Below are 70652 nucleotides of genomic sequence, written 5' to 3'. Positions count from 1 at the left end.
TTCCCACTTTGCTGCCATAATCCACAGTGCTGCAACAGGTGACACAAATAAATTTATTTAACCTCTCAACATGAGCTCAGCCCCAGAATAAGACTGATTATCTCCCACGTAAAACTGTAAAGCAGACAGGCAGATCCAGGAAGTTTAATCTGGTTTAGCTACAGATCTAATGATGCCTTCAAAAGCCAAGAGGCTGTCATGAGCAATTGACATCTCTTGCTTCTACATCTACTGAGTCCCCAGTCCACCTGGGATTGGTCATTCTGACCTGACCTACTTCACATCCCTTTATGGCTGCTCAGCACAACCCCTTCTCTAAAGCAGCAGCAAGGCAAGGAGCAGAGAGTAGGAACTTTAGCCCAACAGCTTGAACTGAGATCTACAAGAACTTAAACCAGCACCAGACAACCTATGCTGAGGCATTTATGCAGCACTCACCATTGTGTTATTTACCTGGTTTATCGGAATGAATGGCCAGCATGGTAGAAAACACCTTACTGAGTTGATGTTTTGCATTCTGTAAAAGAAGCAGTTTTGTTTCACCCCCTCTGGCACTGAACTGAACCCCCAGCACCAGAGTTTCAGTAGGAAAGGTCACAAGCTGTATTACAATTGCTCAGAAAAAGATGCTTCTCTGCTACTTTACCTACAGCAGAAAGCTTCTCCTATTTACTCACTAGTGACCAGCATTTAAATGTCACCACATTAGAGTAGCATGGCTAACTCAATTTTCTGAACCACACAGCCAACACAAATGTTGCCAAGTCCCAAACCCATGATTTCACTGCCCTGTTCTGAGATAGAGATTGTATTTTCCTTTGGCCACTTTTACCACTATGTAAAGTAAAAAAAAAAGTCACCTTCTTCAGTACAAAAATGACAACACTTGAATGCTGGTAATAATGTGAATCCTTGCACAGGTAAGTTTATCAAGTACAAAACTGACAGAATTAGGCTTTTCAGCACAGTTGCTACAATAAATATTTGGAGCAAAATCACAAGTGAATCACTCACTCCAGAGAAGGTATAACCAATATTATGGTTCTCACAAACCAACTGGTATTCCAGATTTAAGGCAGTCAGCCTCACCTTTGCCCCTGCAAGCATCAAATTTCATACTAATTCGCTCTCAAACTCTACACTTGCATACATCACTGAAAATCCCAAGCAGCTCCAACAACACTATAAAAATTATTTCAGTATTATACCATGCAGCAGTAAAGTTTGTACCCCTATTTTTAAATCAAGTTCCAGATATGTGAATAAGCACCAGTCTCAACACAGCTAAGATTGGGATTTGAAAACTCACCCACTGCTTGCAAAATGCAACATGGGAAAGCCAGAGCTGGACATCATCCTGTTGGAAAGCAAAAGAAGAAAAGAATCAACCTCACAATGTACAAAATCGCTTGTACACTGACAACAACACACCCTTGGTACAATGACCTGGCAAAGAGAAAAAAAAGATTCCAAATCTCAGTACAAATAAACTTACTTTCCACTTCCCTGTAGCTCGGTTGAACAGGCTGTGGACTCTATGCAGAATAGAGTGTTCAATTTCATCTTTCTTAAAGGAATACCCAATGCGCTAGGAGGAAAAAAATACTAATTTTATTGCGATAGAAGATTTGGCATGAAGTGTTTTGCACTCATAACAGCTGACAAACTTACTGCTCTTCTTTTCTTGATCAGCTCCAGCAGATTAACTTCATACTAGAATAGGAAGAAAAAAATATTTAACAGCAAATGTGGAGGCACATAACAGCAAGGCAAGAAAAAACAACATCAAGTTTGTTATAGATGATCAGGTGAACAATAAACATTACAGTCAGGAAAACATAAGCAGTAATTTTTGGCTGGGTCGCTACAATTCCACAATTACTGCACAAGGGCAGCCCAACAATCCCACCTTGTGCCTTAAAGCGTTGTTCAAACACTCCTTAAGCTCTGTCAGGCTCCTGGCCATGACCATTCCCCGTGAAGCCTGTTCAGTGCCGGACCACCCTTTCAGGAACCGTTTCCTATTACTGAACTTACTAATCCCCGTTAACTACACACATCAGGGAACACATTCCCCCTTTACACAGCACGTCAGGGAGCCGTCTCACCTCAGGAGAGACGAGAAACTACAGGAAAAGATTCACAACATTAGGGAAGCCTGACCCCAAACTCGGGCACCAACTCCTGGCTACGCTTCATACCTTGGTGCCAAGAGCCGAACACCAGGGACCAGGTGAGGAGGGGGTCTCCGTTTTCCGCCCTTTTTCCAAGGGGAGTCACTACAAAACCCAGGTCTAACTGAGCTGGGTCTGCACCGAGAGCTGCCCCGCTCTGCCGCTCGGTGAAGCCTACCTGGATGTAATTAATGAAATCCTCCTTCCGCAGCGCTCTCCGCTGGATTTTGTACTCCAGAGCCGAGGCTTTCCTCAGGACAGCCCTGCGGGAGCGGGAGATCAGCGCCCGGAGCGCTCCCGGCCGCACCACGTGCGCTCACCCGCCCGCCCGGGCCCCGGCCCCGCTCACCGGATCTCTTTGTGTGTGAAGAGCCCGACCCGCTCCAGCTGCTCGAGCTCCGGGATGCGATCCTCCAGCCGCTGCTCGACGCGTTCTGCCATGGCCGCGGGGCTCCGGCGTGTCCGGCCCGGCACAGCCCGGCACTGCCCGGCCCGGCTTCCGCCCGCTGCCCGCGCCGCTTCCGCGGCCGCTGCGCCCTCTGCCGCCCCCTGCCCGGCTGGCGGGGCCAGGACCGCGGAGCCTCCGCAGGCTCGGTCGGGTTGGAAGGGATCTCTAAGGATCGTCCAGTCCAACCTCCCTGCCCAGGCAGCGTCACCTGCAGCAGGGGACACGCAAGTGGTTTGAAATGTCTCCAGAGAGGGAGACCCCACCATCTCCCTGGGCAGCTGTTCAGTGCTCTGCCACACTCCACGGAAAGAAATTCTTCCTCGTGTTGAGCTGGAACTTCTTGTGTTTTAACTTATGGCCATTGCTCCTCGTCCTGTTGCTGGACATCACCAAAAAGAGTGTGGCATCATCCAAGGGTACTAGCCTTGCAGCTAAACACGATGGCATTGGCCGGGCTCGGTGATGGGACGTCAGCCTGGAACTGCTCCAGCACTTTGCTTCTTGGTGGGATTCCTCCAGGAAAAAAGGCTCTTTGTCTCTCACATGGCATCTTCATTCTTTCCACTTCCAAATTTTTAAGAAAAAATCGTCTGCTGTGAGGGTGGTGAGATGCTGGCACACGTTGCCCAGAGAACCTGTGGATTGCCCATTCCTTGAAGTGTTCAAGGTCAGGTTAGACAGGGCTTGCAGTGGATGGTGTCCCTGCTGCTTAGAACTAAGTGATCTTTAAGGCCCCTTCCAACCCAGAACATTCCATGGGTCTATGATTCTGAGAAAATTAACAATAAAACCAGGCAACAGTAAATTTTTGTTTGTGAAATTAGGGATGTTCCAGAAAATAAAAATTGAGATGGGAGATAATTTATTGTGAAAATTGCTTAAATGCATATTATCCACAGCAGTACCTGCTGCTTAGCTTTGACTTGTCACTGCTGTCACTGAGCTGGTCAGCCCCAGAACCAGCCCCACCTCCAAGCCCACCCTGTCACAGCCATCGCTCTCTCCTGGGGGAAAAGGCAGGTGTTTGTCTCTGAAAAAACAAGTACAAGGGGAAGAGGCAGCAGACTAAGGGCAAGAGGTCTTCTGGCAGAGAATTAGTACATAACAGCAAAAAAAAAGTGAGTGATTTTTTCCTTTACAGTCAAAGGTTTTAACAAGTGTTGCCAAGTACAGAGAGAGTACCTGAGCAATCGACTTTTGTTAAAAACACAGGTAAGAATAAATACTTTATAAGAACTGTCAAGAACAACAGTAAGTTTTTTCACCTGCTGTGCCTTGGATTTGTGGTGGCTTTTTTCAATTTTGGGACCAATTATGAAAAAACTAAACTAATTCTTAGTGGGACATGTTTAGCAACTTTTCATTCTGACAGGAAATAGTGACATGATTTTCCCAGAAGTACCCAAACAGAAAAGCTACCAGGAAATGGAGAGGCACCATCCAGTCGTAAGACCAAGAAGTACAGACTGTTGCTGCATGAAGAAGTTGGTGACCCAGGCAGCTCTGGATTGCAGCTGCCTCTTGCCAAGGGACCCTTACCCACCCCACAAGGACAAGGGCAATTCCTGATGGAGCCTGTCCTCCTTGGAGGCTCCCTTGTCATGCACTGAATGTCCTCCACGGGTGGGGGGGATCAGCATGGACGTCCCAGCACAGCCATCCCCACTGGTGAGCCAAAGCCTTCAGTCCCTTGGGACCTAAAGTTGAGTGAGTTCACCTCCCACTGGGTTCAGTAAAGAAGCACAGTAGTTCTCAGTGGTGAGTGGTGGAAGAGTGTTATTCATAATCACCAGTAACTTGTTAATTATATTGGGTTTGATATTTTGAGATTCAGCAGCTCAAGCTGATTCTTGTGCAAGTCCACAGATTTTACTAAAATGGCCCTTAAGGAGAATGGCACTGGGCATCAAAAGTAACATTAGCACACTGAATTGCTGAGCAAGAGTGTGACTGGAATTACTGCTGGATTATTTCACTTCATTAGAGTATTTTTGCATCTGAGTGCATGATTTTACACTAAAAAGCATTCTGTACTTAGAGCTAATCTGTCATGGTGCATGTAGATCCCAACATGTAAATGACAGCACTACACGCAGCGTAGGAGTTCTGAATTGAAAAGGGAAATGCCAGCCATTACCCAAAAACCTCTGGAAAATTCTATTTCTATCTTCTTGCTCTCCTCTCTCTTCAACTATTCAGCTCTTCTTTGGCTGAAATCAGCAGTAACTGATTTTGGTGAGAGACACCAACATAAACAACATAGTCTTCTGAAACTTTGTTTGATTGTTCTGTCAGTCTGAAAATACTGTTCTGTGATCAACCTCCAGTGTTCTGCCACCTGAAGTAGGTCAGGAACTTTGAAACTCGCCAAACCATCCATAACTGTTTTAATGTAGATGATGGAGAAGTGTGTGCACCCTCAGAGGCCACAACAATCTCCACCTTGAATGTGCCTCCAGGAGAATTCAGTCCCATGCACAGATCTACCAACAGGTCTGAGAGTTCCCCACACACTGATAACAATGGGGGTCCAACAAGGCCCCAGAGGGCATTAAATTTCTTGCTAGCACTTGTCAAAGCACCACAATATCATCCCATAGAAGCACATAGGCACAGCACAAACCACTCTGCAGGACCCATCACTGTGGGACTCGAAGGATCAAAGAATGGTGTGAACCAAAACAATAGACTCCCCAAGTTCCTAGTTTAGGGGCCTGGTACTTCCCACTCAACACCACAGAGTGAGTAACAATAAGATTTAAAATACTGAACTTTCTTGATGACCTCACAGGATTATTTACCAAAAAAAATAGATCAAAACCCAACTGAAAACATTTTTGTTCCCTCAGATATCCCTCCTTTCCTGTAGATGGAACAAGCACAAAAATAAAAATGCCTTTCCTTTTCTTCCCCCAGCAAAACAATCCTTAGAACAATTAACATAACGGACTGTCAAAAGTGCTCATACCAAAGTGACAAACGCCGTGAGTGGCAGGCAAGCCCAGCCCGACCCACCAGAACACTGCATGCTGGATTTGTCATGCAAATCAAAATGGAACCTGACATGCTCTTTGTTCATTTCCCTTTCATAAAATCTACTTTAAATGCCTCCCATGTGCCTTGTTTTGGAAGCTGACATTCCAAATGCATCAGTGCAAATTAAGGAGGGATCCATTACCAATAAAGACGTTGAGATACAGAGAGTTTCAACAAATCTTATTGGGAAAACTGAAGAAACAACTGCTGCAGCTGCCAACTGCAGGGTCCCACAGTTTGCTGCTTTTATAAAGTCTCTTTAGAAAAACTCCATCAGTAGGTCCTTATGGAGAAGTTCTGGCAAGCTGTCACAGCTTAATATTTATAGATTATGTCTGCAAGCAATGGATAGGTCATTGTAAGTAAGTAAGACAAGTATTTGAATTACAAATTGGTTTATATCTATCTTTTCAATTTCTGCTATTTTATCACCTGAGTGCAGAAACAATTGCAGCTTTTTAGAAGATGCCCCCAGATGTACAGTATTTTACAATTAACATGTACTTTATGAAAATGCCTTTTAAACAATGAGAGTAATGTGATGACCTCATGAAAATAATTGAGAAGTTTCCACTGACTTCAGCTGAGCCAGTGGTTCATCCCTTCGGGATATATTTTTAACAAAGCCCTCAAAGCATTTACTGAGCATGTGAGACTCCGATTTAAAGATATATGAGCACATCTGTTAATAAAACAGTTTGGAATTTACTCTCAAAAATAGACTAACCCAAACTTTGGACTACATTAACTTCCTTACTTTTGTAATTAAAATAATTTACATGATGATTTGGTTTCACCCCTGCCAAAACCAACAGTCAGGCTGAATAAATAGTGGTTTCATCACTGCAATTCCACTCTGAGCATGCAAAAATTTAGATTTAAGACTTTGCAGTTGGTCAGTTGGACTGTTCCATACCAGCATTAATCCTGGTACGTGTCCTAGACAGATGCAGATTTTTTCCATTCTGATAGAAAAACGCTAGTCTTTGTCAATGCATTGCTTTACTCTTGCAGCTTGCTGGCACTGACCCTGTGACTTTAGGTCTGAATCCCTCCAGGAATTGCAGTCACTCACTCTTCTCTTTTTTCAGCTCTAAGTGGTAAAAAAACCCCAAACCAACAAATATAAATACTTTCATCTAATGCCTTAAAAGAACTATTGTCTGATACTTTACATATCATTTCTTTTAAAAGGCAAAACCTTTACTTTCTTCTCTGCATTGGCTCTGAACTTGAATTTTTATTAATCAAATTTTTCCTCCTACTCATTTTGAGGCATTCTGTTTTGCCCCAAGATCTGAACATCTATACACAGGGAATTTCCAGTGAAGGGGAATGATGCCTCTGGAATTGTTTCCTTGCCAATTCACATCTGGCACTCAGTATAAGATCCATCTGCTTATTCAGGGTCTCCAGGGGCTTGCACAGTAGTGGCTCTGAGTGTGCCTTTTAATTTGATTTTGTCATTTGGCTGGTTGGTGAGTAGCTGACAGTCTGTCTAAGTGCAGTAGGGCAGTTACAACTAGTCAGTCATCATGTCCTAGTTGCCAGTTTATAACCCAGTGGAATCCCAGTCACATTTCAACAATTTGAAACTATATTAGTCGTCTCCCCGACATACCACCAAAATGTCAACACCACAAAATATATTGCTTAATTCTCTTTAATTTAATTTATTGCTTGTCTGTTGCCAGAGGTCTGGAGAGCAGAGTCATGCTGAGCTTGATTTACCTCACTAACCTGTCTAAGTTTCGAAGGGTGGGCGAAATTGTGGCATGGCCTTGGGTGACCTATGTCACAAATAGCAATTTTGGGAAAGATAAAAGTTCCTCAGAGCAAAGCCTCATATCTTTTAAATTTAAGCATGTTGGTGACACCATCAATTGTACTGGTACAATAAAAAACATACATCATACCACATACAGATTTATTTCTGCTTCCAAAAACTGGAAATAGGATTGGTCACAATTCGCCTCCTACTGTGTTTCTCACATCCTTCTATAGAGATGGTTTTAGCATGGTAAAAGTACTTTGAGCACAGTCATGACTACAACCAGTAAAACTACTTCTGGAGTATGGATAGCTCAGATTATAGTGTGCAGAATCATATCCTCCCAAGCAGCATTCCAAAAACAAGATAAAGTCTTGTAAAAGTGTTGTGAAGCAACCTCTGGCATATGAAACCCCAGATAACATGAAACCCCTGATAACTCTCCCATGAAACATTTAGATAAGTTTTCCCATGTGTGAATTTTGTGTATCTGTGCTAACTGGTAAACACTGGGAACACAGTTTCTGCCCTGATCTTATCCTTTAAGTAACTGATGGTGATAAAATCCCAAATTCTCACTTTATTAATCTGTACTTGGTTTAGCCACAAAGGAAAGAATTGGTCCCTGTTAAAACTTATCCCTTACTTAAAGCTGAAATTAATTAGCTAACTAATTCAGTTGAGGTTTTATTTTACTGTCTATTGACATGTTCTTTGATCCTCCAATATTTTTCTTTTTGAGTGATTGAAGATTTCATTCTTGCACTGTCAACAGACCTTTTGTTCAGAAACTTCTATTTACATCTGTAACTGACTTAATTCTCAGATCTTCCCAGCAGTTTCTCTTTGATCTCTGCATTTCTGAGTTTAATCATTAAGTTTGCATCTGAAGTGTTTCAGTCGCCGTATCTTTCACAGTTTCCGGGACTCAATTAAGAGAACACAAATCCTGAAAGTTCACTTAGAATCATTTTTTGACAGTTTTGTGTATTACACATACTGCATCTCTGAAATTACAGTATGAACTAGAATGATTCCTAGACCATTTTCAATAGTTTTAACTATTTAAATGCCAAGATTTGGCATGGATTTTTTCTGTGTAGTTAGTATATTTCTGGTTTTACATTTTAATCAATCTTAAGAGATGTCCTACCTTTCTAGAGCAAATAATTTTATTGGGCTCATGCTTTTCACAATGCTTTTGAAACAAGTAGTTTTAGTTCACTATCTTGATTCTAATGGTAAACACTACTGCTGAAAAGCCACCAAGCAGAAATAAATCATTAACTGAAAATCAGGAAAAAAAATTCAGTGTAGAAGAATCATGAAAATACAGTAAAACATCACTAAGAGAACTCCAAGAAACAAGTCCTCAGCAATTCTGACTACTGATTCTCACTGATTGTTCACCATGTGAAAGCAGAAGGCAGGTGACTCCCTGGTGCAAAACATCCTGTGCACTCACTTTTCCCTCCCTGCAATAACTCAGGACACATGAGCAACCTGCTGGCTGAAAGCTGGGCATTGTGGGTGCATTAAGATTCCTTGAGGGCCAAGTTCCTTGAGTGCTGTGCTCCTGGAATACATTTGAGCAGCTCTGTACAAAGGCAGTCCCCAGCCAAACACGTGAACGAGAATCACAAGTGGCTGCTCTGTCAACCTCTCACACACACAGGACATTCATGGCTACATTTGGGTTCCTGTGTGGGATCCCAACTCTTCCCTTTTGCCATGCTCCACAATGCTTCCCTTACAGGAAAGTTTATTTTCTCTTTGCTGAGTTCCCTGCTTATTAAAGCAGGGCAGCACTGTACACCAATATGCAGAAAAAACAGACTGAAACTGAGAACTTCCACCCCCAGAGCAGCACAATCCTGCCATCCCAAATACCCCCAGTACTGCACCCACTCCTGTGCTGTTACTCAGGGAGCTGGAACTGCTCTTGTGCTGTTACCCAGAAAGCTGGAACTGCTCCTGTGCTGTTATTTAGGGAGCTGGAACTGCTCTCATGCTGTTACCCAGAAAGCTGGAACTGCTCCTGTGCTGTTACCCAGAAAGCTGGAACTGCTCTTGTGCTGTTACCCAGAAAGCTGGAATTGCTCCTGTGCTGTCCCTCAGGGAGCTGGAACTGCTCTTGTGCTGTTACCCAGAAAGCTGGAACTGCTCCTGTGCTGTTACCCAGAAAGCTGGAACTGCTCCTGTGCTGTTACCCAGAAAGCTGGAACTGCTCCCTTTCTCCAGGTGCAATATTATGTAGCCTCTGTTTACAAGAGTCTGGGAAAACACTTAGTGGGTGTTGACTTTTGTTTTCCAAGTAGGTAGGGAAGAGTAGCTTATCTAACAAGTTCCATGGCCAATTACTGTTGATCTACATCAAATAAGACTGAAAATAAAATATGTGAACTGAAAAATGAATTAACTATTGCAGGTGAAGTTCACTGAGCACCTAGTGAAGTTTATTTGTGTAAATGAAAGAAAGGGTGCCACTGAAATGGGTCTGGTTTTGCAGTACAGTGACACAGATGAGACCTTTCCATCTATGCATGAGATGTTTTCTTTGTCTTGGTTCTGGAGCATTTGTGTGTCCTCACTTCTCTCATGGAAAACCTGTGTTTGGGGACAGAGTATGAAAAGGAGAACCTGCGTGCATGAAAACAGCAAGAAGCAAGGTTTGGATTTAACCAGAGAAGTGGAGTAATAAAGTCTTTTCTGTACTGGATACTCTTGATCCCACTGACTCTGCTCATTAGCTCAAGGCCAAAATGAAGGAACAGAGGTACCCAGAACAGTCCCTGAGGATTTGTTATTCTCAACAACACCCTGAACACCCAACTCCAGGGCCTTACCAGTGGAGAATAACAATGTTCCCTAATAAATACTGACCCTGGCTTTCATCGTGGCCCAAATCTGAAACCAATCCTTAATGAAGACTGCCCAAAAGTTTATATGTTTAGATCATAAGCACTGTTTTGTTCCAAAGTTACATGCAATATTAATTTCCCAAAAGATAAACTGATCTGTAGTAGTATTTAGTAAGCTGCTACAATCTATATAGACAGATCTATGTTTAAAGATGTGAGGAAAACAGTATAAAAATACTGACAGAACCTTCATTTAGACTGAGTTCCAAACACACAAGTATTTATTTCTCCTTTAAAAAAAAAAAATCTCTTATGAATATTCTTGTGCTGAGACACAGTAATTTGGAGGACTGGAAGCTGGAAAGTTAAGTACTGTGGCAACCAACAAAATCATGTAACTATGAAATGAAACAAAAATCCATGAAGTGCTATAAAATATGCATGTTCTTTTACATATATATCTGAAGGGGCAAAAATCACTGCAGTTCTTCCATTAAAGATGACAGGAATGCTGGGCACGCACAGACTGCAAAAAGCCACAGGAAAAAGAGATTTACAAGTAGCATATGCTTTCAATCTGCAGGAAACAAATCTGATCTTTTGGATATCTAATGCAAATCCCACTAACAGGATGTGAAAACAAGAATGGATTGACCATCTCAAGACTGAAAGTCTGACATAGCATGAAGGCACCTCTGCCACCTACTTCTGCTTTTGTTGCAGGGTTTTGTTTCAACAGCACTCCTGGTTTGCAATTGTTTGTTTCTTCCATTTATCATTTTAAGCTTATTAAACTGCCTTTCCCCCCCCTACATTCTGTTAGGGTACTTTTTATCTTTATGGCAAAAAGATACAGTATCACAATCTTCTACTGTTTTAATTTAACCTGTTTATGTCAATTTCAGGCAGGCACACTCTATTTCACGGCATCTTTTTTGACTATTAGAAAACACATTTTCAGTGTCATTTGATAAACATGGCAAACTTTCTGTTATCTGATGTAGATGTACACAAGAAAAATGTTTTAATGTTTTGGGTTATAATAAATGCATCTGTAAAATCTATAGGGGTCTATATTACCAGGCAGGTCAAGGACACAACAGTGTGACACCACAGCTCATTTCTTCTGAAGAAACTGTTATGATTTCCATCTTTCTAAAAGGATATTATTTCTTTTTCTTGCTTCTAATTGTGCAAAAAAGTTACTTGCTATTTTGTGCCCTGTGCTCTTTCTAGCCATCCATTCAGTGAAACTCCAAATATAGAATGAATCATAGAATCACAGAATGGTTTGGTTGGAAAGGACCTTAAAGATCATCTCCTTTCAATTTGTGCCATGGGCAGGGACACCTTCCACTAGACCAGGTTGCTCCAATCCTCATCCAACCTGGCCTTGAACACTTCAGGGATGGGGAATGACATTTCAGAGTTTTTGAGGACTGTACCTCATGAATACTCTGTGCTTCTTAAGGACATATGAACAGCCCAGGGCAGCAAATCTAAACAAGTTAAAATAGGAAGAGACTCTTTACCAACTAAGGAAAACAGGCTCAAGCTACCAAAGTGCTCCTGTTTGGCAGCCAGTCCTACCTTTCCAGAGGGCTCAGACACAGATGTGCTGCTGCTCTGTGCTGCCTCACTCAAGGCAGGAGTCACAGCCCTGGTCCCTCTGTTCACAAGCAGATCCAACTCAGCGCCAGAGACTAATTGCTGAATTATCTTTTACTCCTGCTTGGAAGGTTGCCCTCTGTCTCCTTCCAGTTCTGAAACTTAGAAGGCTGACCCACCAGAAGCAACAGAGGCTTGGAAGCAGTTGGGAGGAAACAGAAATAAATCAGGCAATAAACAACTTCCAAGGACTAATTTGCAGTGGGGCAACACTGAGGAGCTTTTCTCGCACATACTTCAATACTGATAAATTTTGTCACTTTTAACAGGGTGTCACTGGCCTCAAACTCAACCTCTGATCACCTAAAGATACCCAGAATTTGGGATACTGCTGGTCTCTGGCCTCTGAGTCCAGCCTCACCAAACATCAGAAGCATCACCAGGAAGTCCTGGGTATTATGAGCAAAGAAATTACATGTAGGGTTCTCAAAAATGTGCAGTGCATCAAACAGTGCTGCTGCCAGGAGTGAGAGACTGGCATGAAATGAAATATTCAGTTACAACAAGTGGCTGTAGAGAAATTGAGTAGGAAAAAGAAGATAAAGAAGCTGGAATACTAAGCAGAGACAATTATAAGCAGGATAAAATATTTAGCAGTATTGTTTAGAGGAAGAAAACACAACATTGATAAAGTGGTGACAACAATGAATTTATAAAAATGTAAGAAAATTAAGGCTGAAGCAAAATACTGAAAAGCTTGCAAGTAAAACATCAATGCCTGATGAGGGAAGGAGGAGGGGAAAAAAGATAAAGGAAGAAAAGATCTTTCTGCTGCAAACATGAAAGATAAATGGTCCAGCAGAAAAAGCAAAAAGAGGGGGATAGTAATAAACAAAGACTTGTTTATTTGAATGTTTGGGTGTATATACATGTGTTTTCTTTAAACATGATCAGGTTAATAACGGACAGATGAGACATCACTTTAGAATCTCCATTTATTGATAATGTAAGGCAGATTTGCAGCATCACTGACTTTGATATATGGTTTTCCTCTTAATATCTATCACTAAGATCATTTTTCTTAATGCTAGAAATTAGAAGATAAACGGAGATGGTGGGGTGCCGAGTTGGATCTGCTATCAGAATTCAAGGCTGTATTTCACACATAGACCATTCTTACCCTACCCTGTACAATTACCCCGGAGAAGTTTTGCAAAGGAAAGCAAACAGAACAGAACGGCTGCCGAAGCCTTTTGTGTAAGAGCTGCCGCACTGCTGATAAGGAGGTGGTTAAATGGAGCCGCTGTTGAATTTCCCCACGGCCGGGGCGGACTCGGCGTTTCCCTCAGACCCGCCGCCCTGACAGCGGCCCCGGCCCCAGCCCGGCCCCGCCGCGGCTCCCGGGGCTCCGGCCGCAGCGGCACTTCCCCGGGGACAGAGGAAGCTCTGATGAACCGGGAGACTCTTCACCCGGAGACACTGATGAACCGGGAGACACTTCACCCGGAGACACTGATGAACCGGGAGACTCTTCACCCGGAGACACTGATGAACCGGGAGACACTTCACCTCAGAATTCAAGTTTCCCGACACCCATGGGCAACTTCTTGTGCTTTCCTCTGAGGAAACCTCGCGGCTAGCTAAGGTTAAAGCTACGGGATAACAGCAGGAACTCATGGCCGACCAAGTATAATCCCTCCCACCACAAAACTGATACCGATTTATACCTGAGCTTCTATTTTGACAAATTTAGCTCCTGAGATCAGCAGACAGCGGAGCGGTCCCTCAGGCAAGAGGGGCGTCAGCCACCTGTGCGGCCGCGGGGGCAACGGGAGGTGGCATGGAGAGGCCGTGGGTACACGCAGAGCCGGGGGGGGCACGGAGAGGGGAGGGCCGGGGCAGCGCAGGGCTCGGGGCAGCCCGGGGCTCGGGCGGAGCGCTGCCGGCGGGGTGTGAGGGCGGGGACCGGCGAGCGGCCCCTCAGGCCGGCGGGGGCCCCCCCGTACCCATCATGCCCCGCGCCGGAGCGCGAGCGGCGCTTTCCCGCGAATTCAGTTCAAAGGCGGGGGGTGGGGGGGGCGCGCGCCGAGCGCGCGGACCAACCAAACGCTTCCAGAACCATCCGCGCGTCACGCGGGGGCGGGGCCGGAGCCGGCCAATGGAGCGGCGCGGCGCCATCCCCGCGGCCAATGGGCGCGCGCGGGGGGCGGGCGCGCGGCGGCGGTCGGGCTCGGCGGCCGCGGCGCTGAGGGGAGCGGGGCGGAGGAGACTTGGCGGAGTTGGAGCGCGGCGCGTCCCCCCCCCGCCTCACGCACCCGCCCCGGCCGGCCCTGCCCGCCCCGTTCGGTCTCCGTCCCGCCGGGGCCCTCCCGGGGCCACCCCTATGGCTCCTCAGAAGCACGGTGGAGGAGCGGGGCCCAGCTCGGGCTCCGCTGGCGGCGCCGCCGGAGGAGGAGGTGGCGGCGGAGGAGGCGGCGGGTTCGGGGGCTCCGCCGCGGCGGCGGCTCCCGGTGGCAAATCCGGCGGTGCCGCGGGCGGCGGCGGCGGCGGAGGAGGCAGTGGGTACTCGGGCGGCTCCTCGGCCTCCTCGGCAGCGGCGGCGGCGGCAGCGGCGCTGCCCCCCGTGAAGAAGCCGAAGATGGAGCAGATCCAGGCCGACCACGACCTCTTTCTTCAGGCCTTTGAGAGTGAGCACCGGGTCGCCGGAGGAAGTGGGGGCCGAGCCGGCGGGACCGGCCCGAGCCGCCGCGGAAAGGGCGGGAGGAGGAGGGGAGGGCTGTGGGGAGCAGGGGCTTCCGGGGGTAAACACGGTCGGGGGATAGAGGGAGGGAGCGGGGCCGGGGGAGGCGGGGGCCGGCGGGTCCCGGGCGGAAGCGCGGGGAGCGGGGCCGGTGTGCGGGAGGGCGGCGAGAGGCGCCCGGGGCCCGCGGGGCGGAGGGCGAGGGAGTGTGTGTGTGTGTGTGCGCCCGCGCCCAGCGATGAACTTGGTTCTCAGTAGCACTTCCCATCAGGCTTTCGGAGCGGCTGGTTCCCTTCCCTCCTCCAGCAGCCCCTGGAGGCTCTGGGCATCGAGGGGCGAGGGGGCACTTTCTCCTTTGGCCTCTGCCGTTCGAGCCCCTTTCAGGGGGGGGACGCGATTAAGAGTTCACTGTACTTGGTTTTTCTTTGTTTGGCAATAATTTTCACTTAGTCGAGGTTTCGCATTGGAAATCGACCTTTGCGACCCAGGCATTCCCCTTGTGGGAGCTCCACATGGGAGGAGAGTCCCCCTGAATTCACTAGAAAGTTGTTTGTGGAAATCTGGTTTAAAAGCACCGTGGACCATTAAACTTAATTTTACTGAAAGATTTCTGTGCAGCTGCCAGGATCTGAAGGGAATTTTTAAGGCCCTACTTGAAGGCATGGTCCTGTTTTGGGATTGGTGCTGTCAATGCTCACATTTGCTGTAGACGGTGACAGTGTTGGAGTTTTTGGTGTAGTCTGGAATAAAGCATGGCCGTTTGAGTCTCAGTCCTTTTAACGATGCTCTGTATTCAGTAAATACTGTGCTGCAAATGGGTCAAGTCACAGACTTGAGTTTTAAGAGCTTTTTCTCGGTGCCCGAGGTGGAAAAAATTATTCTGCTTGTGCCTCAGTGTGTCAGACAGAAGCACAGAGCTGAGCAGGTGGGGATCAGGGGGAAGCTACAGTGTAGCTATACATACTTATATACATAATGTGTTAACTCCGTGTGCTGATATCATGGGAAAACTGCAGTAAGTAAATACAAGATCAGAGAAATCCTAACACGTGTAGTACTGAATTGCATTCTTCCTGACTGTTTTTGTCCCTTTTCAAGGTCATATGCTAGGAAAAGATAAAAGATTTATTTTAAGCTTTTGCTGAGTAATACAGACTTGTGAGACATATGTCTCTCTGCAGGTTGAAGAGTGTGTTTCAGAATTTTTCCACTTGAGAAAACTGATGTTGAAGCAGCAATGTGTTGCCTTTAAATTAAATTGCATCTTGGTGAATGTGACTTAATGTTTTCATATGTTAAGAAATTATAATTATGTCATGGGGTTTTTGAGACTGAAAAACATGGGATATCTTTTTCAAAGTTGTGAATACTCTGTATTTTCACTTTGTGGCAAAGTGCACATACCTTATTTTCTTTCTTTTATCTTGATTTGAAAAATACAGATTTTATTGTGATAATTTGCATCAAGCAGATTTTCACTGGCTTTCTTCAGACTTCTAAAAGGAAATACTGTGATCATTTTAAGATTTCTCTTTAATTATGTGTTCTATGGAGTCTTACATTCATAACTGTAGAAATAAGGCTGATTCATATCTTTAAAAAGGGGCAAGAGATAGAAAAAGCTGTCTTTTTCGATTTCTCATTACAGAATTCCACACAATAAGGTTTCCAGCAATCTGAAAGAGATGTTTTGCAATCCTATGAAAAGAAAATTTTATATTTCTTTAAAAATAAACTTTGTTTTCTTTATGACGGAAATGGAGACAGTGTTACCAGCCTTAACATGGCCATCAATACATTGTCTAGTCTCTTTTTTTCTCCTCTTGATGTGTATTAAATCATTTATAAGTTTTTTGCTGATGCTACTTTGTGAAGTCAGGTTTTATTTCAGTTCAAATAGGGAGTATTTCAGTTTAGTTTGGAATTCTTGTTAGAAATAACCTGATCCAGACAAAACCCTTCTTGTCCTGATTTAATTGGTTAAAACTAAACTGAAGGTCCTTCTCTTGTCTGTAGGCAAGTCTTGATCCTTTGGTTCTCAGACCTGTTTGAGATGATGCTGTTCTTTAGTGTCCATTTTGTGAACAGCTGAATTATCTTCTCTCCTTCTGCACTTGAAAACAGTAGTTGCTCTACTAAAAGCAGCATTAATTTCCCACCTTAGAATGATCCATAATAGATCATAGTCAAATGACAGTCCCTGTTCTTGTTTCAGTATCTGCTGCAAGTGACCTTGGTACTTGCCAGAAATGTAAAGCAATCAGAATCCAAATTATCTGGCTGTGTCAATTTATTGTGCTCTTTTGGTATGGTAGCAGATGTGTTCATTAACTTCCTGAAGAAAACTTACCTGTATGACCATAGGTTGTGATACATTGAGGTATTTTTCTGCCCCTTAATGATACAAAGGCTGTAAGGAACACATTTTGTGAAAAGGAGAGCAGTCAGAGCTTGAGTCGTGACTCCCGATTTGTGGCACCTTAAACAAGAAGTTGCTTTGTGCTGTAGGGTTGGTGAAGTAACCTTGAATGTGATAACTTGGAGTTATTTGGACGTTGTGATGCTTCACTTAATGGCTTTTGTGATAATTGTTGCAAAGTAATTGCCACACTGAGATACTTTTTGTCATTATAAGACTGTCCTTCTGGAGGTATAAGTTGCATTGGGTAACATGTGTTCCTTTCTCTTAGAACCAACACAGATATACAGATTTCTACGTACCCGGAATCTAATAGCAGTGAGTAATTGGTTTTATCACTCCTTTACTTTACACTTGTAGAAAATTTTAATTAAAGCATAACCATTTTCTATTTTTTCCCCCCTGCAGCCAATATTTTTGCACAGAACTCTCACTTACATGTCCCACAGAAACTCCCGAACAAATATCAAAAGGTAAAATTGTTTTTGTAAAGTAATCCTAAAATGTTCACCAAGTAGCAGAAGTCCAAAAAGCAGTGGAGGGTAACCTCCTGTTTTCTTTTTGAAGAACTTTAAAATGCATACTTCAGTGTACAGTTGATTTCTGAGACCTAAGAGGTTTTTGCAATGTTAAGTGTATGTGTAGCTTTATCCAAGTGACTTCTGTGGATACTGGGAGTATTCAAATGTGGAGAACTATCTGCAGAATCCTAACCAATTCTCTTGTGTTTGTTTTCTATTTTGGAGGAGAACTTACTAAAAAAACCCAAACAAAACTGTATTATATCCCAGCTCATGTAATCAATGGTGCTTAATTATAATCATATGAAACGTTGTATTTTAAACTGTAACCTAACCAGTTGTTTTTGAAAAAAATCAAAACCCAAATACAAAACTATTGGCTTTGTTAATTAATCATGAAAGAATCCAGTAATTATTTCTGTAGTTATTTTAAAAGCTGGAAAATGAAGCAGGTCTGTTTATAGTATTTTAGAAGAACTCCAGCAAATACTTTTAAAAGGTTGCTTTGAGCTGGATACACCTGAGAGATGGGCTTCAGTTCTGATATTGCAAAATAGTCATTCCTGTCATGTGAGGTGCTGCAGCTGCCTGTCACTGGACCTGAGAACACAGAAACACTGCAGAGGGACGAGTGCAGTGTACATTATTTATTAGCAGAATCACAAGGCCCTTCCAGTTACTTCCCCTTCACTGACAATCCTTTGTTAGAGTTTAGAATTCTTTTTTAACCTGAACATTTAGTCTAAAATATTTTAGCACCAAAGTTTTTATCTCTTAGAAACAGTTGCTGTGGGACTTAAGTACAACAAATATGCAACAAAATGTGATTATGGCAGACAATTCTAATTTAGACTTCATATTTAAATCTAAGGGAGGTAATGTTTGCATGATCTATTGATCAGTAGAATTTGCATATTTTTAATTAAAGGAACTGTTTATGGCATTATTTGGTCTCTTGGATATTGTTTAATGTTCCTGCTATGAGTTTTAATGCCACAATATCACTTTTTCTTAAAACTGAATCCATAACATACAATTTCAGGTACTTAGGACAGGTAATGATCAGATTTATTTATTTTTTTAAGTTGAAGTTGCAGCTTGCTTCTTCTTTAAAAAGTTATCAAAATTAATTTTTTGCTTGTTTTAAAGTGAGTCAGAACAAAATGTTAAGAAATTATTTTCAGGCTATTTTGTTTTTTTGTGGTTTAGTTTTGTTTAGTTTTTCTAACTAGAATTGTACTACAGGAAGTTCTTCCTTATAACTTACATTGATTCATTATTGATTGCAATGTGTATGTTACCTGAAAATGTTCTGTTGCATATCTGCTATCCTTGCTGGGAAGCAAAAGACAATTCTTTGCCTGTGCATTGTTATCCACTGTTCCAAATTTCAATTGATTCAGCTGCGCAGGTAGTTCTTGATTTGAAATATTTGAAACATACTAATTTGTATCAGTTCCCTCAGCACTTTGTTTTAGAACTGTGAGTTTAGTTGGGAGGTGTTCTAGTAACAGACAGATTCTAGCTGTTTCTTTCAATAGTTCTGTCAGTGCTGACTAATTGAAATCGTGCTTGTAATTAATTTTAAGAAGATTAAATAAAAGGTGTGAGTATGTTTTCTTTATAAAAACACAATAATGCAACAAAATTGAGCGAGTATAGTTGAAAGTGAAAAAGACAGAAAGTAATTGTGAAGTGTGTTCCCCTGGGTTCCCCCTGCCCTTTCCATGCTCACTCAGTACTGTGGCCCTTCTCTTTCAGCCTACTTAAAACCACACGAGTTGGAATTTAAAGGTAGTTTTGACTTTGAGATTGGTGAAAGAGTGTTAACTGGACTTCCTGGGGGGATTAGCAGGATCCTTGTTTCCTGATCTGTGCTGGTAAATACTTACAGATATGCTCAAGATCTGAATCACTGTTCTTCCTTCAACACAAGTAGTTAAGGTCTATGATCTCATTGTTTTGGTGAAAAGGGTACTTTAAAGAGAGAAAATATCTGAACTATAGAAGATCATCGTGAGGTTTATATTAAGAAAAATCTGTGTTTTGGTTTCAGTACAGTGAAAGTGTTAGTAGAGTTCTCTTTGCAGAGAAGTCTTTTCTGGAGCTGCATCATTGTTAGCCTGCTTATGTGCAGTATACATGTATATTAATTTATTCCCCTAGAACTCCTAAATGTTGCCATTGTTAAATTGCTGATAATTTTGATTGCCATTTCAGTAATCAGTATCATAAGTAAAATATAAAGAACTAATCTCTGAATTCAAAGACCTTACTTAAAGAATAGTAACTGTGACTCCACATCTTTTACCTCCAGCTCTATGATAGTCTGATAAAATTGCCAGATAAATTTATCACTTGGAGGTAGGGAACTAAAACTGCATTTTTACCAGGAAATGATCTATTGATATTGCTCCACATGTTTAATACTGAGAAAGTGTTTAGAAAACCTAGAATGCTTAGAGCATAGAAAAATAGTCATAGGGGCTAGTTAGTGGGCATGTGTCAACCTGGGCTAAACAGGTCTTGAAGTTGCTGCTTATTGGAGAGGTGATGGGCTTTGGTCAGCCAATACTTGTTGGAGAGCTGAACTGGACTTTGTGTCTCTGGGTCTGTCTTCAGGTGTTAGTATATTATTAGACCTAATTATGGTGTTGGAAAGATGTTAGTAACTGTTAATAAAATTGCTTCACAGACAGTATTTGGATAAAGGAATACTTATATTGTTTATTGGCAAAATAATGACATGCTATGATGTGACTTCTAGTACTTTGCTAATTATTACTTTTCTTGTCTGGAATAAGAGTGGGTGGAGAAAGGAATGCACAAGATGCACATACTTGTTACACAAGTGAATGCTGTCTTGAAAATCCTGAGTGTGAGGGATGGTTATTATAAAAACTTGATTTTGTCTGTTTGCATAAATAGTAAATAATTTTAAAGGAATTTCTGCTCTTACAAATTAACTTCAAAGGCAAAAAAAATTTATTAGTTGCTATTTTTAGTTTCTTTGAAAGATTTTTTTTTTTTTTTTTTTTTTTTTAGGAGGGCTGTCTTGTTTTGACTAACCTGAGTCTGGATTTAGCAAAGGCTGTGCCACTGTTCTTTTTGGATCAATAATGGTCACATACTAAATACAAGTTGGGTCAGATGTTAGTGTATTTTATGAAAGATTGTTAACTTTCCCCCATTCTGGGATCATGTTTGTCTCTTAGCTGGTTTTTGGCTCGTGTTCTGCTCATGGCATAACTTTGGTCTAAATCTGTTTTAAGCAATTCCTCAGTCTGGAGAAAGCCCTCTAAACTTGCTGTTCTGCAGAACAGTGGCTGATTTTGATGAGCTGGAGCAGAGTGCACCCAGTGACATTTTACTTTAGAATCTGAAACTTTTAATAAATTGCTCTGTTCTTAACATCTCTTGCTTTAAAGTTGAGCACTGCAGTGTTCATTTTAACAATCCCACGTTTAATGTAGGTGAGTCAGTTCTTCAGTCTCATGTGTGACTCTTGGGCTGAGTAGAGCTTTGAATCAGTGATTGTTTACTACACAAATCATAATTGTTTTTCTCCTTGTTATGAGTGCAGCCCTGTAGTTTTTGTTGCCCAGTGTTGCTGTTTAGTGCCCATGTGATGTGTAACTCAATCATTCAGGAGCATTACATGCATACTCTGCAGACAGAGTGACATCAGTGTTTCTTCAGTCAGGGTATCTCTGTAGACAAATGCTTCCCACTTCCCCTAGAGCACAGTGTTGTTACCTCTGCAAGAAATCCAGTGTTTGGTAATGGTTTATGTTCTTCTTACTCCGTTTTTCTGAGGTATAAATGTAAAGGAAAGATGCCCTCACACTCTTGTGTTGTCACTGTAGTCAGGTGCAATTTTGTGGGCATCTAGATGCAAACATTAACTTGCCTTTAATGAAAAATGGAGAGACTGTTCTGTAACATGTTGAATAACTTCTGCTCATAAGTGAGCTTTATTTAGCAATGAGCATGAAATTGTATGTATGGTAGAACAGGCTGAACATATGAGCGTGAGCAGACTGATGTCAGAGTTACAGAGAGGAAAGATTTGAAGTGATTATTCTCTGTGACATTGTTGTCATTGTGCCCTGTTTCCTGTGGGTGGGTTCCAAAGGTTGCTTCCAAATTCATTGCTCTTTGCATTGTGTCCATGTAATAGAAATGTGTGGAGAAATAAGGGTTTGGGGTTTTAATTTGGCTTTAAACTCTTCTGTCCTATAAGGTTTTATGTGATTTTCATTATTATGATCAAGATCAAAATAGTAATGACTGAGGGGTTGACATGTCAATTCCTGGTATGTATAAGTGTCAGTAAAACAGGAAGATTGTCTTTGACAAAGCTGAAATGTGGTTAAACATGTTTTTTGTAAGGGTTTCAATATGTTGCTGTTAAATGAAACTTAGGAGCAGTAGGATTACTGTTGCAAGGTCTGGGTTTAATTCCTTGTATTATTTTAGGTACTGCTTGAGAAGCAGTTGTGCCCCTTATAATACAGGCATGATACTAGGTCTAAAAAAGTATATATGTGTCTAAAGGGTGTTTTCTGAAGAGAAGGCTAAAATGGTATATAAAGACATGGAAAATCAAGTGAAAACTCAGGCTGAGTACATTTTCTTGCTGTAAGCTGTGGATATAGCAGCTGTGTAAAACTATTCTTTTTGCTTTTTCCTCACAGGAAAACATTCAAAGTAGATGACATGTTATCAAAAGTAGAGAAAATGAAGGGAGAACAAGAATCTCACAGGTACTGTCCTGCTGTGAATTTGTGTGTGGGTATAAATGAGTACATGCAGGGGCTGTGAATCAGAAATCCTTTTGACTGATAAAGTGCAAGTGATAAAGAGTCATTACTCGAAGCAAGGTAGTTGGTATTGGAAATGTTGCTTGCAGAATCTTAAAATGTGTGTATGTATGCTGGTCACTTAACTTGGAGAAAAGCAGTGTTGGGAATATTCAGTATTTGTTGTGGCATCTCTTAAAATGTGTATTGAAACCTCAAATAGGTATTTGCCTTAACTTTGTTTTTAAGAGTGTCAGTTGTCAGTAAGTAATCTGGGTGTGTTGAAATTAAAAGTAAAAAGGAGGTGGATTTGGGAAAATATGAAGTTTTATTACTTGTAGTTTATGTTGTTGTATACTTGCTATTTTTAACCTGTTCTTTTCCCACAGTGTTTGCAAATCATTAGATTACTTCAGAGGCAACTGTGCTACAGTGTAGTCTGAAACAAACTTACAAATTTTGTGTTCTAAGAGGTTTTATGGATTTACTATATATTATTTTTCTTAATTATATTTTGCTCTACATATTTTATTTAGTTGCTTTGTTGAAACAACATAGAGTATTGACTTGTGTGCGTTGTTTTTTGTGCTTTCAAAACTGTAAAAAATGTTCTTTAATGTGGAAAAGTAACATGTATAAATGATGCAAGTTGGTGTAGATAGAGTCCTTTGAATGCTTGAGCTGTTGGGCACTTCTGCTGGTCATCTCAGAGCTCTTGGGAATGTTTGTGTTTAAAAATAAGTGTGGAGTGTCAGGTTGTATCTGCCTGAGAAGCGAAGGTGCACAAAGTTTTGTCTGGTGGGATAGTGGGACAGATTATATTTTTTTTAATGTGTACTTCAGAAAACTAAGTGGTTTTGGGACCCTTTTTAATCTAGGTTTATGAATACCTGTTTTCAACAGAAATACGTCCTGAATTTTATGATTTGAAATAAGATGTGTCCATGGTCAGCAGAATAAGAATAGTCTAGGCTGTGGAACAAAACAGATGCAGTTATTATTTTGATTGCACATGTTATGAGTGATTGGGACTTGATTAAACTGATAGCTTTATTTCTAAAGGTGCAGGTTCTCCCTTGTAAAGATTCTCATTACTGTGCTTAAAATACTTGTTGGTTTGCTTTTCTTTTATTTTACACTAAGCCTGTGGTTCAAGGTGAAATTCTAGAAAATTTCCACCAAAACTGAGCGCTGTTGCTGATGACTGTCCAGCAGTTGTGTTTGCCTGCCTGTGAAGGCAGGATCTCCTGTCTTCAGGCAATGTTCTTCTACTGCAGTGTTTTGTTTTTGTTTTTTTGTTTTTTTTTTAATGTATCAAGTCATGGAGTACACAGAGTAAGTCTGTAAAGAGAAAATTGATGTTCAGTTCTGCATCAACTGCAAATGCTGTTTCCAGGCAGTTTCCAAGTTAAGAGGATGGACTGAATCATTAGAGTTCTGTACTGAACATCAGTGAAGTGGTTGCTGTGAGAAGAAAACACTTATTTGTTCTAACATTTCCTTTTTTTTTTTTCCCCTCCTGTTTAGCTTGTCTGCTCATTTGCAACTTACATTTACTGGGTTCTTCCATAAAAATGGTATGTTTGCCAATTCATTCATTCCACTGTTAATTTGTATAACATCTTTGAAATTAGTACAGATCTGTGAGGGGAATATTTGAATGTTATTACTCTCAGCTGTTTGGATGCAGGTTTTAATTTACTTGTTCAGCCTGTCTCATTAGTTCTGATTCAGTAGTGCTTTAGAAATGCTGTAGTGTAATTGTGATGTTAAGAAGATAAGCTTCAGGGCTTTAGTCAAAACAGTGATTTTGAGAAATCCTTCAAGCCATCATCCATTCAAACGGAAATAGACCTTGAAGAAAGCGATTCTTTCCCAAAGAATGTGATTTTTCTGGGAGTGTGTCTTTGGTGTTTGAAGTAGCTTTAAAAAACCCCACAGCCCTCAAATAGTTGGAAGATTCAGTGGCTTCTACTTTAAGATAGAAGTGTAAGAAAAAAAATAGGCTGAGTCTAGAAATGAAGGAAAGCCATGTCAACGATTATAAAAGCCATGGAAATCATATTTTAGTGACTTGAAGTCATTCCATGGTGTCCTTCAAGCACATAAGGATTTGCCTCTCAACATCAGAATATTGGATTTCCTTGACCAGAATGAAGAGTTCTATTCTGTTTTATTCTATTCAGACCTCTCAGAGTAAAAACTGTTTTTCCATTAAAATAAAATTATATTTCTGGATTTTTGGTTGCCACTGCTGATCGCTCCACTGGCAGAAGCTGCCTTGAGGATTCCAGGCTCTAGGAAATTTATTGTGCAGTCTCTGAAACTAAGTCTTATTTTCTAAGACTTTTTTCAAGTTTGTTTGAGAGTCCTTTAAGAGCTATTGTGCATTTATTTAGCCTTGCATAATAAAGGGGGGGTGGTGTAATTTTGTTTTGTTTTCCTATATGATAGCATCTAGATCTTAGGCCCAAATTTTAGGTTTGCAAGCTGTAAAGAAAAAAACTGGGAAAAATAATTCAACTCATCTGTAATTAGCATATTCTAACTGTCCTTAAATCTACCCATAACATTTTTCTCTGTTACAAAAAAGGTAACAAGCTTGCTCTTTTAAACTTTAGAGATCAGCTATGCCTTTAAATCAGCCAATATGAGAATAATTAGGTTATATTCTCAAGTGGAAATTTGTAGTAAGTTTGGGGAGAGTTGAAACAAAGAATGTGGTTAGAGGTTTTTATACCTGGGATGTGCCTGTGGTTAAAAAGTAATTGCAGGTAGATTTATATCATTGAATAGATCTTCATTTTTCCAGAACTTAAAATACTTTTCTGTTTAGATAAGCCATCACAAAACTCAGAGAATGAACAAAATTCTGTAACTCTGGAAGTACTGCTGGTGAAAGTTTGCCACAAGAAACGAAAGGTAAAAATGATCTGACAAATGATTAATATACGTTAAAGCAAAATGTTTATCTGCTTCTAGAATATCTAAGTAACACTGCCTTATAGTGATGCTTCTGTTGAAATTAGCCTTTAAATTTAAGAAATAATGTATTCAAGTTGTTTTCTATTGGATTTTGCACTGTTTTATGAGAAATTAATTTTTAAAAACATTCAGCTCTGTTGATTGAATTCAGCTTGTAAATCATATCCCCTTGTATATTTCAGCCACTTCTTGTTTTACCTCAGTTTTTGTGTGTCACATCATTAAAGTATTCATTCTCTTGTGATGTCCGGAGCCTTAAGGGAACCAGGCAATCACAAAATTATAAAATAGCCTGTGCCTTTCAGGGTTTAGGTGTAAAAAGGAACAAACTGTAATTGTTTTGAATTCCTCAATCATCTGCCAACTCCTCTCTTTCCTTGCTTTTTCTGTATCTGTGGTTTTTACTTTGTGGTTATTTCAATTATTGCAGATTTTAGCTACCATGAATCAGAAACAATTTTGCATTTATTTTTAAAGCATCTTTGAATTTGCTTGCAGTTTTAACTGTACTTATTTCACATCAGTTGGCAAATTATTTCCCCAACTACAAGAATATGGGAGGCTCATTTATGCTTTAGGTTTAAACCAGAAAGGGAAAGGTTTGCAGTCAGAGCTGTGTGTTCTTTCCTAATGCTAGTCTGATTTGACAGGTTTTTAAGAATTAATACTGTTTCTAGCCAGTTTTGTTAATTATTGTAGTATGGATAAATGTAGTGAGATCAGGAGGTGCTAATGGTTATTCCAAATGTTTTGCTGCAAGTTTCATATTTAGGCCATCTTGTCTTGTTTTCCCAATTCTACACAACGTTCAATGATCTCTTTGACAGGTAATTGAATATAGTAAATCCTAGGTAAGTGGTTCTTTATCTCACAGATAGCACAAAATGTACTCTGAAATATTGCAAGGAGAAGATAGAAAGCCTTTGAAAAAAAAAATATAACCAAAACATTTAATTTCTTCAGGTAAACAGAATTAAATTAGTATTAATGACTGTTCCACCATCTTTTTAAGTGCCTCATGTTAGTGTTATTTTATTCACATAGAAAAAGATGGCTGCTGCCAGAAAGGGTTATAGAATGCCAGTTTTATTTACATTTAAAAATATCTGGGTTTGCATTTAAAATCTGAGATTGTTCCAGATTTTTTTATTTATATCTGTTACAAGGCTTATTATAAGGCTTATTTTCAAAAGTTGGCAGAACAAATGCAGTTTAGAAATGGCATCAATTTAAATACTTAATGTCTTTACTTTGAAGCCTAAAAACCTGAACCCTATCTTTCTTGTTTTGCTGCAGGATGTCAGTTGTCCCATAAGACAGGTTCCTACAGGTAAAAAGCAGGTGCCTTTAAACCCAGACCTCAGCCAAATAAAACCAGGCAACTTCCCATCACTTGCAGTTTCCAGTAATGAGTTTGAACCAAGCAACAGCCATATGGTGAAGTCTTACTCATTGTTATTCAGAGTCACTCGCCCAGGAAGGAGAGAATTTAATGGACTGATCAATGGCGAAACGAATGAAAACATTGGTAACTTCACCCTTGAAATCTGCTCTTTTAAATCTGCATGTGTGGAGTTGTCTGGATGAGCAGTGTGGGTCACACTGTGACAAGGGCCAGTAATAAATGAGTGATTGAGCTTTTATTTGTTTGCAGTCTCTTTTGAGATGGGGATGAAATTCAGCTGCTAGTTAGAAATTGTGCTTCTGCTTTTGTGTAAATTTAACACCACTTGTTACTGATGTGATGCTGAAGGTGTGGGGCAACGCTGTTAGAGAGCCCTGTGGTCACTGAGACTGTCCTCATTGCTCCACCAACACTGCTTACTACAGACTCACTGTGGGTGATATCAGTGTTTCTCAGCAAAACTAAATGACAAGCCAATAGAAAAATACCTCAGTAATAAATTTTTAAAAGTTATTTTCTTAATCTTGTTGAGAAGTGTTATAATACAAATGTTTCAACTTGGAGAGTACATGTAGAATGAAAAACTTTATTTCTCACTATTTTATAGCCACAAGAGGAGGAAGATCAAATCCCAAATTCTTTATGCTGACAGAATAATACAATGAAATTATAAATACACGAGAACACACCTAAAATATGATTACTGTTAAGCTAAGTGGTCTTTTATTGCATTGTCCTTCTCTATTGTATGGCACATCTGACACAATCATTAGGCAGTTATATTTGTGAGTGCATAGAGACTCTTGGATCTTTTTAGCTGTGCTGTGCAGTGATTGAATACCACATTTCTTATGTGCAGATGTCAATGAGGAGCTTCCAGCTAGAAGAAAAAGAAACTCTTCAAATCGTGAAGATGGAGAAAAGACATTTGTAGCACAAATGACTGTATTCGATAAAAACAGGTAATATTGTAAAAAAAATTTATAGCTTCTATTAATCATTGTATTAATCATTTTTAATCATCATAATATTAGAAATTTGATAATAAGCTTCTTTGTCACAGTGTAGATTGTCTTTGGCTGCATTTTAGTTGTTATTTCCAATAAGAACTTATGTTTTTAAAAAAAAAAACCTACAGATTTCATAACCCATTTTATACTGAGACCTATTCAGTGACTACTGTAAATAATTCCCATCTGTGAACTTGAATATTGTCCTGGTAATTTGCAGCCATTTGTCCGTTCCTTGCCAGTTTTGTCATTTCTCTGGTTCTGCTAAAGATCAGCATAATTAAAAAGTTAAACAAAGAAAAGGTCTCTGAAATACCCTTGCTGCTTGCACTCTGTTGAGGGCCATAATTTTTCCCATGCCCAGAGTGTTGCTGGTGCAGTCACAGGTCTCATTCTGCTGACAGCTACAGAAGACATCAGTTCTCCATTACTACAGGATAATCAAACAAGTAATTAAAATTATAACTACTCTGTCATGTTGTTTAATTATTTATTATCATGATCCTACTTAATGTATTTCAAGGAAGGTGGAGTGTGGTGAACTCACATGTCAATACCTTAGAGCACTCTAGATTCACTTAAAAAGATAAGGACCAGACCATTTCCTGGGTAGACATTTTGGTTCTTTGTGCTGCAAAGGATCATAGTGCCAACAGCCAAAATATAGTACATGAAAATAAGAATTGTTTCCATGGAAAATGCAGGTCCCAGGTAGAGATAGGTATTTACATGATTTCTTTATCAATAAAAATGGAGCTTGAAGAAAGAGCTACTTAAACCAGATCCAACTAATTCTGACAAAATGGTTGTTTATCCAAATAGGGTTTTAGAAGTATGTTTTGAGTTTGGGTTTTGAAGAAATTTTCTTTTCTAATTTGTATCTTCTTGAAGTCTTAACAGTATTTTGTTATTTTCTGTTACTTTATTCCACGGGATAACTTCAATATGCTAAGCAACATATGAACCATTAGATGGTTCTGTAGTGATGATAAGCAAGCACATTCTCAGGCATGTTGTTGTATAAATGAGGCTGATTTGCAGCAGAACCAAATAATGCATAAAAATGTATATATTTTTGGTTTAGTATTTAACATTTTCCTTTGTTATGGCTGATGGTTGCTTAAGATTTAGACCTAGTCAAATTTATTTTGCCTAAAAATATGTCTTTAGGTTCATGGAAATTTAATTACTGTGAAATAGTGTATTTTAATAGACAAACAATAGAAGAGCCTTTTTACACATAATACATGTTTTGTCTTGACAGACGCTTGCAACTTCTGGATGGGGAATATGAAGTGGCCATGCAGGAAATGGAAGAGTGTCCCATTAGCAAGAAAAGAGCAACATGGGAAACAATTCTGGATGGGAAGGTATGGATTGTTTTAGTGGCCAAGAAACCAGGAAATAATTCTCTCTGGGAATGTATGGACATACATTTTAATTTAGCTCTCAATTTAGAAAGCTTTGGCTACACTGAATCATTAATGCAAGCAGATGTCAACTACTGTAAGTATGGCAGCTGTCTCTTTTCAGTGACTTCTGAATTCCTGACCTAGGAAATCAGGCAGTTTAAATGCTATTCTAACAAGTTGGACATTTCAAAAAGCAGCAAACTGCAGAATATTTAAGAGGAAGAAAGAGGAACCCAGACAGGTGTGATCTTATGTACATAGCTTAAGAGAATGCTGATAAAATGGAGTGGTGAAAAGAAGGGGGTGTATCAGTGTAGGAGGAAGGCTTGAGCAGAGAGAAGTTGACTGAGGTGAATCAACACTCAGTGATGCAGTGATTGTATGTACTTACATAGTCATGCTCACATGTCCTGGGAGAGGATGAGTTGTAAGTGATTGGAGAGAAGAACATGAAGATTCCAGATGGTTGCAAAGTATTTGTGTCTCAACATGATCATATAATTATGAAAAAAGCAGAGATGATCCAAATTATATAATAGAAGAACAGTTATAAGCTCAACTATCCTGATCAGCCTCTACCTGCATTAAAATCAATTACATAAATTACACAGTTTATGTTCTGTGGATATTTTCTCATGATTGTTTTTATGAAGACACTTATTCTCTGGGTTTTTTTTACTTCCCCCACTCTCCAGAGGTTGCCTCCATTTGAAACATTTTCTCAGGGACCTACACTTCAGTTTACTCTTCGTTGGACAGGAGACACAAATGATAAGTCTACAGCTCCTATAGCTAAGCCTCTTGCAACAAGAAATTCTGAAAGCCTCCCTCAAGAAAACAAGCCCAATTCTGTTAAACCTACTCAGACTATAGGTAAGCAAACTTTGGTTTTGCTGCTGAATAATCATCTGCTTAACCCTTTTGTGCTTAGAGCTCACTGGTGCAGCTGCTTCAAGTTATTCTCATCAGGAAAAAGCAAAACTGAGTGGGCTTTGTTGTATCCCCTATTTTGTCATTTTTAAGGTTAAAAGCTATGCATCAGGACAATATTGAAGTGATTATATAAATCCTGCTGTGAAATACATTGGGGAAAATCCCCACTTGGATTTCTGAGATTGTCTGGTTTGGCCTACTCACTCCAATTTGTGTTCTGTAAGTTTCTGGATTTATAGGTGCCCTACTTTCAGGTGGAATAGAGTTCATTTTCTTCTCAGTGGCTGCTTTACTGCTGTGTTTTGGATTTAGGATGAGAATAATTTTGATAACACTGATGCTTTAGTTGTTGCTAAGCAGTGTTTAGACTAAGTCAAGGACTTTGCAGCTTCTCACACCACCCCACCATCAAAGAGGCCAGATGACACAAGGGGAGGAGACACAGCTGACCCAGACTGGCCAGAGGGATATTCCATGTATGGCTTCATACTCAGTATAGAAACTAGAAGGAAAATTGGCCTAGATGCCATCTTTATTTTGTCTCACTCCCAGTTGTTTGTGACTTTGTATTACTCTTGTGTGGGCAAGTGAAGCTCAAAGACATCTGGAAAACTTATGTTGTACAGAGAACAACAGGTTGCACCTGTTGTTTCAACACCTATGAACATACCTAGACTCTGGATTGGCACCCAGTTCACTTCAGAGTAATCAGCATTTCCAAGCTTGTGACTAGACTGGGACTCTGAGAGTAAGGAATCTTCTAGGTCCCTGTTGTAGGAGTGATTACTTGGAGTGCAGTGGTTCTGTCCCCAGGCTTAGTCTCTGGGGTGTGCTGTGAGGCACTGCTAGTGAAGAGTTGGTAGTGCTTTGGAGAACTTGTCCAAAATGGCATTTCAGTGTGAGTTTGGTGATGTTTTGGAGATGGAGTAGTGACAGCAAGGAAATTGCTATTATTCATTTTCCAAACGTGGTTTTTATGCAGTTGTGTTACAGTAAATGTTGAGAAACTTAATGGTGAGACTTTCTAAGAGTGGTGATTCTTTGTGCTGTGTTTAGGGCTTTAGTGTGATAAAAAAGTGAGAGCAAGAAGAATTTCACCCTACCTGTGCAGAAGCCAGTGTCTAGAATGACCCCTAACATCCTCAGCCAACCTTACAGGCATCTTTCTCTTTGGAAAGAGTACAAGAATATTTAAATAAGACTGATACCTGTTCCCTGAATTGAGTATTTTACCTGAGCTAGGGATTGCAGGCACTTGGGTTTCTTCCATTAGGATGAATGGCTGACAGTGCACACAAACATGAAGTAATTCCAACAGAACCTGGGAGGTCCTTAACTTTTGCTGTAGAAATTGTTCTGCTTTCTCTTTACTTCCTTGTACTAGGCTTCCTTGTATTTTAGAGTTTCTTGGAGACCTGTATTGTAATTTGTTAGGCAGGCTTTATGCTCAGACTTGCAAAGGAAATGAGAGTTGAGTTGACTAACTCCAGAAGGTGTGTGGTAGTTTACTGTAACAAATGTAGAGGCAATAGGAACATTGCACGACTACATTGCCAGTGTAACCAGGAACCCATTTTTTCTTCCATCAGAAAAGCTAAAATCTTACAGTAAATTGACAAAGTTACAACCAGAGCAACTTTCCCAAATAATACAACCAACTCTTACACAGAAATGTACTGTAGTGTAATGTGTGCAGCATTGTAGGGTATTTGTTATGGTTGTGCTGTTTGCAGTGCCTGAATACCACGAGAGTGAAAACCGTACAAAACTTCTATCACATATTCTGATGAAGATCCAGTAAATCTTTCCCAATGGGACATACATTTGGTGTTGTCATTTTACTTTGGCATATTTCCCAAGGCAGACCAGTGGAATAAAGGCATCAAAGACTTTCTAAATATGGCAGCCTAAACTTTGCTATAATTACGAAGTTCTGAAAGTACTGAGCCATGGAATTGGGATTTTTCTGATGTGGTGCAGGCTAAAGTGTCAGGCTTCCTCTCTTTCTCATACAGACAAAAAATAAAATTTCCTTTCTTCTCCAAAATATTAAATATAAAATAAGTGCATCTTCTAAAAGTTAGATCCCTAGACCTGAGCCTTGTTTTCCCATCTTTATCACCATTCAGAAGCGAGTAGGGTCATTGCTTGGTTTCTCTTGAGGGCAGATTTATAAACCTGCTTAGTTATATGGGGTTTCTCATGAACTGTATGAAATCAAATACTGTTATAAAGTGTATGGAAGAGACTCAGAAGCAACTACACAGTGCCATTACACATACAATGTTCAAGGGTTAAAGGGTTAAATATTTTGTGTGTTTACTTACATTTCTGCTGCCTGTTAAGAGACTTGTGGAACTTCTGAAATCGCATTTAAGTGATGTGTTTGAATGCAGCAATCTGAAAGCAGGGATAGCTTTTATGTCCCAGCTTTTAGCTATACATAAAGAATTCTCTGCTGAAATGGAGTAAGAAAAATGTTGTTTTTTACCTGACCATTTTTAAGTTCTCTGAATGATTCTTCAGCACTTGAGATAATCTTGTGTTGGAAGTGGGCTCAGCCTGAAGCAAGCTGAGCATCCAGACTTCCTTGCTGGTAGGAGCTACTTATGTAGCCTCTTTCCTTCAGCAGCAGTGCCCTTCTCAGGACTGCTCAGAGCTTCCATAGTTGGGTAAGAAACAATGTTTGTCTGTTCCTGTGCACCAAAGAAACGTGTGTCTACATGTGTTTTTTTTCAGCTGTGAAAGAATCTTTGCCTACAGACCTTCAAACAAGAAAAGAGAGAGATGTTTTAAATGAACCTCGACAGAAGTTGCGAATATTTTACCAGGTATTAGAAATAATTGTTAAAGGGAAAAACTAAAATCGAAATATTGTGGGGGATTAAAATGTTTGCTTGGGAGCTGGGTGGAAATTTCCATTTGCCCTTTTTGTGGATGCCTTAAAGAGTCTCAGATTCACAGACTGAAAGCCATTCCACAGACTCCTCTTTATGGAAGTATTCTAGAAAACTAATCTTCTTGGGGGCACATCTGATACTCTGAAAGACAAAGGACATTCCTTTTTAGATTTCTGGAGGGGGACAGGTGGGTCTCCAATGGGAAAAAAATTCTTGAAATACCAGTGTTCCAGTACACTGAGCTCATATAGTGTTCCCAAGATCTAACTATTGCTCTGGAGGTCTCCTGTAACGACCTCCAGCTTGGTTTTGAGGGTTGGAAGTTAATGAAAGAAACTCATTTGGTGCTAATTCTGCTCTGCCTGTTGCTTTGTTTGCATCAGTTCCTTTACAACAATAACACGAGGCAGCAGACCGAGGCCCGCGATGACTTGCACTGCCCCTGGTGCACACTGAACTGTCGGAAGCTCTACAGTTTACTCAAACATCTTAAACTCTGCCACAGCAGATTTATCTTTAATTATGTTGTAAGTAACCATTTTGTAGTTCAGCACTATGAAACTCTGTACAGTCTGTAACAGATGCTACAAAGGCAGGGATTCTCTTTCCAGCTTAGTAAGTTGTAGGGCTGTATTTACAGGTTAGAAGCTGCTTTCTGTGGATGTTTTGTGTTACATGGAGGGGAAATATTGTCTTTGTTTAAATCTATAGATATTAAATAATGTTGGCCATTGGAGGCTGAATTCTAAATGTAGCTACTGTTTTTGCATCAATATGTTCTTTGATGTAGAAATTAATGTAATTGTATTTGGTTGGAAGTCTCTTGAAGCTAGAAATGTTCTTGCTAGCAGTCTTTTGCTGATACTTTGCTTAATTTTATAACTAGTTTTGAGTGGTTTTATACAAAACAGTAAAATAGTACAGAGCAAGGAAGCTTTAGTGTAATTTGCTTCTAGAGGTTAAAAATTATTTGGGTGTGCTGAAAGGAAACTTAGAGCCGTATCAGGTTATTGAGACATGATTTTTAAGGTATTCAGAATTTAAAGGTTACTTGTTTAAACCTCTTGATGCATTGTCATTACTGTCTGCTGAGTATTTGCAACTGTGCTGCAGTATCACCCAAAAGGTGCTCGGATAGACGTGTCCATCAATGAGTGCTACGATGGCTCCTACGCAGGGAACCCCCAGGACATCCATCGCCAGCCCGGCTTCGCCTTCAGCCGCAACGGGCCCGTCAAGAGAACTCCAATCACACACATCCTGGTGTGCAGGTGGGAGCTGCTCACAGAATCAGCTAGGCTGGAATAGACCTTGGAGATCAAGTCCAACCTATGACCTAACACCACCTTAGCAACCAATCCATGGCACTGAGTGCTATATCCAGTCTTTTTTAAACACTTCCAGGTCTGGTGACTCCACCACTTTCCTGGGCAGCCCATTCCAATGCCCAGCAAGTCTTTCTGTAAAGAATTTTTTGGCCCATAAACAAGATTTGTGATGCCTGGGGATTTGTGAATCTGCAGGTGCACATACACAGTGCTAAATTTCACTGTTATGACTAAATAAAATGTACCTGAAAGAGGATAACATCACCCATGATTTTTCTATATCTTTCCAATTGAGATATCCATTCATAACAATGTAGCTTTCTTTACCTGCCTTACCCTAAAGCTTTCCTTCCCCAAAAGGTGAAGTTAGAGGGTTGGATCAGGAACTCTTGGGTTTTTAATGGGGATTATTTAATTGTTGGGGATTCCCCCCCTCAACATTTTTGCAAGCTAGACCTTAAAATAATTGGTATTCATCAGTGGCAGTTGTCAGTATTTGCATCTGCTGACAGCAGTGGGCTCTCCTTTGGCAGGCCCAAGCGCACGAAAGCGAGCATGTCGGAGTTCCTGGAGTCGGAGGACGGGGAGGTGGAGCAGCAGCGCACGTACAGCAGCGGGCACAACCGGCTCTACTTCCACAGCGACACCTGCCTGCCCCTCCGCCCCCAAGAGATGGAGGTGGACAGTGAGGATGAGAAGGACCCGGAATGGCTTCGGGAGAAAACCATTACTGTAATTATTCCCTTTGTACAAAGTTATTTTAAGCGGATTGGGGTTTTTAAAAAATGATCTGCAGTTGTCCTAGGGAGCAGTTGGGCATACGTTGTGAAAATCCTGCATTTTGGGAGCAGAACGTTTTGCTGAACTACTGTTGATGGAAATTCTTGGAATTGAAGTTTTTTTTTTCAAGTATGCATTCAGTTTGCAGAGTTAGTTCAGTCCCCTTGAGTTTGAACAAGTTTTCATTGTTTGTGGCTGCTTTTCTCCTTCAAAGAGGAGATGCTGGAATCAGGAGCACACAGTTTGGGCTGTATATAATAAGAATATTATCATCAAAAGTCTCTACATCAAATGACAGTTTTCTAACTTATTTGACTGCAGAGCCTGAATTTTCTATATATATTTTTGTGTGTAAGTTGAATTTTGGGTATGCTCTCACTACTTGGCAGCAGATACGCAGTTCTGATGGGTGTGTTTGTTTCTTTTCCTATCCTTCCTCCCAATCTCCAGCAAATTGAAGAATTTTCTGATGTTAACGAAGGAGAGAAAGAAGTGATGAAATTATGGAATCTTCATGTTATGAAGCACGGGTATGTTACTGTGCTTAGTTTTGATACAAATAAATTATAGTATAGATTTGGTTGATCATTTTGCATTGTAATTCACTAAATACTTAAAATTCAGTTGGCTCAGCTGTTTGGGAAGGGGTCATTAAAGGATAATTTGTAATAAGCTTTTGAGAGTTTAAGCTTTTGAAGAAGTTGTGCCTAGTAGCGTTTGGGCTTTGAAAAGAAAAAATATTGGACTGTGTAATAGCTGTTCTCTGCAGTTACATTGATAAATCATGTTGTAGAGTATCTTTTTGTTTTTGAAAGTGTTCTGCTTGCATAATGATGGCTTTCTTATTTGACAGGTTTATTGCTGACAATCAAATGAATCATGCCTGTATGCTGTTTGTTGAAAATTATGGACAAAAAATCATTAAGAAGAACTTGTGTCGAAACTTTATGCTCCACCTGGTCAGCATGCATGACTTTAACCTCATCAGCATCATGTCCATAGACAAAGCTGTGGCCAGGCTCCGAGAGATGCAGCAGAAGTTGGAGAAGGGAGAATCTGCGTCCCCGACGGACGAGGAATCTTCTGAGGAACAAAGTGGGACAGCAAATGGATACAGTGAAAATACCATGAGAGAGAGGATTTCGGAAGTGGAAAGCATCTCAGGTGTCACGAAACAGAGCAAGAAGCAGAAGCTCTGAAGTCAAAAGTCAATTGTCATTCAACGGACAAGCATTGAAGTGACATTCTAGGGTGCATGAGCTCTATAAAGAATTACACATAGAAATACAGAGATTCCAAACAGGCACTGCTGGATGGAAATAAATGATTTCAACAAGGATATTGTTTAAACAGGGTTTTTATTCAGTTACTTATGCAAGTACTACATGTATATTGGTTTTGGTGATGTAATGACAATATTCTAAGAGTTTGAGCATGAAGAGCAATATAAATCTTTTTGTAATTTTAGTAATTAGTGTCTTAAGAACTTTATGGAATTTACATAATTTAAGTATATGTAAAACCGTTTTTTATATTAAGATTTTTGCATCTGTATCTGGCTGTTTTTCCTACCATGAATTTGTGAAACATTAGGGAAAGGGGATTGGGATACAATTTCTGCTTTTCTTATTTAGAAATTCTCCAGTTAGCTTTTTGTGAAAATAACGTCTGACTATTTACAGTTTAACCTTGATCCTTGTATTTGAAATCATTTATCAATTGATCATAAATTACAAATCAATTTTTTTTACACTAAAAATTATCAGAGTTGGCAAACTTAGCACTTCCTTTGTCTTGTGCCTGTTTGGAAACATCTTGACTTTTCACGTTCCAGACACAGTGAAGTACCACCTTGGCTTTTTGAGGTTTAACCAGCAGTTTGGGTTTCGTGGATAATTCTGATGTATTGATCGCCCAGTGTACCATTTTAAACTTGAACATTTAGCTCCTTTATATTTTTATTACACATCTACACAGCTACAGAGAGGGTTTGGGTGCAGCCCCTTGTGCCTGGGGTCGCCCGTCCTGGGTGCCATGCTAAGGCTGGAGCCTCGTGTCCGTCTGCAGGAGAACTTCCCGCCAAGTTCTCGCCTCAGCACAGACTGCAAGGCCAGGCCCTGGGTTTAGCTTTGGCTTTCGAGATGCCACTCTTGAGGGAAAAATGCACTGTAAAATTGGACCAGAAAATGTGTTGCACTTCTTATGTAAGTATTCTGTGATGTATTGTATTCAATACAGATACTAAGATGCTGACTAAACTATATTTGAGCAGTTTTGCACTGCTGTTAACACATTTTATGCATACGTTTACAGATTTTTTCCAATGGAAAGTGGTTTCACTACTGGTACAGTATCAGCACCGAAGGGTTTTATTCCAGCAAGCACTGTGGTTGAGTGACATCACCTCAATTTTTTATTATCCTTAAAATATTTCATTTTTCATATTCTTTATTTATAAAGGAACAATGCTGCTGTAAATACAGGTATTTTTTGTTTTTTATTTCATTCCATCACCATGAGATGCAGTTCCCTATTTGTTGAAGGGGTATATAAGCTTTCTAATGGTGTCTTCAGAAATTTATAAAATGTAAATACTGATTTTGATGGTCCTTAAGATGTGTTTAACTGTGAGACTATTTAACTAATGGTGTGGATGTGATTTGTCATCCAGTATTAAGTTCTTAGTCACTGATTTTGTGTACAAAATAGGAAAGAGGGAAACTGCAGCTTTTCATTACAAACTCCTTGAATTGCCAGCTCTCTTGAGTTTTAGCAAACTCTAATTATGCCTCTGGATAGTACATCATGCATTTCTCTCTGGCTTTAATTTGCTAAAGCTGTGCACATATGTAAAAAAATAGATTATTTTAGGGGAGATGTAGTTCTAGAATTATTGCTTATGTCATTTCTTAAGCAGTTATGCTCTTAATGCTTAAAAGAAGGCTAGCATTGTTTGCACAAAAAGTTGGTGATCCCCCCAAAAATAGTAATGAAATTACTTCTGTTCAGTAAACTTTGTATGTCATGTCAATTTATAATAAAAGCTGAAAAAATCCCCTTGTTTTCTATTTATAAAGATGCCTTTTCTATTTGTACTTTTGAAGATGCCATGTAAGCTGGTTAAAAAGAATTTGAATGGTACAGTAGATGTAAAACAAAAGAAAACCATCCCCCCCCCCCCAAAAAAAACCCCAAAACAAGTTCAGCTGTTTAAATGAACCATTGTTTTTCATTAAATGTTTATTTGAAATCAGCTTTTGTACCTGAAGTTCAGTAATACCAAGTCTGCCATGATGGGTGTCCAGTCATTCCATGTGCAGACACCTCAAGCAGCACCTCTAGAAACTCTCTTCTGCATGGCTTAAAACCTGGATGTGCTCTCCTTTGCCAGATTGTTACAGTTCTATTTAAGGTATCTCCATACATTTCCAGGGTTTTTGCCAGATTATAATGACTTTCATTTTCCTTTCTTGGGTAGGACTTGAATACCTGAGATGGGTTTAAGTTGTGCTTTACTGTGCAGAACTGAAATTTTTAGAAGTGCAAATGAAACATCGCTTGTGTTGTCAGTTGCAGAACTAAGATTTGTGTCATTTTTACATGCAAGTGTTAATTTTTCAGAGATTTTACAGAGTATTTGGCTTAAATGGAGTAAAGTTTAAATAAGTGTCAGTTTAAATCCTGTTTCTCTGGGACTGCAGAGGATGGATGCTCCAGGTGTTGTGGGACAAGTCAGGAATTGGATTGCTTGGCCAAGTAGTGACCGTGGAATGGCAGACACTGGAAACCTTTTTCCATGCTAGGATTCAGATCCTGAAATGCAGGTTGTGCCAGCTGGGCTCTGCAAACTGGACCTCAGGCTGCTGTTGGGCAGTGTGTTCTTGTCTCTGCCATTGTCTGGGTTCTTGAGCTGGCCTTCAGTGTGCTCATGGCAGGTTTTAATGATGTTTGGTACTTGGTGATCACAACAGATTTGTGAACCCCAATCTGGAACCTAATATGATTTTAATTTTTAATTCAGTGCATTAAATACTATATTCAAAAGTGGCAGATGAATTGTTAACCTTTGGTGTACATTGCTTGGAGTGTGTCTTGAATGTAGCCATTGAATTTTGAGGGGTGGGGTAAAAAAATTCACTGCCTGGAATGAAGCAGTTGCCCATTATTTGAAGTGTTCTGATTATTTATCTCATCAACAAAACCAAACTCCCAAACCATCTAATCCCCCAAACCAGAAATCTGGTTTTACCTCTGGGAATGCAGGAGGCATTCTGTGAGGGCAATTTTAACTGTGTTGTTCCAAGTGAAATATTTCTTAATTCACAGAAGTCTGGTGCCATCATCAGCGAGCGGAGCTGTTCCCTGTTACAAATCTGTGGTTTCACAGCCAAGAAAACAAAGGTTTTGGAGTAGGTAAGTCCTTCCTGGACTCTGACCTGCAGTTTTTAGGCTGTTCAATTTGAGAGTGAAGCTGCAGCTGTGGAGGAGAAACACTTGGCATCTTGTCATGAAGAAAGCTCATGTGAATGGAGTATTTATGAGAGAAAGCTGCCAAGTCAGCAACTTCACTTACTGGTTTCACAAGCAGTTTTTTCTTAAAAGAGACCAAAGAACTGGAACAGGCTCCAGGTAAAGCAGGACTAAGGGAATGAAGTAAAGCTGTGTGTTAGTCCAACAGGCACTTTATTTGAAGGTGATTAAATACCTCTGCTGCTGGCCAAAAACTACAGATGTGTAAGAGCTGCACCACAGAATGCACCAGTAAGAGATGGGAACAGTAAAATGGAGACAGAGACAAATCAGCTGGGATGGAATATTGAGGGAAGTAGCTTACAGATGCTGTAACAAATTGTATTAGAAGGGAAAAATATTTTTTTAAGAGATGTCCATTAAAATTTGGACATAAAGGTAAAGTGCAAAGGTGGGAAACCTGAAAATAAACTGGGACTTCTGAGGGACAGAAGATTAAATAAATTGGGGAAAAAAATGGGGAGAAGCTCTTAAAGATGACTGCAATTCTCTAGAAAACATATTCTTGTTAGAATGCTGTGGTGCTCAGCTTTGTGCCTCAATAAATAATTTTCTAGACCATACACAGTTGAGGGATAAAACTTTTATTTAAAAAATTCAAATTTCTCTTGACACATAAATCTTAGTTGAGGTAAGTTAATGTACTAGCTTAGGAAAACAACTTTCAGGATTGGGTTTCATAAGCCATTAACACTCTGTTGCTTGCAGGGCTCCAAGAGCTAGAGGTGCAAATTGTAAAGGAAGTGTCAAGTCTTCCATCCAGCTGACCTCTGCTGTGCAAGAACAGAATTTACACCTTTGAGTTCAAGCCTCTTCCGCTTCTTTGCATCCTTTGTTCCTTTAGTGCTCGGCTCTCTTGCCCTGAGACTCTCCACTCCTCCTCTGTTCACAAGGTGCAGCTCCAAGAGGTGGCTGAAAGTACCTCATTGGCAATTTGGACAGCGAGGCTTGTGCCAAGTTCAAATAAAAAACAAAACCACCACAATAGCAACAAAAGAACCATTGGCAAACTGCCCTTGTTCAACACACAGCTAAAGCCTGAAGGCAGAAAAACTTCTCTTGCCCTCCCCAGCTCTCCAGGGCAGCAGTAGGAGCCTCTCATGGCCCTTCAGTCCTTTTATGTATATTCTGAACAACCTGACATGGCATTGCCACCTCTGGAAGTACCTGAATTCAAGGTTTAAGCTTTATTTTCTAATATGTAAGTAAATATCCTGAAGAATCTATAGTCTGACCAGCCCCTTCAAGAGCAGATGCAAAGGTACCTGACCCATTGGTACCTCAGAAGTGTGGATATTCACAATTTTACTTTCCATAGGGTAGAAGTACTAAATTACAACTAGTACCTGATACCTGAAGTGTGTAAGTAGAACTGCCAGCACTACTACATGGAGCAAGACTTAAGTCAGCTGCTGTCTGGAGTTCCTGCCTGACCCTCTGAGCAGGACTGACACTTTTATCTACTGAACCTTTATGTAAAAGAACTGAAAACACTCTTCACAGGAGAACTGAAGTAACATGGAAAGCACAGGATATGCCAGTATTCTCTCTTTCCCTAACACTGAACTAGTGAAGCTTGAAAAGCTGAGAGTACTGCAGGCCCTTTGTTGCTAACAGTGGATGATCTGACCAGCAGCAGCTCAGCCTTCCTCACTTCACCTCTTCCTGCCAGTTCCACCCTAACTCTGCCTTGTGCAGGTTCTTTGCACTCATCTAAATGCACACAATTTTTTCTCCTGTAAATGGTAAAAATACCAACAGCCATTCTCCTTATCTGAAACTCTTGCACCCCTGCTACAGCTGCTTGGGGGAAAATTCAGGCAGGATGGCTGATCTTTTTGTACTGACTGTGGGTATGGACAATGTTAATTAATTGTAAAATAAGCTTTTTGCTTTAAGCTTATTATGTAGCATAGAGGGCTAATGTAGCACATTGCCACTGAAGGAAAGGCAGTATGATTGTCTAGGCTTTATAAAAATAGTGCTACTCTAACATGATAAAATAGATTTAATTTTAATTGAACCTGAGGTAAGAAGCCTGTCAGTGAATGTTACTTTTAAATATTCTTTAAACCCAGTAGCATTGCAATCTTTTGACCAGGAACAGGCTCTCTTTGAGACTGAGCCTATCCATCTTGGTTGCCCCTTAGAGGAAAAATGTGTAATTTTACATAACTTCTGAATTCCAAGTCATTTAATTCACACTATTATTTATCCCATCCTACTCTATGGTGGAGGCAGCTTAATTACCACCATCCCTTCAATTCTGACTGCCCCAGGTCAAATCTGTGCAGGCAGGGCCCACCCAAAGCCCATCTCCCTTACTCCAGGTGGACTCCAGCAGCAGCTGCAGTCTGTCTGCAGTGCTTGGGCCATGCACCTGCAGTGAGTGCCCAGTGTCCCCAGGCAGAATTTGGGATTGCCAGGAATCCTGCACATCACAACAGCTCTTGTGCTGGCAGTAAGAGAAGGCTGTCTCTGAGTGTTAGGAGGGCTCTGAGGAATCACAGCTGCCAATCCACAGGGTGAGCTCAGGTACCAAATCACTGAGACTTGCTCTGACACAGGCTCTGTGTGAATTGTAACCAGGGAAGACATTGAGAGAGGCTCAGGATCACATCCTGCTCTGGCTTGGTCTGCTTGAGGCAGCCGTGCATGGTCAATGTAAGCATCACCATGCAGCTACTACAGAAAACACATTCCAAATGACAACACAGAAAACAGCTCCAGAAGCATGGAAATAAGGCACTTAGGTGAGACAGTAACAGGCTGGCTCCCTCTGAGGCCTGGGCTGGCTCAGAGCTCCCTGCTGCAGAGGGATGAACAGTACCGTGCGCGAGGAGGCGGCTGCTGCGGGCAGCCCCGCTGCCCACACAGAGCCCGAGGCAGCATCGTGCACAAGGAAGCATAGCAGGGCTTCACTGCTCTAAATACTGTGCTCTGAGTGGCAGAAATACAACTTTGGTCCATTACCACCCCTGAAACACTCATTTCACAGAGCAGCAGCTTTAAGCAAAGTTAATTCTGCACAACGCGCGTACCCTGAGACGAGTACAATGAAATACTGACAAAAATCAAGTCTAGAGGAAAAAAGGGAAAGGTCTGATGGACTGCTTAAATTAACTTGCCTACACAAATGCTTGTTTCTAGCTTTTCTGGAGTAACAAATCCAATGTTTCACAATTATTGTTTAAATGAATCCAGTATGAAGTACAATATAGTGGAGTTCAAGTACTATAAAGACAGGGGTTTGTTACCAGATTGCTGTCAAACAGCTGGAAACTCAGCTTTTAACATTACACTTTACAGCAAGAACAAAAAATCCCTTTACTCACTGCTAAAAGACCAAAACCTTCCATCCTGGGTATGAAAATGAACATCCAAAATACAAAGAGCCACAGCACTGATCAAGTACCCAGTCAAAGACCACTTCTCTGTTGTTAGAGCTGATGGTTACTCGAAGCTTGAAGTTTCCTCCCTCGTGGCTGCAGGCTCCCAACTGCACAACTTCCATGTCAAATGTCACAGTCGAGCCAGAAGTAACAGCAGGCAACTGGTTTGTCATCTCTTTTCCATTTACAAATACTGCCCCTGAAACAGTCAGCAGACCTAACAATATTTCTCATTTTCTGTACATACATCTCTCTATTTTTTGCAGGCAAATGAGGAAGTAACCCTGCTACATTTCTCTTGTCACATGGAACAGGCTGCAATAACTGCTAGCAGGAAGAGATCTGTGATCTCACCAAGGATTTTTCACTGCACAAGCAGCACATACATCAAAGTTGCTCATATGTAATGGGATCTAAAGAGCCAGGGGCTGTGGGTTTTGGGAAGGAAAATTCCTGCCTGTATCAGGAATAGTGTGGCCAGAAGGAGCAGGGAGGTCATCCTTCCCCTGTACTGTGCACTGGTGAGGGCACACCTGGAGTGCTGTGTCCAGTTCTGCCCCTCAGTTTGGGAAAGACATTGAGACACTCAAGCTCATCCAGAGGGGGCAACAAGGCTGGAGAGGGGCTGGGAACACAAGGGAGGAACCCCTGAGGGAGCTGGGGGTGTTTAGTCTGGAGAAAAGGAGACTCGGGGCTCTTATCACTCTCTACAACTCCCTGAAAGGTGCCTGTGCTCAGCTGGGGCTGGGCTCTTTCTCCAGGCAGCACTGACAGAACCAGAGCACACAGTCTCAAGCTGTGCCAAGGGAAATACAGGCTGGATATTAGGAAAAAAGTTTTTTATGGAAAGAGTGATAAAGTTCTGGAATGGCCTGCCCGGGGAGGTGGTGGAGTCACCATCCCTGGGTGTGTTTAAAAAGAGACTGGATGTGGCACTGGGTGCCAGGGTTTAGTTGAGGTGCTAGGGCATGGGTTGGACTCGATGACCTTTCAAGCCTCTTCCCAGCTGGTGTTTCAGTGGCTCTGTGGCTCAGACTCACCGTTGGTGCTGATGCACACGGCCTTGTCCCGCTGCAGGGACTCGTCGCCGTTGCGCTGCTCCACGCACACGCCCAGGCTGTCCCGCCGGTCCGGCTGCCCCACCGTCTCAATCCTAACAAGCAAAAGGTTAAGTCCAAACCTGAAGCTTTAAATCAAAACATATCATGAAATCCTGGCAGTCACTCCAGATCCCTGTACTGTGCTCCAGGGCTCTCAACATATGCACCCAACCTTTTGGGGAGATCTCTGGTGAATGACAAAATTCCTGCCAGCTTTCCCAAGAGCGCCACTGAGGAATACTCTGTTAATCTGTACAAAGTATGAAGCAAACCTTTGCTTCCTGCAAACTTCCAGTCCTATTTAATACAATTCTCCACTGTCACAGGGAGAAATGGCCTTTCAAAATGATTTTCAGTTGTCTGAAGCATACAATATGCTCAGCTGCACCATCAGCTATACCACACTACTGGTCAGCATCATGTATTTATGGCAAGACAGTTGTAGCTTCAGCAGGGATTTAATAAGCATGACTGAAATAGGTTTTTTGGACCCTAGCATATTCTGCTGTAATGGGAGGAGGATGGGGTCTTGCTTTGGGGGTGTATTTGGTCTGGGCTTTTGTAATAAATCAGCCTGGTGCAAACCAAGCAATGCCAAGAACAGCATTTACATGTCTGGCCTCTGCTCAGCTGTATTCAGAGTATTAGTCTGGGGAAAGAATCTCTGAAGAAAATGCAAACAAGTTGTGCAAATGACCAGGGACTCAGTTCCCTGCGGGCCCCAGCAGAGCTGTGAGGCTGCACAGTTAGTGCACTGAAGGGCTGTTCTAGACTTGAGTCCTTTCTCTTGTACTGTCACCTCTCAAAGGTGCTAAATCCTACTTTACAGAGAGCCTGAGTGACTCAGGAAATTCAGATGGCCTTTTCTAGAAAGTAAAGCAGTTGTTATTTTCATTGCAGCTTGAGAGAAAGAACAGACTGATCTGTGGTTGCTGGCAAACAAAAGAAAACTTCAGCAAAGCTTTCAATAAACAGCAGTTAGAGGGGACAGTGGACTGGCACACAGTGGGTTAACTCTTTAGAGGCAAAGATAAAATTGGAACCATGTTTTACTTTTGCACTCCATTAGGTTTTTCAGTCCACTGGGAATGCCACTAAGAGAGCAATAGCCTTGCACTGTAAAGAAAAGGGAAAACGATTACTTGAATCTCCAAGAAGCTTTTACTTTGGAAGGGATCCACCATCTTTTCCCAGAGCAACTCTAAAGGAGATTTCAAATTCCTTTTGGTGCACAACAAAAATGCTGCACATCAAAACCTTGTCTCTGGCCCTGCAGCCCAGACACTGAACGTGGTGAAGCCCCACCAGTTTCCATTTGCCTCAGCACAGAGAGCTCTATCCAAGGGCATCACAGGCACTGCCTCAGCCTCAGCAGGGTTGTGCTGGGTTCCTGACAAAGTGTGACCACCACAGGGTGAGCCCAAATCACTGTGTGCCTGGCCACAAGGACTGTGGCTCCCCACAGCAAAGAAAGCTTCAGAGAGATGAAGAGCAGCTCACTGTGGAGAGATGTTCCCTTCCCTAAGGGCAGCTCCCTGCAGGCTGCAAGGCAACAGGAGGAGACTTCACCTAAAGCAGGGATGTTTTGCTACAGCTTGGCCAAATGCTTCACCTCAGGACTACTGCCAGTTTATCTTTAAAACACAGATACAAAGCACTGTGTTTATCACAACTTCACTGCTCACTGACAAGCTGTGCCTGGGTCCTGAACACAGAGAACACAGAGCTGTTTGAGAATAATCACTTGTGTTCCAACAGCTGGAGGAAGTCAAGCACCAAGTACTACATCTCCCAGCCCAAGAAAATCTCTCACACTTCCAAACAAGAAGCTACTCTTGGACCTTGGAAGAGGAACAAAACCAATTTTTGAGGTAGTCTTCAATCTCAAGATTCGTGTCACGATAGCTCTTGTGGACATGTGCTTGTTTGAGCTCTGCTATCCTGAAACAATCTCCTCTTGGAGAGAAGTCCATAATCAAAATGTGAAGCAAAATATTTACATATGCTACCAATAAAAATGATAAAAAGCACTGGACTGAGAGAGAACCAAGGGAAACCTCAAGGTTCTGCCTTTAATTTCACAGGCATTGCTGAGCCAAGAGAAGTTAAATCTAGCAACGGATTTCAAATGAAAGCTTTAGATCTTTTTATCCATCTCAGACAGGGCAACTGAATACATCCTCACACTACAACCATCTAAAGTTAACATAACCCATTATCAGGAAGGGATAAATGAAACACCATGGAATAAGTCATGAAAGTATCATGAACAGCCCTTTTCAATTGCCTGTGGGGGCCGCCTGCTGCACAGCAAGTAGTTTTATTTAACCAGGGAAAAGATTAAACAAAGCTTCAGAGTCTCTGAGGTCTGTAATCACAACTGACATATCCACAAGGACATTCCACATACCCTGTTAAACAGCATCATCTCAGGGATAGGATGACAGGCAGCAAAGCTGCCAAGGTTTTTAATCACGTTCTGTGTCAAATGGAAAGCCTGAAATTCACAAGATCCCTTCTCCACTCTGGATCTTCTAATGCCAGTTTCAAGCAGTAGTCTGACCAGCACTAATTATCTCACATGTTCAAGGCATTGCTGCCAGACTGTCATCCAACAGCACATCAGTGTTTTCATGTCCAAAGTCTTCAGAGCCAGTGATTAGTCTGGGAAGGAAAGCACCCTTGACCCAAGGTTAAAAGGAGCTAGAGGCAAAGCTCCACTGACTTCAGCCAGTAACAGCTGCTACAAAACATCAGGAAGTTCAACATTCCACAGATCTGCTCAGCATGAGCTATATTTTACCATCCCTCGGGAGTTCACTCACTTATATAAAAGTGCAGGTCCTACAAAAACATCAGGTGTTTTCCTACAGAGCCAGGAACTAAAGGAAGGTCAGATGTCACACAGAGGCATTACCTTGACTGGAGCTGAGCTGATTTACAACTCAAACATGCCTCAGGTTTACACACAGCTCAGATGTGACAGCTCACAGGGGATGCACCAGTCACCCAAAAAGGACTTGCCTGAATGTTAATGTCTGCCCACAGAAATAAGTAGGAGCTTTGGAGTAGAGCACACCACAGGACTGAGAATCATTCCGAAGCGCTATGTTTCTTCGGCTGCTCAAGCTGTAACCCTCCAGACCAGTTGTCCATTCTTCAAAGAAAACAAACAAAAAAGGAAGAAAATTGTGAACCTCAACTTGGTCCTGTCTGTGCCAAATCACCCCAGTCCCAATGTCTACTCAGTCCACCTCATGCAGCTTAAGCTATGTTAAAAACAGGGGCTGGTTTTGCCTTTTTCTTATGGAGAGATTTGTTTTTCAAATAAATTGTAATTACAAAAAGTATTTTCCAGCTCAGAGTTCACCAGGAGTTCACTCTTTGCTGCAATCCCTGCCAAGTCTTATTGTAAGAAAAGGAAGAATGAAGGAAAGCCTTCATTACCCACTGAGCTTAGAAATTTGTAAGTGAAGAGAAAATTTCAGTATTCCTCTCTCCAAGATAAGAGCTTGTTACGAGCTGTAAGTCATCAAAAATCCTTATGTTGTGGTGAGGGAGAAGAAAAAATAATGCTTTTCTTCTGGCTCACATGCTCCCCAAGGCTAAGGAAGCAGCGAGCCACCCGTGAACGGCTCACTGAGCATCCCTCAGCCAAGGAAGCCAAGAATGCATTGCAGGACAGAGGGACAGCTCACGACACGTCACAGGCAGGGACCCCCCGTCCCACAGCAGCAGCTGCACCCCCGGAGCGAGGCCGGGCAGTACCGTGGGGCACCAGCGAGGTGCGGCCGCTCTGGGGCACGCTCCAGGGGCTCCACTCCTGGCGCCCGTCCCCGCGCGCGCACACCCGGAACTGGTAATCCACGTGCGGGTCCAGGTGCAGCACCAGGAACTCGGGCTCCGAGCCCACGTACACGTCCTCAAAGGGGCTGCCCGGGCTCTTGCGGAGCTGCAGCCGGTAGTCCTGGGCCGTGAAATCTTCATCCACCTGCGGGAACGGTGACTGCGTCAGAAAGGAGCCTCTGGCTCTCCCTTCCCCTCTGCAGGGCACGTGTCAGGGCAGCACTGCAGGTGATCAGACTCACAAGGCACTTCAGAGCAGAAAATGTGCCTTGTAGAAAGTAACATCAGTGTCTGAACCAACAGATGTATCAAATTATTTTATTACAGTTAGAAAATATCTACAGAAGAAGAAACATTTAACAGAAGGCTGTTCATTCAAGCGGAGATATAAAAAGATCCTACAGCCAAAAGCTGGAAACAACTTTGCAGAAGAAATTCTGTGCCAGTTTTTAACAGCAAGGGAAAATTAATGTTGTCCTTCATAAACTGTTCCAGGGAATGATTTCCAGTTCTTTGATATCTCTGAGTCAAAAGATATTTACACACACACCCCCTCAAAAAACCCCCTCCATTATCCCCCAGGCACAACCAAATTCAGGGAACTCCTGTACAGCCCAGAAAATCAGACCCCACCTGAGAGCAGGGCCTATGGTTTAATAACCTGAGTCCACATCCTTACAACTGAAGGGTGGCCAGCAATGAGTGGCTGTTGCTAGAACAACAAAGGTTTGTTTGATGCTGCCAAGGAGCATAGGGCTGTCCAACAACATCCAAACCACATCAGACCACAGCAGTGGTTTACTCAAAAATAGTTTTTGTGCGTTGAAGAGAAAGGCTACTGGACTAGCTAATACAGTAATATTTTCTTTTTCTAACCACTGCATCTCCCTAGGAACACAAATGTGTTTAGGGGTAAAAGCATAACAGAGCAGGTCCAGCCTCCTCCTGGATCTGCTAAAGCAAGTGTCACTGCAGGCAGACACAAACCCAGCACCAGCCTCACACCATCACTGCACTACCTTGTCTTTAAATGACACCAATACCCTAAAAACCTCTTAAGTTTTTAACTCCACACTGGAGTGGACAAGTCCTTGGAAGTTCAGAACTAGACAGTTCAGAAAGAAAGTGGATGGTTTGGTTTTTTTTAGAAAATACTCAAGTCAAAAGGAATTTCACACAGAATATTTTACCCACCTTACACCATCGGACTAAAATACCTCCAGGCTTTTCCACAAACTCCTCCAGCTGTACAGGTGGGCGGGATGCCACAGTTCCATGTCTGTATATTTGATTTTTCAATATAGTAAGGAGGCAGTCATCCAGCTGGGCAGATAAACAAGGCACATCAACCAAGGAGGGCACTTCTGGTAAGCTGAGAAAGGAAAGTTTGCTGTAATGAGAGAGGCCAGCTTCCACAAATTCAAATTTCATCCATACACTTAAATCTGTGCAGATTTGAAAAGAGAGAGCAGCTGCAGAAATTGGCACGTGCACTCCAAACTTAAAAGACTCAGAAAACATTGTGTTTCAGCCCTAACCAGACTGTTTGTCAGCAAATACTCTGAAACACAGGCTGTTCTACAGGGAGTGGCTTCATCCTTCACAAATAAACAGCCTGCATTTCCACAGAACATATGGAGGGTGAAAGCCCCCTCCATTCTGGGAGTGCCAGCCCAAAGAAAGTCTGGGAAACAAGCAGGACAGCAGCACCTCAAATGAATTTTTTGAGGCAATGGAGCAGAAAGCTTTTGTTTCAAAGGAGAAAAGATCCCCTACAAAGAAGGGCACACGTGCCACTGCCTCAGATCACCTCTCAGAATGTTGGTGTCTTACCTATCTAGCTGAATATGTAAAGCTTTTTTTGTAAAGTTGCAAAGTTTCTCATTCTGTTGTCCCACATCTCCATCAACTGCACTCTCTCCTGCAACCAAACAGTAAAAATAATTCTAATGAGACAACATCCACAGAAAGCATTCTTTGCTTCAAAGAATAACCAGTTCTGACATGAACAACCAATTAAATGTGAAGCACTCACAGCACTTTTGCTAGTCTTAGCTAGAAAATGCAATTACAGGTAACAATATAAAGCCTATCTAGCAACTTTTGAAGCTCTGAAAGCTACCTGTAGACACACCCATAACAAATGTAATAATTTGCCTCGGGTCTCAGACAGAAGCAGAACTGGGATCAGATGATAAAAAAAACCCAGGATTATTAATCCCTTTCTCCTCTAGCTTTAAATGAAGAAAAAAGCAAAGCACATTCACTGATCAGAAAATAAAAAAGCAGGCACTTAAAAGCAAGAGATAAAGTCAATCATTGCTCTGTTTGCTACAATCAAAATGGTACTATTGTCACAATGAAGGAAATAATCTAATCCATGCAACAGAGCGTGGACATAAATACAAATATCTTCCTAAGCTTTCCATATAAAGTAGCATCCCACACTTCATCTTACAGAGACATATGCTCCAGTCTCCTGTCTGCTGACTTTAGGGTAATTTACAACTTCAGCAAGCTCAGTCCTTTTCCAAGGGGAGGATTACACACGTTACAAATCTCTGAAGGAAAGCACACGTCATAATTGGCAGCAGGAGATTTAATAACCTCAGAGGTTTAACTCCTCTGTGCCTCTCTGCAGCCTGTGCTGGTCCTGCCCACAGCCCTGGGTGATGCTGCTGCTCAGAGCACCCAGGGCAATGGGAACTGCAGAGAGCCAGCTCCTCACCAGACCCCACAGAATTTCACACAAAAAACTTCTGCCACCACTCTGATTCAGTAACCTGAGACTTAAAATAAAATCAAGGTGAACAGCAGCTGTCCCAGAGCTGTGGTGGTACAAAAAACCCAGCAAAATAATCCTAAAACACAGCCACTGCTCCTGTGAGCAGGAGGCACTGAGCTCCCCAGCCAGCACAAAGCTCAGGGCTGAGGAGGAATTGGGAGCTTTCCCACCCCTGGGACACAGCTCAATGTGCTTCAGCTCCCAGAACTGAGCTCATGCTGAAAGAAAGTTAAAGTTGAGACATGAGAACAATGCAAGGAAACTGCCAACACACTCATGGCTCAGACACGCTCCCAGTAGGTTCTCCAGCCTGGGGAAAACAGGCAAGAGTGACATTCCTTTCTGCCGAGGTACTTAGCATCAGCAGGGTATAGTCTGGCCCTTACAATAATATTCCATTTTTGTCTGCCTCATCTTCAGACTTTTTAGAGAAATTTTCCCCATACAATGGCCATTTGATTCCTCATGTTCCCCACCAGCAATAACATAATCACACTCAGCACGACAATGTGTTTATTTCAGCAAGACAGACATAATTTACTTCACCAAAACAGACACTTTGCTACGGGGGTACCCACAATGTATTTTGTTCCAAAGTACCCTGACATACTTTTCTGTCTACCCTGGAGAGGTAGAGAATGTCTCTGCAGTGAAATAATTCTCACATAGGTACTTCCTGCCCTCCAGGAGAAGCTACACTGGCATATGCACACCCTAGGACTAGAGTGAAATGCTGAAATACAGATTTGTAGGAGATAATAATGATCAGCTCTTCACTACATCTACCCAATTCTTAACATTCAGTTTGAGATAATCCAAAATGAACCAAACACACTGATAACAATGGGAACATTCCAGACTTTAGACAGACCCACACTGGAAGGCAGAGCTAAGACTCAGCACCGGGTCCTGCCTCACCTTCCCGGAGCAGATCATCGGCCGTGCTCACTCCGTGCTCTATCAGCTTCTGGCACTCGTCCAGGGGCTTGATGCTCTCCTGCTCGATGACATCCACCTCCTGCAGCAGGGACGTCAGCCGCTCGTCCAGCAGCTTCTTCAGGGTCCCCTTCAGATCGCTGAAATGCTGCTCAAGCACATCTCTGGTCGATGTAGCACTGTCTTTGATCTGAATTCAGGTAACAGGAAAGAAGGATTCAGGATAAAGGCAAAGGCCATGCACAACTTTTATTTTTCTGAAGCATCTCATCCACACTTGCTGGAGGAAAGCTGCAAATGGAGTCTGCTTTAAAAAATGATCAAATTAATGAGGTCATTTTTAGTACATGTACAGCAGGAAGGGAGGCAAAGAAACCAGCCTGGAGGAGGGGAAGAGCATATTAGCTAAGCAAAATGCAACTTGGGTTATGGGTGTTTCAACCAAGGAATTTTTCTTGTCAGAAAAATCAAAATGTTCTGTAGATCTCCTGCCTGCTGCCCCTCAAAAAAACCCCACTGCTTAAAACCCACTCTTCCATCCTCTGGTAATCCTCCTTGAAAACAAAAACCTATCAGACTTTATAAGATTATCTAGGAGCACTTTTCTAAGTGCTATCACTTCACTGGATTTTAAAAATCCTCATAAAACTGCTTTCTTTTCAATTTTGTTCAAACAGCTACCCTTGGTGACCGGCCGGACAGGGTGAACAGCAAGTCTGTTTTGGTTCCGGAAGAACCTGACCACAGAAGGCTCTACAAGTGCTCATTAAAATGTCTGCAAACTTGCTGAATCTGGCTTTTAGGGAAGAAAACACACTTGAACATCCTTGAGCTAAAGATGCAAAAATCAGAAGTAAACATCTCCCTGTGAACAACTTTCCTAAGTCATGCACACAAGGAAATACTGCAACACGCTGACGGCCTTACACGTTAACTTCTAGATCTTTAGAAGTACAGACAACCAACACAGGAAGCTCTCTGGTTAGGTAAAATAAATTTCCTCTTCACCAAATACTCATGAAGGTCTGCAGCTGCCACACAGCTCTGTTTCCCCTTTCTTGTAAATTCAATGCTTGAGGAAAAAAAAGGAAGTATTTAGCTTTGTGAAGGGGTGGGGCAAAGGAAGACAGAACACTGACTTCTCCAAGCATTTTACCTCCCTTACAGGCAGATACAAATTCAGCAGCTCAGCCCCAGAATTAGATACTGCTCATCATGCAAAAGAGGAAATGCAAGTCCCTGAACACACAGAGCTCTGTGAAGTCTCCAGAAAATCACGCCCCATTGGTCCAAAGGAAAAGGATGCAACGTGAGTGATCCAGTCCCATCACATCAGCCAACCAGTCCTCAAATAATAAAACTGCCACTATACAAACCCTAGTCTAGCACATTCAGCACCTTGGGAACACAGAGAACTCTTGGATGTGTACAAAACAGCAAGAAGATGGAAAGAGAGAAAACAGAAACATGCACACGGCAGGGGAATTGCCCCCAAGAGCAAAAGGAAAAGTGAACTAACTACACACTCACTGCACAAAGGCACATGGGTGCCTCTCATTGCCCTTGGAACTGCCAAGCAACACTCTGAGATGACAAGGTTTGGATGAAAGACAGCCATGAACAATTCATTTTCTTAAGCAGTCTGTGGTTTCAGTGCTGCCTAATTAAATGTCCAATGATCTGGGAGCGGGACACTCGCCCAGCAGATCCACAGCCGGTTTCTGCACTAACGCGATCCGCTTCAGAAAAACAGGTTACCACGGAAACACTCCCTAAGTTTGGTTTTGTTTGGGTTTTTATTTACCCCTCGCAGAGCTGAATCAAAGACAGCAAGGCATCACTTCCAGCCTGCAAACCTCCATATGCTAAGAGGCCGCCCGGGCAGAGGAGCCGGCCCGGCACTGCGGCTCTCCTATCTGCTCCTGCATCTCCCGCGGGTGGCTCACAGTCCCAAGGGGAGCCCTGCCCCGGCCGCAGACAAACCAGCTAACCGGGAATGCTGGCAGCCTCCTGCCTGACCCACGAGTACGTGAGCCAGGCACTGCGGTGCATGGGGACAGCAGCCTTCAGCACAGCATCCAGACCAGGCAGATATCCGACGTGAAGATGGGCAAAACACACCCTATTAAATCAGGCTTAGCATCCCAGCTACTTTGGAAAACGTAGTTCTTTAAGATATTTATTCGTGCCTGGGAAAGCTCCCTCTGGTCCCAGAAAAAGAGGCGCAGCCCAGTAAGAGAGTTCAGCTCGCGCCCCTTTCCCCCGACACGTCGCACATCTGCCGTTCCCACGCGCTCCATCTCCGGCACCCCGCCGGTCCCAGGGCTCTCATCCCCCCGGTGCGCCGGGGCTCCCCCTCCTCCACCCTCCCCACACCTGAGCCCGATCCCGGCTCTCCCGACGGACAGGAACCACGGACAAACACCGTGTCCCGGGAGAGGAGCGGCCAGGGCCCGCCGCCCCCCAGCGGGGCACAGCCCGGGCAGGGCTCCGGCCGCTCCTGCCGGGGCAGCTCCGGAGAGCCCAGTCCCGTCCCGTCCCGCTTCCCCACCTGCTCCCGCGCCTGGTGCAGCCCCCTCAGCCGCTGCTGCAGCTCCCGCCGGTAGCTCCGCGCCGCCTCGATGCTCTCCCGAGCCTCCTGCAAGAGGAGCCGCACCTCGGCCTCGGCGGCCTCCATGGGCAGCCGCGGCAGCAGCGAGGCGGCGGGGCGGGGCGGGCGGGCGGACCTCGGCCCCGGAAGGGCCGCGCATCCGCGGGGCGGGGCGGGAAGCGCGGCGGGAGCGGGAGGCGGCCCGGCGGCTAGTGACGTCACCCGAAGCGTGACGTCAGCGGCGGGCTGGGCACGCGATAGCTGCGTGACGTCACGGCCGAGGCGCGAAAACCCGACTGACAGCAGTGAAGGCGGGAGAGGGGGCAGAAGGGGGCGTGGCCTCGGCAGAGGAGGGGCGGGGCGACCGCGCGCCGGGCTGTCCGCGTCACGTGACCAGGACAGCGGGCGGCTGTTGGGCAGCGGGCTCGGGTCACGTGGGACTGACCTCGAGGCCCCGCCCCTCGGCTTCCGCGCGGAGATCCGAATCTGGTCCCGCGCGCGCTTTTACCGCCCGCCCGGCGCGCGCGCCCGTCAGGCGGCGCCATCGGGGCCATGGCGGCGGCGCGCGCCCCCCGCCCCTGAGGCACCGCCCGGGGCCGAGGGCTCCGTTCTCCCCCCGCCCCGAGTGATCCGGGAGGGCTCCGCGCCCGCAGCAGTCGGGGCATGGTGGGCAGGGTCGCCGTGGCCGCGGCGGCCGCCTCCCCCGTCCTCCCCGGGAACGACGGCGACGTTCAGGTGGGGACGCGGGCCGGGGTCGGGCTGTGAGGGCGGAGAGAGGGGCTGCGGCTGGCGGGGGCATTGGCCCCTTTGGCGTTCTGCCCTGACACGGCCCGTCCGCTGTCCCGGGAGCTGTGAGGGGCCGCCCGCCCCCGGGCCGCGCTCCCGGGCGCTGCTGACGCTCGGCGCAGCTCCGCGGGCCCGGCTGTCATTAAACGCAGTCGAGGGGCTTTGGGAAGAGACGTGTTCTGCTTCGGAGGGTTTGATTTCCAAGGAGTTCAGTTTCTGGTAAACCAGGAGTTCTAGAAGTCTTTATGAGCCAAAGTCTTTCTTGGAGCTCTAGAGGTAAATGCGCTTTCATGGTTTGAATCATTATACGAGATAAAAATTCTCTTGTGTTCATTTTCTGTAAGTACTCTTAAAGGTACACTGTCTTCCTAAGCTATGTCAGATGTTTACGGTAGGATCAGACCCTTATAAGTGATGTTGGAATTCCCTCTTAAATGCTCCACAGACGCTCTGGTGTACATCTCAAGGTCGATCATCTGAATTGACCCAGGCTTTCAGACTTCCAGTATTGTGAAATATCTGCAGAGCTGTTCTGAAGATCCTGTGATCCCGTTCAGTTTTGACCATCTCAAGGCTTCAGAACAGGATTTTTATTTATCTGAAAGGGCAGAATATTTCAGGCTTAGATGGCCTTTGAAAACATGGAGATTTAGTTGGTGTCCAGTCTGAACATATTAACATGAATTTTTGTCTGCTGAAAAAGTTCTGTATAAGTCATCTGAAGTTTTTTAAAACTAAGATTCATGTTGTGCCTTTTACAGCCATGCAAGAAGCGGAGAGAGGAAGATGCTTCTGCAGAAACAATCACAAGGTATTTTTCACCATTAGCAAAACCAGTGGACAAAGCATTGTCATCACCAAAATCCAACAATATCTTGGATTATTTTAAAAAGACATCTGCAACTGAGAATGCTGCACTCCCAGTAGGAGCTGGAGAAAATAAAACACTGTTGGACACTGATGAAAAAGAGTGTAAATCATCTTTCAAGCCATCTTTAAAGCGGAAGAGAAAAGGGAAGAAAGGTAATTTAAGTAATATGCCAAAAGAAATGAAAGAATCTGAGAATGACCTTGAAATAGAAATTAGTAGTGATGACAGCAGAGTAACTACAGGACTGCAACAAGACAGTAATGACTTTATTGCTTCTTGTACTCTAGTGGACAAAAAACGTGCAGAAGAATTAGCAGAAGATAACGATCAAAGAGAGAACTTCCCAAACGTTATCCCCTCCAGAAAAAATGCAAAAAACTTTGATTCTGCAACAAATGGATCAAAAAATAGGATAAAAAAATCAAGGAAAAGGAAGCATAAAATAAATACTGATTTGTCTGAAAGCTCTTCATCGGAAAACCAGATTAATGAAACATATAAAAAGGAAACTGAGGAGAAGACAAATACAGTAGCAGAGTGTGATGCTGCTATTGGTGATTCCAGTTTTGAGGTTCATACGGATGATGGGACATCCCAGGTAAATAATTGTATCATAACAGTGACATTTGAGGACTTCTTGAAAAGTCAGGGAGAAAATAATGTTGAAGAAGACACAAAGGCAGCACTGGACACTTCTGGTACTGCAAATGAAATGGACAAAAGTGATAGTGTTAGTGACCCAGAAAAGTGTGAGGAATCCCAGCAGTTGCCACTCAGAACAGTGACTGTCCTTGCACAAGTTCATTCCATTCCCCCCAAATTACCTCCCTCAAACAAGGAGCAGAAAGGCTCTAGGAAAATAGCTTCCATTTTTTTGAAGCAGAGAGGACGTGTAGGGGAAAAAGAAAGCAGCCCAGCCCTCTTGGAGAGTGAGCAAACCGAACAGGTGACTCAGAAAAGAAAATCCAACGTCGTTATTGAGGAAGAGGAATTGGAGCTGGCTGTACTGGAGACTGGAGGGGTGGATTCTCTGAGGCCAAAATGCACTTTGGAAGAAAAGCATCAGTTTATGAAAGCTTTTAGACAACCAACAGCAGAGGTAACAAAAAGTGGCGTTAAAAAGGCACCTGGAAAACAAAAGCAAGCTGCTGCGAAGTCCTCAAAAGAAAAAGAGGGATCTGAAGATGTTGTTCCTTCAAATAAAGGATTAGAAAGCGGGATACCAGAAGATTATGTGGACAAATGTACACATTCTAAACCTAAAAGCAATAAAGCTAAACCCAGAAAATCTATCAACGTTCAGAAAGAAAGAAACAAAAGAAAGAAGGCTTCAGAAACCAAGGAAACCGATGTGTCCAACACCAGCAATTATACTGGAGAAGAGGATTCAGGTGCTAATGTTGTTACTGTGGAAAACACCTTAGATGTAATAATTTTATCAAGTCCAGAAGTGAACGAGTTAAGGAGGAGTTTAAGGCAGCAGAAAACCAAAACATCAACAAATGTTACACCTAAAAAGCTCAAGGCTAGAAGTGCCTGTTCTGCAGATGAATTAAGTGCCTGCCCAGTAGAGACTTCCACTCCAAAAGCACACAGACAATCCTGCAAGAAAAGCAACATGTACAGAGCTGAGGTGATTACTGTGCCCTTTGATGGAAACAGCCCAATAAGGTAAACCTTTCAGAGTATGTTCTACCTTTTTGCCCATTAATTGTATGCAAGTATTTTGAAAATAAGATATAAATATTAATGGATTGTATATCAAAGTTGCATAGATACTGATCATGGTGGATAAAAATAGCTGACTATAAATGTGTTTGTACTAAAGACATCAAAAAAAAGAATCCCAACCAAACAATAAAAAAACCTCATCCACCACTTGTGGGATTGCTTCTGTTTACAGCACTGTATTTTAACAGGCTTTTGAAAATTAAATTGAGAGTAACATTTCCCTTTATTATCCAGTAATAATTTCATAATACTTTTTTCCCTAATTAGAATGAGGTTTACACGTATCAAAGCAGCTACAAAATCAAATAAAGCTGAAGCAGTGAAAGATGAAGAGTCTCACTCCAAAAACACAAAGGTAATTGATGTAACATTTGGTGTCAGTATTTTGTCATTTCCTATATGGCTATAATTGTGTATTCAGTATTGTGTAATAATCTAGTGTAATACAATATGACACTTCCAGCTGCCCTATGGAAGGGGAATATGCTCTGATTTATGATGAAATTTGAGATTGTTTCTTGTCCCTTAGATCTTAAAACATGTTTTATTAGTAAAAATCCACCTTTCATAACCGAAGAATTCCATGAAATAGCATGCTCCTGAGCTGCAGCTTCTCAGGATGGGATACAGAAATGACTGGATGTGGCACCTAGTGCCATGGTTTATTTGACAAGATAATGACTGGCCAGAGGTTGGACTTGATGATCTCAGAGCCTGAATGATCCAGTGATTTGTGATAGTGTTTGGGCACAGCACAACAGCTGAGATTTAAGAATGTCACTGCCTATATTTGTTCTGTGAAAAAACTGGGGATCTTGCAGGGCTTTCACTCTCCTTTGAGAACTGTTAATATCATCTTGGTTTGCTTGTTCTTTCAATTATTTAATTTTCTTTTTTATACCAATGAAATTTTGCAACAATCACCTATTTCTATGAAAGTGAAAAATTATATTTATATGCAAAGTACTTAGTGAAGAGAGTGCTATTAATTGCTATTTCAGTTTTTTTGTTCTTTGTTAACAGATGAACTCCACTTCTAAAAACAGATCTAAAGCAAAGCAGCTGATTGAAAAAGCAAAGGCTATACAGCAGAACAGATCAAAAGTGAGTGAAGACTCAGCAGCTCCTGTGAGGCGCTCGTCTCGACAGCGAGCTCTTGCTGAGAAGAAGAAATTAGAAGAAAGTGATGTAAGGCTGTACTTTTGGGGAAGGGGGATATTTTTATATATTTGTTATTGATACAAGCTACACAAATGATTCCTACTTGATTCTTTACAAGAAATGTTTGCAAGCTAAGGTAGATATCTGCAGTGTATTGTTAATAAAGGAGGAGAAGTTTGGTTTCCTTTCTTACTTGATTTGCTTTCACTCTAGGATTCAGTAATAATTCTAGGTTCAAACATGGATAGTGTCACTACTACAGAGAAGAGTGTGAAGGAAAAGAAACTTCGGAGCTTAAATGATGTTTTGGGGAAGAAGTCTAAAACCTTGAAGGTTGCAAAGAACTCCAATGGTAATTGGGTTTTACTGAATGTATTTTTTATTACAGAAACAATTTATTATTGACTATTGTAACTTTATTTTATAAAGCTGCCTTTGCAGTATATTAATCTTCTGATTTATCTTGTATAATATTCCAATGTACAGCTTCCCTTTGATATGAATTAATAGTGCAGAGGATATTTACATGTGTTGTTTTGCTTTCTCTTCATTCAGGGAAAACTTTTTTTGAAAAATTGTCAACATATACCATGTTTTCTTGTGTCTCCCTTTTTTCCTAATGTTAGAAAATAGCATCTATACATAGGAAATAATTAGAAACAAAGCTATAATGAGTTTTGTTAAAATGCTCAACTTCCCCTTAAGAAAAGGAGATTCCCTGATGATGGTAAATGGAACATACAGGTAGTGAACACAGAAGCAAGGTTAGAATCTTGTAGCAGTGCTAATCTAATAATAGGTTTTTTTACCTTTTCAAAGGGAAACTGGGATGTCCACCTTCCTGCCTAGGGAAAAATGCTCCAAACTCTGCAGGTGAACCAATTGTGATCTTTGATGAAAGCAGGTCAGTTTTCAAGAGTGCAGTTGCTTAAAAATCAAAGTATGTTTCAAGGTTACTTTAACATTCTCTCATTTTACAGATTTAAATATACTTACTGAAATGTGCTATAAGTATTCAAGACTTTTATACTGATAAATATTTTAATCTGCTTGCAAAATTTTAGGGGTTTCTTGGAGAGTTCCTCAACCATTTTAGAACCATATTGGATGTCTGGAAATGTAGTTGCTGACTGATTAAAAAGAAATCCCAGATTGCATATAAAAATACAAAACCAAAAAGAATTTTTTTTTAGATTTAAATTTTTAGCACAGAATTAATTTCAAACTAACCAAATTAAAATTAATTTTAGCACTTCCGATAGACTATTTTCAACTCATTTGGAAGAGAATGTGATTAAATTCAGCCTTGCATAGCTGGAATTTCTACTAATTCTATCTTCTTTCCTTTCTTTTTCTTTTCTGTTTTCATTAAAGCCAAGATGCATCTGAAAATTCTCAAGATGGTGATCCATTCAGAGCAAAACGTGAATTCTTGATGAGTGGATTGCCAGAGTCACTGAAAAGGCAGATTGCAAAGAAGGCAGCAGCAATGGAAGCATACTCTCTTGCAAGTTCCTGTTTCAAGACTGTTGTCCATGTACAGCAGAAGGATGACTGTAAGTTTGTGTTAAGTTGTTGAGTTTTGTTCAAATGTATGTAATAATTTCTGAGGAATTTGTGCAGAAAAGAAAAAAATTGAACAGCTTAGGACTGGAATAAGTGGGAGTTCCCTCTTTTTTTGTGTCTCAGTAAGAGAACAAAACTTAGAAGCTTCCAGTGAGATATTTTTGAATACACAATTTACATATTAAATTGATGCTAAAGTAGTCTATACATGCATGGGTAAGGATGCAAGATTCTTAATATTTAGTCAAAAAAGTTGGTCTGTTAAGTTCCAGCTTGGAGAATAAAAATTGTGTTGGACTGATTTGGGTGGAAACCATTTCCTTCTGACAAAGGCAAAAAACTTCACAAAAGAGAGAAGACCAGCCCATTTCTTTTCCCTAGAATAGAAGTTAAGTCTTGTTTTGTTTTTGGTGGGGGTTCTTTTGTAGGTTCTCCAATGTGGAAATTGCAATCACCATCATGTCCTCTATTAACTAAGCTGAGGGAACTGAGTACTGAAGTTACCAACATCACAAAAATCACTCTCTCACTGGGTGAATTTTCCACTGTGAATTCAAAACTAACTGGAAATTGTTCTGCACCTGTGGTGAGTACTTTAAAATTCAAATTGTTTTGATATTTGTTTGGCGTTATGTTTTTAATAAATTCTGTTGTTTGAATTTGTTTCAGTCCTGTAATTTGTTGGGGGTTTTTTTAATTTCCCTGTGTGTGAGTTACCCATTTTGCATCTTACCATTAGACAGTTCTCATCAGTTTCTGTTAATCTCTGAATTTAACAAGATATTACCAGTGTAAGTTATGCAAAGTCTTCTGTGTAAAGTTTTTGAGTAAGTCTGTGTGTGTGTATTCCAGCTTTCAGGCCACCGACCAACTTTTCCTGATGCATTCAAGAAGGATTTGCTAGATGAGATTGTGGCTTCCAATTCTCAGTTTCCAGTGAGAAAATACTACTCCAGGTTCCTGAAAAAGCAAACACAGCAGTTGGCTTTGGAAAACAGTACACAAGGTTAGGAATCTATGCAGGGAGAAAATCACCCTCACTCTCTCTGGCATTAAAAAACAACTGGGAATTTAAAAAAAAAATGTTACTGAAGGAATACTGTTGTTGGAAATATATTGATCCTCACATTTTAGGTTATTTTGACCAAATACTTCAAATATGGCTTAAGCAAATGTACAGTAGTAGTGGAGATGGCCTGAAATTTTAAATGAATGCAATTTTTTTTTCTTAGAAAGCAGAGATGGCCCTGCAGATCTTGGTGTAATTGAGAAACATCCTGACAATTGGAAGGAAACAAAGAGGAAAAGGAAAGAAGCAGAAGACCACAAATCAAAAAGAAGAAAACAACTTGAATGTACAGAGACTGAAATGAAATCAAGAGTTTCCAGGAACCTTATTTCTCCCATATCTGGAGAAAAACAGGCAGAGACAGGACAAGCCACACACTTGGGAAAAAGCAAGAGCCAGACACCAGACAGTGTGACAGAAGGCAGTGGTTGTTTATCAGATCCAAGTTCAGGTAACTGCCTTTCCTGTCTCATTTTAATCTTTCCATTGAGGAAGTGTATCTGTGATCGATGTCAGCTTTCCACTGTGATGCAAAAATCAAATCTAATCCTGATACTCTACTAGATGTGATCAAGTCTATTGCATGAAGAACTGTTTTAAAATTGACAATTGACAATATTTTTTCTGTAGGTGTGGAAAGGGAAGACATGCTCTGGACAGAAAAATATCAGCCTCAAGATTCCAGTGAACTTGTAGGGAACAAGAAAGAAATTGAAAGGCTACACAGGTCAGAAGTTGGAACATGGATCCATTCCTAAAATAACTCAAAACCTGTTACTTGATAATGTTCAAGTACTGAGAGAGCAGTACTTGTCTGTACTTCCCTACAAGCATCCTGATCAGGACCTTGCTGTACTGTCTGCTTTTCACAGGAATTTAGCACTAAGTTCCACCTAACACATTGTGCTTTCAGTTAAATTTTCTGTGTGTACGTAAGTTACTGGTGTGGCTCTTACAGAATTTAAAGATCCATCTGAAAAAACAACACTGAATTATGAGTGAATTAAATAGTTCACCAAATGACTTGTTTTTATGCTAGTCAGCTAACGGAATATAGAATGAAAAAGGAAACCTTTTCTGCAAAGAATCAAATCCTGAATATTTTTTTGCTTTTATCTGAAAGGACTTGATTTCTGTGGGGTAACAAGGGGCTGATGTCCCCTAGTTTTATGTTCTGTTCCATCTTAATTTGGTTCATTTAATTCACCAGCAATTTTTATTCTTGTTTTCTTCCTTTCTTTTATAGTTGGTTAAAAGAATGGAAAAAGAGAGCTGATTTGGAAGAAAAACGAAATCAGAAAAGGGAAAAGGAGGACAAAGAACCAGAAGGTACTGATAGAATTAATATAGCTTCTCTTTTGTTGAAAGTTGGCAAAAAATAACAGTAATCCTTTATTTTCTTTTTTAATAATTCTACAGATTCTTTAAGCAGCCTTGACTTTAAAGATAGTAAATCTGATATTGAGGAAGAGATAACCCTTTGCAATACAGTTCTGATAACTGGTCCACCAGGAGTGGGGAAAACTGCTGCAGTGTATGCTTGTGCTCAGGAGCTTGGGTTTAAGGTTTGTGGATTTCTTTCTTTCCTCAGTGCATTTTTCTTATTTGTAGCTCATGATACAAAAGCATTTGTAATACAAGATGCCTAGAATTTAATTTTCTTTCTTTTTGTAAATTAAATACCATTTCAGATATTTGAAGTCAATGCCTCTTGCCAGCGTAGTGGGAGACAGATTTTGTCTCAGCTGAAAGAAGCTACTCAGTCTCATCAAGTGGACAAAAAAGGTGTGAATGCACACAAGCCTTGCTTTTTTAACAGTTGTAGCACCACCAAGTCACCAAGTAAGTGTTGTGGTTCTTATCTGGGGTTCTTTGTTTGGTCTGAATTATGGGGTGGGTTTTACGGAGGGGAGAAGGTTGCTGAAGACTGAATCCCCAAAACAAATTTCAGATATCAGTTATTTTTAGAAAGAGCAGATTTAGCTTACCTGGCCATAATAGTAAGAACTGGTCTGTTGGTTAACAGAACTACAGACCAAATGAAATAATGACTCTATTAAAATACTGACTCTTGATTACGTTATTTCTGCAGTGGTGGAGCAAGTGCTGTGGCATTTGAATAGAAAATTGAACAGAAAGCTTTTCCTATAACAAGAGAAAAGGAAAACAAGCAAAAAATCAGCACAGTAAACCTGTCATTTGCCATAGATAAAAAATGGGTTTTACTTTAAATTTGTCTGAGAAATACCAGTTTGACATTCTATCTCCAGATGAAGTTTAATATAAAACATACCTTGCAGAAAAAATGTATTCTCCAAAGAAAGTTATTTCTCCAAGAAAACCGCCACTGTCACCCAAAGGAGCAGGATTAAAACGAAACTTGCCCTCTAAAACACTTGCAAACTACTTCAAAATTTCTGCCAAACGTAAAAGTGTTGATGGAGAAGCAACATCTGAAGAAAAAAATGGAGGTAGGTATTCCTTTTTAACAATGAATTACCTTTGGAGGTGGAAATGCTGTGTGGAGAAAAAAACAGATTCTATTAAGCATTTGATACGTGGGGGATATTTGAAGCCAGTACCTGGAAAGCATTAAATGGTTTCCTCCTTCCTGCTCAATTTTTCATCCATCTATAGGAAATACTCAGAATTCACTGGAAGCAAAGAAAGATACTCAAATTCCGTCAATAAACAAAGAAGAAGGAGGAGAACACAACAGGAAAAGTGCAACGTCTCTCATTCTTTTTGAAGAGGTAAAATTCACATTAAATGTTCACATTAAATTGAGTGTTCACAGCTTGTAACTGCTGCTCAAGCTATTGATACAATGTTTGTTTCTGTAGGTGGATATAATATTTGATGAAGATGCAGGATTTCTAAGTGCAATAAAGACATTCATGGCAACTGCAAAGAGACCTGTGATTCTTACCACCAATGGTGAGTAATGTTTGTGACAGTAATTAGGCTTTACAGACAGAAAAGCCACTTCTAATTAGAGGCTGTAAATGGTGATGGTTGAGTACTGCTCTTAAATGCAAAATTCAATGAATGGAGACTGTAAAGCAAGTATTTGAGTGTTTGAATAAAGATACTGGCTGCTCTAATTGATAAAGAAAATAGGTTTGAACATAATGTCATGACAGTTCACTGATCTCTCTTCACAGATCCAACATTCAGTTTAATGTTTGATGGCTATTTTGAAGAGATCAACTTTAAAACCCCTTCCTTGGTAAGTCTGTGTCTGGAAATGCAGGTACATCATAAGCAAGTAATTGTCAGCTGATTTCAGTTTTAAATTTAAATGTTGGGGTAGGTTTATATATTTCTGATGTAACATACTTGTTTGATCAGAGACAGACACATCTTTGGGGTTTATGTAAGGATGTGTAAGATGTGTTTATCTTTACAGGTAGAGGCTGTTGGAAGATTTATTTTCCAAACAATTTAGTGGTACTGAGAATTACAATGAGAACATCACTTAATCACTTCATTTAGTTTGTAGAATGTATTTAGATAAATATCTAATAGCTGTGATCTGAAGGTTGATTGTGCCAGTACTGGTTCATTCATTAAAAAGTATAGAAAGTATAGCAGTTATTTTAGAAGTATTATGGGCTGTTATTCCTTTAATGTAAACACTAGTGTTCTGTGTAGCAAATAGTTTTATTTGCAGCTATGTATTAGGTGAAAAACCTAAATAAATGAGAATCAGAAAGACCTAATTATTGAGAAGGGGAAATTTCTTAATGTGAAACAGAACCTGTTGTACTTCTAGGCAACTGCAGAGTTAAAGGAAAGAATACAAGAAAAACCTTCAAAATGAGTATAGTTCAATAAAGGCTGATCACTGGTGATAAGAAGCAAGGTGTAGGTAGCCTCAGGACCATAAGCAGAATATGCTTGTGTGTTTGTGTTAAATTATTTCTAAATGGAATTTAATTCTCTGACATAGGCTACACAGATTGGGTAGCTTGCTTTTCCTTACAGGTTTTAATCTAACTGTAATCTAATTTAATAAACTAATCTTCTGTATTAAAAGTCAAAATGTATTGCAAGCATAAATAGAACAATGTGCTCTTGTGTGACTTTCTGCAGTGTGATTGGCAGGAGTTGTTTCAGTGGTCTGTGTGTAACTCTTGTTTAGATAAACTCTGTGAGCTACCTCCAAGCTCTGTGCCTGGCTGAGAACATCCGGACAGATGTGAAAGACTTGGCTGCTCTCCTGACCACCAATAACTGTGATATCAGACAAAGTGTCCTGTACTTACAGTTCTGGGTTAGAAGTGGAGGTGGATGCTTGAAAGAGAAGCATTTGGCACCTCATGGTATGTTGATTTAATTTAATCTTTAAAAAATATCCATCTATTCATATGAATTTGACTAAATTGAAGCATTCTTAGAAAGGTATGAATAAATGGTAACTTCTTGTAAGACTCCTAAATTGGGGGGGGCGATGCTTCTGCTATTTTTAGCTACTTCAAAGCCTTGTATTAATGCATAAGGAATTTAGTTTTGAGGGCTTTATTGCCTGTCATTATGGTACTTACTATCTCCCTTTTGTGTTGTGAGTAGCAAAACTAGGCAAAGAAGGGAACCAGAAGTAATTTTCCTCAGTTTGTAGTTCTTCATCCATATAGCTGATAGGCAATTCACCAGGAAGGAGCAGAGCTGAAAAAGTGGTAAAAGTGGGACAGCTGGCAAACAGGCAGGGGTAGGAACTTGATCTAAAAGGATTCAGGAAGAGTTTAGGGGTATGAGGGAGTGACAGGGAGAGACAAGTGAGGCACAGCCTCCTTCAGAGGTTACTTGGGAAGCAGGAGAGCAGGTTGGTAACACTGACAGCAGTGATGTGGGCATGGGGATGTCTCATTTCAGCTGCTCTGTTCCTCCAGCACCACAGCCAGAGGTGACAGTTACAGCATCCTTTTTGCCAGGAATTGAGGCGGAAAATCAATTTAATCATGCAGTTGTTCCCTTTCAAGTAACTCCTGTTATCTCTGTGCAGGAGAAGAGGAGACAAGGAAGGCAGATAATGTCATTCATCCTGCAAAGTCTAAGGATTCCAAGGTGGATTTTTCTCAGACTGATAATTCTCATCTTCAGGAGTTTCCAAAATGTGATACAGGCTGTGTAGAGACATTGCTTGGCCTTAAGAACATCCTCTTGCCTTCAGAAGATTTGTTTACATTTTTTAAGGTATTTTTGTAGCTGACTTGGTAATACTTTGAATGATTGCCAGACAATTTAGTGTAACCATTGCCAGTAATGGCATAATCTTAGAAGCAAATCTCTGAAAAGGTTTGTTGTAAAAATTAGAGAATTCCATGGTTAGGTACAATCTGAACTGGGGTGGTCTCCTGCAAGCAAAACAGTCCCTCCCTTCATAAACACAAAGCCAGGAGTGAGATTTTGTATAATAACATTTTATTTAAAAGAAATTATTTTAATATGTTGATAATGCTTTCATGTTATTATTTTACAGCACAAAATCACAACTATGGAGGAATGGAATAAAATGATGCAGCTTCTCACAGAATTCCAGATGAAGCATGTGGATTTTGTATATAGTAATCTTGAACTTATTCTTCCCTTACCAGTGCAAGGTCTGTCAAACCAGTCTGAAGCCTCAAAATCTGTACTTGAAAGGACTACTGTAGTTTCTTCAAAAGACAGATCTACTAAGAGTTCTTGCTCTAGAAAGAGTAGCCCTGGAAAAAGGTCTAAAAAGACAAAGACTCAGAAAAGGCTTGAGATACTGGATGATAGTGACTTATTTGATTCTGAGCTGAACTATTCAGCTGAATTCATAACTTTGCCATCAGACAGTCCTAAATCATGTGTTGAAATGAATAAAAAGGAATCAAAATTGTTGGTGCATAAAGAACAAAAAGAAGTTAAAACTAAAACCTCAGTAAACGAAAGAAGGTCTGCAGTTGTTTTTCAGTGTCTGAATTCACTGACTGAGTTTGTGGAAAACATGTCCTTCCTGGATTGCTGTGTAAACACTAACACCAGGGAACCACTGGAGTTTTCTAAAAGTGAAGAATTTCATTGGACAAATGCCAAAATCAGAAACGGTCTTTGTGATGAGTTCAGTATAGAAAATACTGATTGGTGGAGTTCCCAGAGCTGTAGTGAAATAAAGGCAGCTATTGAAGCACTCAGCTTCACTACAAGTTCTGTTAATATTTCACAAAATTTGGAATCCTTTTTAACTACCAGTAAAACACCTGAAAGTGATCAGCTGAAGGGACTTACTCTGCCTGTCTCAAACACAAGGAATTCCATATCCTTCAGTCAGGCAGCTGACTCAAGGTAAGACTTTGTTAATATTTCTGGAGTGTAATGCAGTTATTTGTCAAGAAGAGCATTTTGCAGGGTGTAGGACTGTGTTCAGATTTGATGTATACACATTGATACCACTATGACTGTGTGCCTCAAAACACTGCAATATATTGTTCACTGTGCTTACAACCTTAAATTAACTTCTTGTCAATCTGCAAAAAGTGACTTTTCTTGAACAGCCTGACTCTAATGTTGTTAAGGAATGCTGGCCTTAGTCTAGTTATTTAAAAAATTGACAAAGAGCACCACCACCTCCAAAAGAATAACAGAACCCTAAAGGAATGGCTTTTTCAAGACAGATGGGATTCTGCAACTACCAATTATGCAAATTTGTCACCTCATACTGAACTCATGTTAAGTGTGTTGGTAGGTGTTGCTTGATGAAGGCCTAACAGAATCCAAAGTAAATTCTTTGTTGTAATTTATGCTAACGAAGAATAACCTTAATACATTGTAAAAGACCAGAGAATACTATCAAGTGTGGGTATGAAACATGGTTTTTAACATAAACAAGTCTTCACAGGTAAAATTGGCACAATGAGTAGTTAAAGCTCATTCAGGGGTCTGAACAGGAAAATGGCTTAGAGCCTTTCTTCTGTACATCAGTACCCAGAGGAGCAATGGCAGAATGGATCTGACCATGCATCCTGTGGCCAGCTTTATGTCATGGGTTATACACTGGACCTGACACTGATATTCTGGCAAATACCAATTGCATGTTTTTTATTTTTGAAGACCACAGATGCTTTCAGTTGTGGTTGTACTGAACCTCACATCCATATCTAGACTGAAGAGCTCACCAGATCAGACTCCTGACTAAGACAAGAGCTTTGGCCAAACAAACTGCTGGCCCTGATGTTTCTGTCCAGGTGCAGCTTTGTGATACTGTGTAAGCAGCACACAATTAGAAGCTGCAGACATCTGATCCATTGGGATGCACTTCTGGATACCAATTAATGGAGTTTTAAACCAGGGGCTTTGATCCTAAAGAAATAAAATCATCACTGCACATTCTTGAATAAGAAACAATAAAGCTTCATTCTCTGTTTTAGCACTCACAAAAAAGCACAGAAGAGGCTGGCTGTCATCAAAACTGTATTTTCCAGAAGTCCTTTAAACCTGGGCAATAAGCAGGCCAGTACCCTGGAATACCTCCCCACTCTCCGCAGTATCTGTAGGTCTGAGAAGCTTAAAGAGCAAGGGAAGACTAAAAGAAGGTAAGTTTGGGTTTTCCTAAATCTTGCTACATTTCATTATAGGAGGTAGTTAAGGATTTTAATAAAATATTTTGGCAAATAATTCTAGGCATGGAAGGTGGCCATTTGTCTCTCAAAATAATAAAAGTGTTGCCTTATATTTGGAAATAACTTTGTTCCCTTAACAATCTTTTTTACTTTTTTTTAATAGGTTCTTGCATTATCTCGAAGGGATTCATCTTGAAATACCCAGACAAACAATAAATGGTCTGTCTTTGGACTTCCCTTAAAATTGCCAACACCAGAAATACTTTGTGCCTAATCGTGGTATTCTCACCAGAGTTTGTTTGGGGTTTTTTTAAATTACCACATTATTGTATATTCAGAGCCATTTGTATATTAAATTTTTATAATTATTTAAAATAATGTATATATCTATTTTCATTATACTGCTCTCCACAGCTGAAATGTGGATTTGTTTGGTGCTTGTCCAGTAAGGGCATTCATAATATTAAATGCACAAACTATTCAGTGGGGACTTCTTGCTCTGTTTCTCTGTAATATGTGGATCACATAGCAAGAAGTCCTTTTGTAACAACCAACTGTCACAACTTCCACTGCAAAGTTGCTGTTTTCTGAGGAGACTGTTTTGTTCAAACAAGCTTGTTTCTGAATTTGCAGTTAGAGTGATAAATAACTTGAGGTGGGAGGGGGCACAGAGAGGATGCAACAAATCCTCCAAAGTCTAAATGACTGAAACCAACTCTTCACTTTGAGCACAGGGAACAAAGTCCTTGCAAAGCACTATGCCTCAATGTACATATATTTGTATACATTCCTTTCATTGTTTACAGCTGTCACATCTGCATGTTAATCTCCTAAAAAGGTAGAGAAATTATTACTGTAGCTCAGCATGGTCTCAAGAGATTTAGGCAAGATTTTGTAAATAACAATTATCCCAGCGTTACTTTGGGTACAGGAATATTTAACTACTTCTAGTCTTGTATATTGTGTTCTATTCTTAAGCTTCTCTTTTTGTATTTGACAAGACTTCAGCCTGGTTATTTGTAATTGAATCCGTTTTTATACGACAATAAATTTGTGAGACTTTGCTACAATCTCAATGTGTCTGTTGCATGAAAGGTAAAACTCCTGAAACATGTTTTTAATGGATTTTAAAACTGGAATTAGTTCAACCATGTACTTTTCTGCCTTTTCTTTGCAGTTGGACTGTTTGTTCCTCAAACTGAGTCAGACTGCTGCCATGCAGGGGTGCTCCACTTACCTCAGTGTCTCTGTAAAAATAAGGAAGGCCATTTCCTAGTTCTGGTCTCATCTTACATTTTTCATGTGTTAAAGATGTTCAGGAATTAGAAATATTTATGGAAACAGTAAATTATTTTAAGATTCTGCATTCTAGATCATCTTTATAGTTTACTCTTTCCATTGTCCAGAATTATCAAAAAAACAGTGGTGGCGGTTAAAATCTTCATGGCTTGATTTTTTTGTATCAACATCCTGTATGATTTGTAAAAATAAATACACATTTTAAATTTTTTTAAAATAATAAAGTAAAGGTGTATCTGTTCATTGCTTTCTAAGGGCACTATCAATC

At 41.2% G+C, this 70652-nt stretch overlaps 4 protein-coding genes across 4 annotated transcripts in view; 2 read left to right on the top strand and 2 right to left on the bottom strand.

Moving 5' to 3' along the window:
* The window catches only part of UTP6 (UTP6 small subunit processome component), a 10594-nt gene extending 7948 nt beyond the window's left edge, over positions 1-2646 (bottom strand). The window contains exons 1-7 of the mRNA XM_084218486.1: positions 2524-2646; positions 2353-2437; positions 1672-1713; positions 1496-1588; positions 1310-1357; positions 454-517; positions 1-29 (exon numbers count right to left, since the gene is read on the bottom strand). The exon at positions 1-29 is cut by the window's left edge and continues 90 nt beyond it. Of these exons, the coding sequence (XP_084074612.1) occupies positions 1-29; positions 454-517; positions 1310-1357; positions 1496-1588; positions 1672-1713; positions 2353-2437; positions 2524-2615 (453 nt within the window). The 5' untranslated portion in view covers positions 2616-2646. The remainder of the gene's footprint in view (positions 30-453; positions 518-1309; positions 1358-1495; positions 1589-1671; positions 1714-2352; positions 2438-2523) is intronic.
* An 11507-nt stretch (positions 2647-14153) lies between these two features.
* On the top strand, positions 14154-38331 carry SUZ12 (SUZ12 polycomb repressive complex 2 subunit). The gene is made up of 16 exons (XM_084218288.1): positions 14154-14585; positions 17329-17375; positions 17466-17530; positions 22276-22344; positions 23908-23957; positions 25217-25302; positions 26662-26893; positions 27630-27732; positions 29045-29150; positions 29888-30065; positions 32865-32956; positions 33409-33552; positions 34139-34296; positions 34887-35085; positions 35584-35663; positions 35987-38331. The coding sequence occupies exons 1-16, from the start codon at positions 14282-14284 to the stop codon at positions 36330-36332; spliced, it is 2259 nt and encodes a 752-aa protein (XP_084074414.1). The 5' UTR covers positions 14154-14281; the 3' UTR covers positions 36333-38331.
* Positions 38332-40245: 1914 nt separating this feature from the next.
* CRLF3 (cytokine receptor like factor 3) lies at positions 40246-54409 on the bottom strand. Its single transcript, XM_084218524.1, has 8 exons — positions 54274-54409; positions 51705-51912; positions 49835-49922; positions 49196-49373; positions 47924-48146; positions 47180-47312; positions 44096-44208; positions 40246-43254 (listed from the first exon to the last, which is right to left on the bottom strand). Exons 1-8 carry the CDS (start codon positions 54397-54399, stop codon positions 43001-43003), a joined length of 1323 nt encoding a protein of 440 aa, XP_084074650.1. The 5' UTR covers positions 54400-54409; the 3' UTR covers positions 40246-43000.
* A 566-nt stretch (positions 54410-54975) lies between these two features.
* ATAD5 (ATPase family AAA domain containing 5) lies at positions 54976-69327 on the top strand (the record flags this gene model as incomplete). Its single annotated transcript, XM_084218558.1, has 23 exons — positions 54976-55047; positions 55860-57640; positions 57968-58055; positions 58724-58888; positions 59075-59213; positions 59681-59765; positions 60236-60417; positions 60856-61013; positions 61280-61433; positions 61660-61947; positions 62127-62223; positions 62743-62825; positions 62916-63061; positions 63188-63338; positions 63797-63967; positions 64134-64249; positions 64340-64433; positions 64661-64725; positions 65641-65821; positions 66505-66692; positions 66979-67811; positions 68894-69058; positions 69249-69327. 23 exons carry the CDS (start codon positions 54976-54978, stop codon positions 69325-69327), a joined length of 5481 nt encoding a protein of 1826 aa, XP_084074684.1.
* Positions 69328-70652: the final 1325 nt, after the last annotated feature.

The sequence above is a fragment of the Fringilla coelebs genome (assembly GCF_963513975.1).
Source record: "Fringilla coelebs genome assembly, chromosome: 19".
NCBI lineage: Eukaryota > Metazoa > Chordata > Aves > Passeriformes > Fringillidae > Fringilla > Fringilla coelebs.
The sequence above is the reverse complement of the archived record's forward strand: the minus strand, read 5'-3'. Positions and strand labels throughout refer to the sequence as shown.

Bases quoted from the DNA above. Each gene is read 5' to 3' on its own strand.
- SUZ12 (XM_084218288.1), top strand. From the start codon at position 14,282: ATGGCTCCTCAGAAGCACGGTGGAGGAGCGGGGCCCAGCTCGGGCTCC. The intron at 22,345-23,907 runs GTACTGTCCTGC...CCTCCTGTTTAG, and splicing joins GGAGAACAAGAATCTCACAG to CTTGTCTGCTCATTTGCAAC. The intron at 35,086-35,583 runs GTAATTATTCCC...CCCAATCTCCAG, and splicing joins TTCGGGAGAAAACCATTACT to CAAATTGAAGAATTTTCTGA.
- CRLF3 (XM_084218524.1), bottom strand. From the start codon at position 54,399: ATGGAGGCCGCCGAGGCCGAGGTGCGGCTCCTCTTGCAGGAGGCTCGG. The intron at 44,209-47,179 runs GCAAGTCCTTTT...TTTGCTTGTTAG, and splicing joins GGGCAGACATTAACATTCAG to GATTGAGACGGTGGGGCAGC. The intron at 43,255-44,095 runs GTGAGTCTGAGC...TGACTGTTTCAG, and splicing joins CGTGTGCATCAGCACCAACG to GGGCAGTATTTGTAAATGGA.